This window comes from Mauremys reevesii, linkage group 6 (genome assembly GCF_016161935.1).
Source record: "Mauremys reevesii isolate NIE-2019 linkage group 6, ASM1616193v1, whole genome shotgun sequence".
Lineage (NCBI taxonomy): Eukaryota > Metazoa > Chordata > Testudines > Geoemydidae > Mauremys > Mauremys reevesii.
This window is the reverse complement of record NC_052628.1, coordinates 59,581,298-59,643,570: the sequence shown is the minus strand read 5'-3', so window position 1 is coordinate 59,643,570 and position 62,273 is coordinate 59,581,298. Positions and strand designations below refer to the sequence as shown.

General features: G+C 44.6%; 1 protein-coding gene across 6 annotated transcripts; it reads right to left on the bottom strand.

Moving 5' to 3' along the window:
* Positions 1 to 33,080: 33,080 nt before the first annotated feature.
* Positions 33,081 to 61,968, bottom strand: RGMB (repulsive guidance molecule BMP co-receptor b). 6 transcript variants are annotated; one of them, XM_039544970.1, is made up of 6 exons: positions 61,845 to 61,968; positions 60,847 to 60,941; positions 57,092 to 57,312; positions 51,615 to 52,123; positions 37,291 to 37,566; positions 33,081 to 36,064 (listed from the first exon to the last, which is right to left on the bottom strand). In XM_039544970.1, the coding sequence occupies exons 2-6, from the start codon at positions 60,849 to 60,851 to the stop codon at positions 36,032 to 36,034; spliced, it is 1,044 nt and encodes a 347-aa protein (XP_039400904.1). In that variant the 5' UTR covers positions 60,852 to 60,941; positions 61,845 to 61,968; the 3' UTR covers positions 33,081 to 36,031. The 6 variants fall into 6 exon arrangements, with proteins under 6 accessions (XP_039400904.1, XP_039400902.1, XP_039400903.1 ...); XM_039544968.1 differs by lacking the exon at positions 33,081 to 36,064 and adding an exon at positions 58,236 to 58,338 and having other exon boundaries at positions 36,071 to 37,566; XM_039544969.1 differs by lacking the exons at positions 33,081 to 36,064; positions 61,845 to 61,968 and adding exons at positions 58,236 to 58,338; positions 61,316 to 61,447 and having other exon boundaries at positions 36,071 to 37,566.
* Between the last annotated feature and the right edge of the window lie 305 nt (positions 61,969 to 62,273).

The following is a 62,273-nucleotide window of genomic DNA, read 5'->3' as shown; positions in this document are numbered from 1 at the left end:
CTATCTTTGGTAGACAATGCAATTGGCATTAATAAATGTTTCTTTAGAATTGGTTATAAACCCTAGGGATGCACTGAGGTCTTTGAACATTTGATGTTAAATACCTTATTGTTTTAGGATTCGAGCAGCAGATTCTTAGGTGGGGAAAAAACCTTCCTGAATCCACCTGTGCAGCTGATGATCACATAGTCACATGCTATGGCTTGTGAATCCTTGAACCATTAAGCACATTAATCCTAGAGCCGTATATGTATCTACCATGGCACTGAGCAAGATTGAGTGGTCCAGTCTCAAATGCCCTTCAGTTCCTCTTCTTCCACTTGGTCTTGGAACCCTTTTCAGTTTTGGTATCATTATAGTCAGGAAGTTATTTATCTGAGCGAGAAATTTTTAGTAGTTAATCTCCCCTCCCCCACCCCCTCGTAAAATTTAGATTTAGTGGCTTTGTGGCCTGTCTCTCTTCTCAGGATGGAGAAGCAGGAGAAGGGATCAGGCATTAAAATATATGCAATATAAAGGGAGTGATCCTACCCAACTGAAGTTAATCAAAATTCCTCTTGAATTTGGTGATGCAGGGTCTGACCTAAATGTCCATTTTGGAACAGCATATTTAAGATGCCTCAGAGGAGGAGAGCATTCTTCTTGGGGCTCCTGGGTCTGTGTCACTTTTATCCTTAGGGCTCAAAGTAAATAAGATGGGAGACTTACCTGTATCCTCACGAGGTATTAAGAGCTCACTCAGCCCAGGCAATTTTCAAGTTATTGAATCTGAAGAGTAAGGATCCAATGAATCATAAACTTTTATTAGAGAGGGAAATTGATTGTGCATAGATTGTTCCACTAACAATTGCAATGAAGCAAAAAAAACCCTGAAACTTTCCTCTAAAACCATATTATTTCTCTTGAGCACATTATATTGAGACAATCTCTAGTTAATATGGAAGAAAGATCTCTGATCAGGTGTACACCAGCATGTATGGGTGAAAATAATTTGAATAAATACTCTGTAGCCCCTCCTCTAGTCCATGTTCAGATCAAATTGTTAATGTGTGAAATCCCAGTCTATCCAATCAACTCCTGTCATCTTCAATTCCAAGTACCTCACCCTTTTTGTTCAAAGAGGAAACTCTTTATATGTTTCTCTCTTGGAAAGCATTTAGACATGTTCTGGATTCAGGGCCAAGAAGATGAAAGCAGATGGATAGGAAATCATCTTCATTTCTCTTTTCTCTGAAATGGACCAATTAGAAAACTATTATAGTTTGAGACTGTTTTCATCTCCATCTGCGATGGTCTAGGCATTAGTCTTAAGATCACAAAGATGTTTACCCAACTCCTACAAACAGAGGTGCTATGGGCTACACTTTATATTCCTCATTGTAATGGAAAAATCATAAGCTGAAAGCATTTTGCTACTTCACAAGTTAAGAAACAATTGAAAATGTTACCCAATCATTTCCTTTCTGTGTCCTGACTGCTAGCTCATACCACCCAGAAAAAGTGACGTAGTAATTGACTAATAGCAATTTTGTTGTGGATGATCATTAGAAGTTTATCAGTAAAAGTAAAGTTGAAGTTGAATTTTCACTGATGACCACATTTGATAAGTTTATTTATACAGCTTTACAAACATTTGAGGTGGCCATTGGAAGAAGTATAATGAAGCAAAAGGTTGTTAGACAAAGAGTTTAGCCTCCTTTGGATCCTATTCATAGGAAAACAACCTAGGTTGGTGGTCATAGATATTAAATCACCCAGTAACAAATTTTCTGATCTATCTATCCACTGATCAAAGACATCACTGCTGAAAATTCAGAAAGAGCTGTACATAAGATACCACTGGAGCTGGATGTATTTAGTAAAAGTCATGGACAGGTCAGGGACAGTAAACAAAAACTCACATCCTGTGTCCTGTCTTGTACTGTCTACCCCTGACTAAATCTTGGGGTGGGAAGTGAGGCCTGGGACATGCCATGGGTTCTGGGGAGATGGTGGTACAAGGCCTGGGACCCCCACCACTGCTGGGGGTGGGCAAGGCTGGCAGGCTTCCTACCTCATTCCGCACCTCCCTGGAAGCAGTGACATCCCCCTCACTCTGCTCCTAGGGAGAAGCGTGGCCAGGCAGCTCTGTGCACTGCCTCTACCCCAAGTGCTGGCTCCATTGGTCTGGAACTGCAGTCAATGGGAGCTGCAGGGGTGGTGCCTGCAGATGGAGGCAGCACACAGAGTCCCCTGGCCGCACCTCTGCCTAGGAGCTGAGGGATGTCACCACTTCAGATAACTTTTTCCCTCAGCAGTACCCATCAGGGTGGCTCGAGCACTCTGTCACAAGAGGGCCAAGCTGCTCCCAGGTCCCCTCATTTCCTTCTTACTGCCAATGACAGTTATTGGAGCAATTTAAGACTTGTCATAAGCTTCTCTCAGTCCTTTGTCTCTATACCTTGTTATTGTTAGGAAGTAGTTAACTTTGTTAGTTTTAGTGATAGATTTTATTTTTAGGTCTTTTTGGACTAGTTTTCATCTTTTGATACTGGGATCGGTACTGGAACCATACCACACTCACCAGGTTTTAAATCCTGCTGCACTTGCACTAAAACTATGCTAGTCAGTGACCCACATCCAGCCCATTTGAAATGTTTGGGAGAATCCCAAATAAATGACAAATTTGTGAGGGATTGAGTGGCTAGACTCAAACGTTTGCTCATGGAGACAGCACTTCACCCCCCATGGTACAGAGCACACCAGAGATGTCTGCAGTTCCTTGGTCCCATTTGCCTGTATGAAAGAAAAGGCTTAGACCCTCCTCAGACTCAGTATCATGTTCAGGGGTGTCAGTGCCAAAACTTAGTAGAAGCAGAGACTTGGGGGAAGAGTCTTTTGCAGAAGCAGTCTTCAGCTAAGAAGAAGGGATTGCTGCCATCTGAGCCTATGCCAATATAATCAAAGGCATTCCCTGAAAGAGCTCTGCAGCAGAGTCATCAGTCATTGCCATCCCCAAGCACTCCAGAGGGACCTGCTTAGCCTCTTGGTGCTGCTATCCCTGGTGGTGCAAGAAGGTTTGCAGTTGGTACTGATGCCTGCAGCACCTACCTCTGTGTGTCAGAAACTCATGGTACCATAACCTCCCATGCTTCAGTAAAGGCTGGTGTAGTCAGTCAATGGGCAAGCCTCCAATGATCTCCTGGTACCACCAGCCCTGGATTTGGGCTATCTTATCTCCAATCCCAACTAGTTCTGCCTCCCCTACCCAAATGAGAGATCCTGTTCTAAGAACATCCAGGATGTGCTTCTGAATAGTAGAAAACTCTCAACTAGGGGCACTTATCTGGCCAAATGGATGTGCTTCTCCATTTGGTCCTGCAGGTAGGTGTATCCCCAGAGCATGCCCCCCGAACCTTGTACTGGACTATCTTCTATACCAAACTCTGATGTTTTAGGAGATTAGCTTTATAAGAGTACATGTAGCAGCTATCTCAGCCTTCCATACCTTGGTGGCTAGTAGATCCCTTTTCTCCAGCCTCATTGTTACCAGATTCCTCAAGGGCTTGATCAGATTGTACCCACATATGCAAGTGCTATCCCTCCTTGAAATCTGAATTTGTCCCCAGCAAAGTTAATAGGACAACCATTTGAACCCCTTGCATCTTGTTTTGTTGCTCCATCTCTTTATGAAGGTAGCATTTTTAGTTGTCATTACCTCAGCTAGAAGCATGGGCAAGTTGAGAGCCCTAATGTCTGAGCCTCCCTATACAGTTTTCCATAAGGAAAAAGTTTATGTCCAGCTTCATGAAGGTAGTTTCTAATTTGCTTGTTAGCCAGGCTATCTCTTTTCCAACGCTTTTCTCAAAACCCTAGGTGCAAGAGACACTTAATTCATTGGATGTGAGGTGAGCTGTAGCTTTCTACCTGGAGTATACTAAGTCCTTTAGATTGTCCATGCAGTTGTTCATTGCAGTTGCAAACAGGGCTAAGAGCCAAACAGTTTCCACTCAAAGAATCTCATCCTGGATCTCTTTGTGCATTCATTTATGCTACCGGTTGGGTAATATAGCCCCACCAGATAGAGTATTGGTGCATGCTACTAAAACACAGGCAACTTCGGTGGCTTTCTTGGCACAAATGCTGATCATAGATATTTGTAGAGCAGTGACTTGGTCATCAGTCCACATTTTTGCATCTCATTATGCCATTTCCTGTCAGTCCAGGGACAATGCCAATTTTGGACGGATTGTCCTACAATCACTGTTCAGGTACCACTGAGGGGAAAAAGTTCTCTGACAACTGCGCATGAGGTGCAAACATACCTACAGTGTTGTAGGTGGCCATGTGTATCGCATCTCAAAGAGCAAGAGTTACAGAAAGGTAAGTAACTATTTTTATACTAAACCAAGTCTTTACGTCGGCTCTTCACTTGATCAGCAACATATTCTCTCCAGCAGATGTGAGCAGCAAGAATAAAAACCAATGTGAGTCAGTAGTGAAGTCTGCCAGACTTCTCCATTTCTCCACACACACACGCACTATAAAAATAAGCAAACAAGGAGGTGCCTTGAAACTTGGTAGCCCAGCTTAGACCTTACAGTTCAGAAATACAGATCTTCTTGATCTGTCAAAACAGCTTCATTGAGTATGTGTCAGTGAGGATCCCACTTCAGATACTGAGGCAAGCCTCACCTTTTCAGGGCAGCAATTAGTATTGCTAATGAATAACTAGGGTGAAAATCAAGAATTAAACCACTGTCTTCATCCCTGAGGAGGTTTCTCCAAATGTGCCTGCAAAAATTCCTTCTGAGAACATGGAGCCAGATGCACCACTCGCTACATAAACAAACAAGCATGCTCTTCCCCCTGATGCAGAGAAACAGTCAAACTGTGGAAATGGTGCCAGATGACATAATCCCAGTAGCTGCACCCCCCAGAAGACAGCAATGATCTGGTGAACTTCTTGAGCAGTCTGTCACCAATCATGAGTGGTCACTGCTGAGGTCCATCACCAAGTTCCTGGGGGATGCCACTGATAGGCCCATTTCCTATTAAGGACCAGTACAAATTTCAGTTCTGGAGGCAGCATGAGACTTGGATCATTTTCAGATGCCTACAGTGGAATTAAGGCCTCCTATATGCCTTCGGACCAGTGCTACTAATCCCCAGGGTGACTGCCAAAGTCAGGCCACACTCATCCTCACAGTTCCCTACTGGCCAGTACAGTTCTGGCTGACAGACCTTTTGCAGATGTCCACAAAGTCACTGATCAAGCTTCCAGGCCAACCAGACTTATTTTTTCTGGATCAAGGCCAGGTTTTCCACCCAGCCCTACAGTCCCTACAATTGATGGCCTGGATGTTGGCTGGTGAAGCACCGTGGAGAAGGACTGCTCTGTTCAAGAAATCCTATTACAAAGCAAGAAAACCTCCATCGAGGAAAGAAAAAAAAAAGAACCTTATTCCACCAAGTTGAAAAGGTTGTTGATAAGAGCCGCTTAACACAGCCTAGACCTGGTGCAGGTACCAAAGACCCCCAATTCTTGCTGCAGTTAAAATGCTCTGGCCTTCCCTGTAGCTCAAAGTCCACTTAGCAGCTATACTGGCACACCATCCACCAATGCAGTTGCTCTCAATCTTCTCTCATCTATGGGCCTGGAAACTAGGGGTGCAGCTAGTGCTGCAGCACCTCCAGGTTTCACTGTGAAAAGTTTGCAGGTGCTGTCAGAAGGAAGCTAGCATGAGTTCATGATTCTTCAGAATCCAGAAGCTGTGCTGCAACTGTGTGGTGTGAGCAGGAATTGCACTTTTTCACATAGCTTTTCAACACACATGGTTTATAGTTTCGTTAGCTGGCTTTCAGCACAACAACTATAAAAAGTGTTCCAGCACCACTGCCCTCATCAATCAGTTTTCAAGTTTCTTAAAGGCCTAATGCACACTTACCTACCTGTCAGAGAATCTGCTCCAGGATGGGACCTCAATATAATCCTTCTGAAACTGCGATGGAGTGTCCTTTTTGAGCCTCTCTTGGAGTGCTCCATCTCACCCTCGAAATGGTATTTTTTGTGGCCATTGCCTCAGACAGGAGAGTGAGCAAGTGGAAGGCACTCATGTTCAAGTCCATACATTTCATAAGGACAAAGTGGTACAAATGCAATGCAAAATTCATTCCCAAAGTGGTTTCATCTTCCACTTAAGTTAATCAATTAAATGTACCTATGTTCTTCTCTGAATCATATTCTTCACAAAGGGAGAAGCAGCTAAGCACTCTAGACATCTCCAGAGCTCTTTGATATTACATCTACAGGACCAAATCTTTCACACTGTTCCTATGCCTATTTGTGGTTATAGCTGGCTGTTCCAAGACCCAGGCTATTTCATCAAAATGGATAATGCATTGTATCTAACTGTGCTACCAGTTGGCAAGTGTACTACTTCTTCGAGTGCTTGTTCATGTCCATTCCACATTAGGTGTGCGTGCTCCATGTGCACGGATGTCGGAAACTTTTTCCCTTAGCAGCTTCCATTGGGTTGGCAGGGGAGCCTGCCAGAGCGGTGCCTCCATGCTGGTGCATCTATACCCCTGCTGACCCAACCTCCCTTCAGTTCCTTCTTACCATCCGTGGTGGCATTGGAACAACTCTTCTCTCACTTGCGAGTGATCCCTTAGCACAGTTGTAACAGTTATCAGTAGTTAGCAGTTATCTGTTGTTAATAGTTGTCAGTAGTTAGCACTTCTTAATAGTAGATAGTTAAGCTTCCTTTGTTTTAGGTGTCTGGAAGTTGTTTCCAGCACCAGCCCTGGGCTGCGGGCCACAGGCCCACGGGTTTAAGGCTTGTGCCACGTGCCGCAAGCCTGTGCTGATCAGTGATCCCCACGACTCATGTCTCCGTTGTTTGGGGGAAGCACACTGGACTGAGCGCTGCAAGATCTGTTAGGCCTTTAAGCCAAGAACTAAGAAAGAGAGAGACTTTCGCCTCAAGCAGTTGCTCATGGAGGCCATGCTACAACTTGCGGCCTCGGACTAGCTGGCTTCGGTGCCAGCATCCTTGGTGCGGAGTGCCCCAGCATCAATCCGTGATCCAGTACCGGTGGGGCACTGCAAGCATGTGGCACCGAAACAACAGGACAAGCCCAGGCACTGCTGGACCTCTCCAGTACGGTCGAAGGAGCAGCCAAAAGGCGATAGAGGGCGCTCCTCACATAAGAAGGTGGCGCCTCCCCAGGGACTGAGCACACAAAAGGGCAGTGCGGCCGCAGGACATGCACCAGCACCGGTGGCTCCAGTGCCGCAGGGCCCATCGAGCCCCAGGCTAATTGGGTTGAGTGCAGAAGAAGGGCTGGAGGACATCCCAGAACAGCCCTCCACGCCAGCCACCTTTTGAGCCGGCAAAAGACCTCATTGAGCTGTCGGCGGCAAGTCCCCGCCCTGGCAAGGAGCAGCCTCCGGCACCATCACCAAGGGTGCCATTCAGAGGCAAGCCGGAAATGGTGCACCCCTCAAGGTCACCTCCCCACCGCTCCCGGTCGAGCTCAGCCTCTGTGGACTCCCAGCTACCTTTGACTCAGCGGGATTCGATGGCACCAGAACCGAGCCTGTGCAGGGCACCAGCTCCCCTGGCGCACCGCTCCCCGGCACCACCACTAAGCCAACACCAAGGGGACATAAGGCAGCAATCCCCGGCCCTGGGTAGAAGGCAGCGATCCGGGTCCCAAGAGCATTGGTACCGATCCCAGTCCTGGTCGGGGAGAAGCTGCTTTCCAGCCCCCCGATGGCACCGTGCCACAGCACCACCTTGGCCTTCAAGATCGGCCTCCTCGGAATCCGAGGTCGACTCAGGCCGCTCCAGCTACGCCCACAGAGCACCAGCTAGTAGGGAGCCCCAGACCACGTGGCATCCCCAGTGGGGACCACCAGGACAATGGCCCTTTTGGACACTCTGGGCCTATCAGCAGCAGCAAGGAACCACCTCCAGAGCTTCGAGATCTGGCTATTCGGTGCACCAGTCCCGGTCTCCACGCAGACACCCCTCCACGCCCAAGGAGGCTATGGTATCCAGGCCGCCAGACGCTTCTCTGGAACACTGGCGAGCAGAAGTGGCACCGAGCCCGGGGCCGTCCCGGGGACAATCTGCCAGGCAGGGCTCGGATGTGCTCCCGACATATGATGAAGGGCAGGAAGAACAAACGGAGGAGCTCAGCAGGCCCTCACCTCCTCATCATCCCCAGACAAGGCTGTGGTGGGCACGGCAGTGTCAAGGCCTCCCCCGATCGACCACAGGGCACATCAGGAGCTGATCCGCAGGGTCACCCAAAATTTGGGCCTACAGGCAGAGGAAACAGTGGAGCAGGAGGATCCTATGGTGGACATACTAAGCCCTGCAGGTCCCTCCAGAATTGCGCTTCCGCTCATAAAGATCATCCAGTCTAATTACAAGACGGTCTGGCAAACCCCAGCCTCCAGAGCACCGATGGCAAGGGGGGTGGAAAGGAAGTACTTCATTCCTTCCAAGGGATACAACTTTATTTTTTCTCATCCGACACCCTGTTTGCTGGTCGTCTGAGCCGTGAATGAATGAGTGTGTCATGGTCAGCAAGCCTCGGCCCCCAAGGCCAAGGAGGCTAAACGTTTGGACCTCTTTGGCAGGAAGGTCTACTCCTCTGGGGACCTCCAATTATGGATTGCTAACCAGCAGGCGATCCTAAAGAGGCACAATTTTAATTCCTGGGCAGCAGTTTACAAATTTAAAGACTCATTGCCCCAGGGCTCTCAGTCCGAGTTCACAGCCCTCATAGAAGAGGGAAAAGCAGTCGCCAAGACCTCTTTACAAGCATTTCTGGACTCAGCAGACGCAGCAGCCAGAACAATCTCCTCAGGAGTGGTGATGAGGCATTCAGTGTGGCTTCAGCCTTTGGGCCTTCTGTCAGAGGTCCAGAACACCATCCAGGACCTCCCCTTTGAAGGGTCTGGCCTCTTTCCCAACCAGAGGGATGCCAAGCTGCATAGCCTTAAAGACCCTTGGGCAACCCTCAAGTCGTTAGGCATGCATACTCCAGTGACTTAGAAGAAGCCATTCAAGCCCCAACCATTGCAACAACGGCAGTACCAGCCCTGCCCTAGGCAGGACCCTTACCGTAGGAGGCAGAGACAACAGGCACAGGCAGAATAATATGCCTAGTCAAGGGCAGGGCCAGGGCAAGCCCCAGCCTGGCAACAAGCAGGGGTTTTGAAGGCGCATTCGAGGACAGCGTACCAACCCAGCTCCAGGATCCTTCCCCACGTTTCTCAGACTGCTTCTCCCACTTCTACCAGGCGTGGTCCCATATAACATTGGACTGTTGGGTCTTACACACGGTACAAACGGGTTACAAGCTATAGTTCTCCTCCTTGCCTCCTACCCACCCCCCTTCCCAGTCCCTCTTCAGGGACCCTTCTCACGAGCACCACCTGTATGCAGGAGGTACAGAGGCCGGGGCGGTGGAGGAAGTCCCTCGGGAACTAAGGGTAAAGGGGTTTTACTCCTGCTACTTTCTCATCCCAAAGGAAAAGGGGGGCCTTTGGCCCATTTTAGACCTTTGCAGGCTCAACAAGTTCTTAGTTAAGGTTCTCTTCCGTATGGTATCCCGAGGAACTATTATCCTGTCCCTGGATCCGGGGGATTGGTACGCTGCCCTCAGTATCAAAGATGCCTACTTTCACATCGCTATTCACCCTGCTCACTGGCGGTTCCTATGATTCGCCATAAACCAGCACCATTACCAGTTTACAGTCCTCCTGTTTGGCCTGGCGACAGCCCCCCGCATCTTCACAAAGTGCATGTCAGTAGTGGCAGCCTTCCTGCGAAAGAGGAGAATATGGGTATACCCATACCTAGACGATTAGCTCCTCGCGGGTCAGTCCGAAGAGGAGGTCTGCTACCATGTGACAGTGGCCCTAGATGCATTCTGCAAGCTGGACCTTCTAGTCAACTTGCCCAAGTCTTCCCTGATATCAACCCAAAGGCTGGAGTTCGGGGCAGTGCTGGACTCGGTGCATGCGTGAGCGAGCCTTCCGAAATCCAGGTTCCTGGACATCCAGCAGGTCATAGACTTGATGCTAAGGTTCCCCACTACCATGGCCAGATGCTGCTTCCAGCTCCTAGAGCACATGGCAGCGTGCACCCACGTAGTCAAATACACTCAAGTGCGGCTCAGGACTTTACAAGCGTGGCTTACCTGATCGTATTGCCCAGGCAGAGATCCCATAGACCATGTTGTGATGGTTCCAGCCCAGGTGTTGGACTCCCTGCGCTGGTGGCTCAGTCCTCCGGTAGTATGTGAGGATATCCCCTTCGCCTGCTCTGACACTGATGACAGACACGTCAGACCTTGGCTGGGAAGGTCACTTAAGGGACCTAAGGACGCAGGGCTTCTGTCTTAGGCTGAGATGTTGCTCCACATCAATGTGAAGGAGCTCAGGGTAGTTTGTCTAGCCTGCCAAACCTTTCATACTACTCTGGAAGGTCACAGCATGACAGTTCTGACAGACAATACCACACCATGTTTTATATAAACAAGCAGGGTGGAGCTCACTCCTCTCCCTTCTGCCAAGAGGCCCTTCTTCTGTGGGACTTTTGTATAGTTCACTCCATCCATCTCGTAGCATCATATCTCCCGGGAGAACAAAACAAGCTAGCGGACAGCCTCAGCAGGTTGCACCGCATGCACGAGTGCTCAATAAGATCGGACATCTTGCAGTCGGTCTTCAAGAAGTGGGGGTTTCCCCAAGTGGACCTCTTTGCCACAAAGGACAACAGCCAATGTCTGCAGTTTTGCTTGTTCCAGAACCACAGTCCAGGCTCAGTCACAGACGCTTTTGCGATCCCTTGGAGCGGGAATCTGAAGTACGCCTTACCTCCGCTCCCACTCAAAGTTCGCAGGGACCAGGCGATGATAATTTTGATCACCCCAGCCTGGCCTCGGCAGCACTGGTTTACAACCCTGCTAGAGCTGTCAGTGGCCATTCTGATTCCCTGCCCCTACACCGGGACCTCATCACACAGGACAGAGGGTGCCTGCTCCACCCGGATCTGCAGTCTCTGCACCTCATGGCATGGAAGCTCTCTGGCTAAATGCTATGGAGAGCCAGTGCTCTTCCGTGGCTTTGCCTCTGAAGAAGTGGGTATTCACCCACGAAAGCTCATGCTGCAGAATGTCTGTTAGTCTATAAGGTGCCACAGGATTCTTTGTTGCTTTTACAGATCCAGACTAACACGGCTACCCCTCTGATACAGTGCTCTTCCGGTATGACAAATTCTCCTTAGCAGTAGGAAACCTTCCATTAGGGCGGCCTACCTAGCTAAGTGGAAAAGATTTTCCTGCTGGTGTGACCCTATGCAGATACAGCCACTCCAGGCCACTATTCCAGTCATCCTAGAATACCTCCTGCACCTCAGGCATCAGGGTCTCGCTCCTTCCTCAATCAGGGTGCATCTAGCTGCCATTTCAGCATTCCAGCCAGGGGAATCTGGATGCTCTATGTTCTCTAACCCCATGGTGGTGCAGTTCCTCAAGGGACTGGAGAGAGTGTACCCTTACTTGCGCCCACCAGTCCCTCCCTGGAACCTTAATCTGGTCCTTTCCAAGCTTATGGGGCCCCCGTTCAAGCCCCTGGCCTCTTGCTCTCTCCTGCACCTCTCTTGGAAAGTGGCATTCCTGGTGGCCATTACATCGTTGAGGAGGGTGTCCAAGTTACGAGCCCTAACCGTGGATCCTCCTTATTCAATTTTCTATAGGTTGACAAAGTGCAACTCAGGCCACACCCAAAATTCCTCCCTAAAATAGTCTCTCAATTCCATATGTGCCAGGACATTTGTTTACCAGTGTTCTTTCCTAAACCAACCTGGACCTGGGTCACCGTAGCCTGCACACTCTGGATGTCCGAAGGGCTCTGGCGTTCTATTTGGAGCGAACTAAACCTTTCTGCAAGTCGACACAGTTGTTTGTCGCCATAGCTGATGGAATGAAAGGGCTTCCGATCTCGGTACAACACATTTCATCGTGGATCACGGACTGCATCCGTGCTTGCTACGAGCTTGCCAAGGTTCCAGCTCCGGTGATCACCGCTCATTCGATGAGGAAACAGGCATCCTCAACAGCTTTCCTGGCACACGTCAGGATCCAGGATACCTGTAAATCAGCCACCTGGTCATCGGTGCACACTTTCACAGCTCGCTGCGCAGTCAAGCAGCAAGCCAGAGATGATGCAGTGGTTGGCAGGGCTGTTCTTCAATCAATTGCTCCATGACTCCTACCCTCCTCCTATGGTAAGCTTGTGAGTCACCTAATGTGGAATGGACGTGAACAAGCACTCGAAGAAGAAAAAACGGTTACCTACCTTTCGTAACTGTTGTTCGAGATGTGTTGTTCACGTTCATTACTCTGTGTCGGAGTTTCCAGCAAGAAGGAACTGAAGGGGGAACAGGTCGGCAGGGTTATATATGCACTGGCATGGAGGTGCCGCTCTGGCGGGCTCCCCTGCCGACCCGAAAGGAGCCGCTAAGGGAAAAAGTTTCTGACGTCTGTGCATGCGGTGCGCGCACACTAATGTGGAATGGACGTGAACAACACATCTCGAAGAACAATAGTTATGAAAGGTAGGTAACTGTGTTTTCTCCAACTTGTCTATTAAGGCTCACTTGACCAGAGCCCAAGCAACATCCTCAGCCAGTTTCTGACATGTTCCAATATCTGAAATTTACGAGGCTTCTAGGTCAAGCAATACACTTATACAGTATTTGTAAAGCACTATGTGCTGGACCTAGCTGCTAGATCAGATGTCCAATTTGGGAGAGTTGTACTTCAATCTTTGATGCAGCTGATACTCCTCACAGCCACAGTCCTGAGAGGATATTGCTTGCCTGTCACTTCCCTGGGTTCACATCCCATCTCCCCGCTAGAGGGGTTACATACATGTTCACAACAATGCATAACCTTTGCATTTAATATGGTTGGCTCCAAAGATACTTAAACCTAATTCAACAAGGTTTTTTTCAAGGATATTGCAGGAAATTGCCATATGTCACAAGGTGCTACCAAAATTCTGACAGAGTAAATCATATTTTAAAGGAGAGCATGTCTCGTGAATCATCCCACACCAGGAGTGCTCGACCAACTTGTCTAGTGGGGGTGCCGAGAGCCATTAAACCAAACTGTGAACCTTGTGAGCCACTAGGGGGTAGTATGCCTTCAGTTACTATGCTGAACAATAGCCTAGCTTAAGCACATCTCATAGACAATCCAGATGTGTCCCTTTTTTTTTTAAAGACTATTCTTTAAAATGCCTAAATAAATTCCAAAGGCAAGGTGCTAACTTTTGCTTATATAGTAAAATACTGATTATTATTTTAAAAAAAAAATTTACTTGTAATGAGCAATAATTTCCAAAAATGTGCTACCTGGAATTTAATATGTATGATTTCTCCTGAAGAGTTGAGGATATGCATTGATTTGTCAGATAGTGAAATATTGAAGATTAACCATAAGCTTCCTTTTTTATTACAAGCCTAGTGAATGTTCCAGTTCCAACAAGGAAGATTTTTGTGCTCAATGTGGTCTGTACTAGTGTCTATTTGCTCTTGATCCTAATTTATATGTAAAGGAAATTTAATTTAGCCACACTTTGAATTCCAGAGCAGAAAGATCATCTTGGTTACATTCCAGAATTCAGAATTTTGAAGATGGTGGAGCCAATATGTTAATCTAAAATCATAAACCGAAATAGCTACATGATTTTCATATTGAAAAATAGTCTAAATGATCTCAGTAGTAGAAATAGAGGGGATCAGTTATATCTGTGGCTGAACTAATTTACAAGTTTATAATTCTAGGGAAACTATCACTGCATAGCCTTAGAAATTTCAAATATTAGATTGTAAAAATTGCAAAAATTAGAGATGGAAAAGACCTACTGGATCATTTAGTGCAGTGCTTCTTAGCTGGTGGGTGTGATCATAAGGTAGACTGCAAGCAGGTACCCACTGGTAGAGCATGACCCAGAGTGGGAAGGGATCACACCACACCAGCTGAGTGGGAAAAACTGGCAGAATCCTATTCAAATGCTAAGGCCCCATGGAAGCCAAGGAAAGGAGCAATTTGTTCCCTCCCACTTCCTGCCTCTGTTGCAGTTTCTACCCTGCTCCTATCGCCTCCAAAGCCACTCACAGTTACGGCTTGGCTACACTTACAAGTTGCAGCGCTGGGAGTTACAGCGCTGGTCATGCAGCTGTGTAGGGCCAGCGCTGGAGTGTGGCCACACTGACAGCTACCAGCGCTGCAGTGTGGCCACACTTGCAGCACTTTCCAGCGCTGTATTGAGAGGTGCATTGTGGGCAGCTATCCCACAGAGCACCTCGTCCCATTTTGGCGCTGAGTATTGTGGGAAGGGGAAGGAAGTGTGCGGGTCATTCCGCTTCCTGTTTGCCAGCGCCCCGTGGTGCATCGCTTCACATCCCAGCATTCACTCTTTCCGGCAGCGTTTGGCGCCATTGTGAGTGTCTTTCTGTTTTACTCTCTGTGTGAATCGCGATTTCTGTGGCAAATGGAGCCCGAGCTGCTGAGGACTGTGCTGATGAGTTTCGCCAGCACAACACGTTTGGCAGTCGAGCTATTCCTTCAGCTCCAAAGTGACAGTGAGGAGTCTGACGATGATATCGATATCGATTCTCCTGCCGCGTGTGACACCAAAGTGCTTGTGGCATTCACAGAAATGCTCAGCACCGTTGAACGCCGCTTTTGGGCTCGGGAAACAAGCACTGAGTGGTGGGATCACATCGTCATGGAAGTCTGGGATGACGAGCAGTGGCTGCAGAACTTTCGTATGAGAAAAGCCACTTTCATGGGACTGTGTGCTGAGCTCGCCCCCACTCTGCGGCGTAAGGACACAAGATTGAGAGCTGCCCTGACGGTGGAAAAGCGGGTGGCTATTGCAATCTGGAAGCTGGCAACTCCAGACAGCTACCGGTCGGTCGGGAACCAGTTTGGTGTGGGAAAGTCGACCGTGGGAATCGTTTTGATGCAAGTTTGCAAGGCAATTAATCGCATCCTGCTAAGAAAGACCGTGACTCTGGGGAGCGTGCAGGACATTGTGGATGGCTTTGCACAAATGGGTTTTCCTAACTGTGGAGGCGATAGTTGGGACGCATATTCCTATTCTGCCCCCCCCCCCCCACCTGGCATCAGAGTACGTTAATCGTAAGGGGTATTTCTCTATGGTTCTCCAGGCGCTTGTGGATCACCGCGGGCGTTTCATTGACATTTACACAGGCTGGCCTGGAAAGGTGCCTGCTGCGCATCTTTCGGAACAGTGGCCTGTTCAGGAAGATGCAGGCAGGACTTTTTCCCAGACAGGAAGATCACAGTAGGGGATGTCAAAATGCCCACTGTGATCCTTGGAGACCCCACACTGCATTACTGCCTTGGCTCATGAAACCCTATACAGGAAGCTTGACAGGAGCAAGGACCAGTTCAACTACAGGCTGAGCTGGTGCAGAATGACTGTGGAGTGTGCTTTTGGGCGTTTAAAAGCCCGCTGGAGATGTCTGTATGGGAAGCTAGACTTGGGGGAAAGCAGCATCCCCGCGGTTATATGCGCTTGCTGTACCCTCCATAATATTTGTGAAGGGAAGGGTGAAACATTCAGTGAGGCATGGACCACCGAGGTTCAAGTCCTGGAGGCTGAATATGCACAGCCAGAGAGCAGGGCTAATAGAGAGGCCCAGCACAGGGCTACAAGGATTAGGGATGCCTTGAGGGAAGAATTTGAGGCTGAAAGCCAACAGTAATGTTTGCTGCCTTGCATGGGAGTGAATTGCACTGCTTACACTGTTATTCTATTATCCATAATAATAATATGATTTGCAGTGCCTCTTTCTTTACTGGGCTAAGGTATCTTTCACTATCTGCTATAATAAAGACTGTTTTCAAAGCCAAGAATTGTTTTATTGAAAAGAAAAAAACTTCCTTGACAGACAGACAGACACACAACATTTCATGAACACAAGAGGGCAGGGGTGTGGGTTGGTGAACTGTACAGTCACAAGTTTGCATATGTCCTGTCTGGATTGCTGTTTAATGAATACTGCACTTCAGGGTGCATATACTGCATGGTGATGGGGGTTGAATGCAGAGGGTAAGGGTGGTAGGTATCAGGGCTGGTTGGTGAACGTACAGGTGTTGGAGGCAGCTGGTGGTGGTAAGAACCTGGATGCTGGGGAAAGGTGGTTTGAGCTGACATTGGGGCACAAGGCAAAAAGGACGGGGCGGGTGGGGGAGTAGCACGGTAGTGCTCTGCTTGCATGGCAACGAGTGACTCTATAGAGTCCGCTTGGCGCGACAGGATGCTTAGCAGCCGCTCCGTGCTTTTCCTCTTGGCCACTGCATTTCTCTGCCGGTTCCTGCTTTCCCTCTGGCGGATCTTGCTTTCTTTCTCTCTCCACTCCTTCAAGTCTTTACTCTCTCGAGCAGAGTGATGAAGAACAGTTTTCAGCATGTCCTCTTTGCTCTTTCGGGGATTTTTTCTCAAATTTTGAAGCCTCTGTGATGTTGAACATCTGGGCAGTCCAGTAGTCAAGGTCACTGTAGAAACACAGAAATGACAACATTTAACACGGGCAGCATTGTATCCACTATCTCCAGACATGAATTGTTACACTGAGGGAGTTCTCACTTTAGCATTCTTTTCCCCACACGCATAACACAACAGAAGCCATGAAATGGTGAGTGAGGGGTGCTTATATAGGGAGAAGTGGGGCTTGAGTGATAGAGGGGAGCTGGTTGCTTCGGGTAATCTGGAGTGCTAGAGGGGTTGAGTGAAGATGCAGATGCAGGGGTGATCTTATCTCCCTATCTCTTCACTAAAGAGTCTCCCAACATTTTTCACAGGACTTAATCCTGGAAGATGTTTCCCTACTGCGAGTCACTAGGGAACAGCGGGAGGCTCTTTTAGAGCAATGTGGATTCTGCCCGGGACCCTATGCGGCTTGCCTGTGTTCAGAAATGGTCCCCCCACCACTGGCAGCAGAGTGGCGCGGACGCGTCACCCTCACTGGGACAAGGGACACAGTGGCTCTGCCTATAAACCTGCGCAGGCATATTGCCCACGCTCTGGATGAAGCTTTTGCTGAGATAACTGAAGCAGATTACCGCGACGTGATAGACCACATCAACGGGCTATTCCACATCTAGAGGCTGGCATGCATGCAGCCATAACCCCCCTTCCTCTCCAGAAACATTTCCACCCAGAAAATAAAAGCCGCTTACCGGTAACCCGCTTCTCTGCTTGTCCTTCTGCAACTGCTGGCTGCTGCGATTGGGTACTTTCCTCCTGGCTTGAGAAGAGCTCCTGGCTGCATGCCTCCAGGGACTCTGCGGTGTCTTCCCCCATCCCAGGAGCTTCACTCGCGGTTTCCTCTCCCCCCCCCCCCCGCCGCCTCCTCCTCCTGTCCCCCAGCCTGCTCAGAAGTGTCCATCGTTATCCTGGGATTGGCAGTGGGGTCACCCCCAAGTATCTCGTCCATCTCCCTGTAAAAACGGCAGGTCGTGGGGGCAGCTCCGGATCGTCGATTCCCCTCTCGGGCTTTGTAATAGGCACTCCGCAGCTCTTTAACTTTCACCCTGCATTGTAGTGCGTCCTGATCATGGCCCCTATCCAGCATGGCCCTTGATATCTGCTCAAAGATATCGTAATTCCTACGGCCGGAGCGCAGCTGTGCCTGAACAGATTCCTCACCCCAAACACTGATGAGGTCCTGCAATTCACCAGTGCTCCATGCTGGGGCTCGTTTGCCGCGTGGAGGCATGGTCACCTGTAACTGATTAACTGATTGCACTCCACACCTGGCTGCAGCAAACAGGAAGGAGATTTTTAAATTTCCCGGGGCATTTAAAGGGCGGGTCACCTGAGGCAAGAGCAGTAGAGTGCAAACTGATGTGCAGAGTGGCTGAACAGGAATTCTGGGATACCTCCTTATTCCCTGGAGGACAATTAAAGCGCTGGTGAGTGTCCACAGCTGCTGAGCAGCGCTGGATCACCAGCGCTGCACTCCTTATACCCCTGCCGGGAAGGGTTTTCAGCCAGCGCTGCAACCAGGGAGTTGCAGCGCTGGTTGTGCCCTGCAAGTGTGGACGGGGTGTTGTTGCAGCGCTGGAAAGCCTCCACCAGCGCTGCAACTTGTAAGTGTAGCCAAGCCCTTAGGGTGACCAGACAGCAAGTGTGAAAAATCGGGACAAGGGATGGGGGGTAATAGGACCCTATATAAGAAAAAGGCCCAAAAATCGGGACTGTCCCTATAAAATCAGGACATCTGGTCACCCTACGAGTTCTCATCTCTCAGCTCCTGGATAGGGATTCGCAAGCTTCTTCATACTGTAGAGTCTCTTGGAATTATTGCACTGTCCTGGAGCTGAACACTGTAAGTGCAAAGGAATGAATGGGAGAGAAAAGCAGCACCTCCAGAAGTGATCTAGTGGTCTAGGATTTTCATCTATCCCATTGCAAATGCTGATTTGTTGCTAGCACTTCAGCCACTCAAATTTTCCAATACTTGCATGGCAGAGCTCCCTTCCATTCTTTTGGAAGGTTACCATTCTAACATCATTTTCATTTTTATTTACTACCTTTTTTTAATGCTTTAGCCCCTTATGGAAAATATAGATAGACTCATTCCCTGCTCTGAAGTCTAATGGAGGGCATGACACAGCAAAAGAAAGCTACACTTTTCCTAAAGTGAACTGGCCCTTCTTTAGTCCCACCTATGTCCTACCCATCTAGTCTGTTCTCCTTCAAGCCCCCTTACAACCACAAAGCCACCGGCCCACCTACTTCCCAACATGGTTTTCCTGAAGTCCATAAGATTCAAACCAGCTCTCCAAAGCACCTCCGGAGCCAGGCCCCATGCTCTGCATTAAGATGAACCTAAGTGTAGTGGGGCTGTTCCCTGTGTTTGCAGCACTCCCTCAGAAAGTCTGTGGCAGATTGAAGTCAGTTAAAAAAATTGAGGTTGCTAAATGAATTAAGAAAATAAATAATCCAAACAGTGCAGTGTTCCTTGTTTCTTTTACTATACATTTAATTCATTTTCTGCTGCCCCCAGCTTTCAGTGTGCTGCTGTTTTTTGTATCTAAACGGAGAACTGATGTTTAGAAAGTGCCAGGGGAAAAGTGGGTAGTGGGGAGCTGGGGCTTTCGGCACTCAAACTGTGGGATGTAAGTTTGCTACAGAGGCCATTGAGGCTTCTCTTATCAGATGGGATGCATCTCCTCTTTCCTGCTCCCTTTTGAGCAGGGGCTGAAGTGACTTTAAAATCACAAGTTAAGGGGAGCTTTGAATTCTTCATTCCCCTGCAACCCTTTGACAGAAGCTAGCTGCCAAACTGTGTTCTGCCCCGATATCAGCCACTACAGCTGCTAGAGAGCTACATCTCTATTTTTCTAGGGATGCTCCTGATTTCAGACTCTTCTTTTGTTCCTTTTCAGGTTTGCATTGCCCCTATCCAAGGCCATTATTTGAATACAATGGAAATAGATGCAAGGCTTTCAAGTAAGAGTATCCTTTTCCAGTGCTTAATTTGTAATGAAAGGAGGTGTTGGGGCTCAAACAAATTTTTTACTTTCATAACTGACGCAGTAAGCCTAGAGGTGCCAGGCTCAGCCCTGGCACAAATTAAGCACTGCCCTTTTCCAGCCATACTGGTGTATTATTTTCTGGTCTTTAATTGATTTTTAGCTGCTATTTTGAATGTAGTGTTTACAGTCTGTTTTCTGAATAGATCATTAAGACATTAATATTTAAACTGATGGTAAAATCATTGTAATTTGAGAAGCATGGGTTTTTTAAACTGTCTACCATAACTAGAAATGGAACAAAATAATTAGGACAATATATAAACACCTGTCCTCTTGTCATTGGCCAGTAGACAAACATCGCTGGCCTCAAGGGCATGAGACCATGAATGGGGTGATACTGGACTCCTCCCTATTGCTGGACAGATTACAACTGTGGCAAGAAATGCCTTCTTCAATCTTCCATTGACCAGAAGACTGAATCCTTTGCTCTCAGACAAGGGCCAATCCCTTGGTATCAATGCTTTCATCACTTTCAGGTTACATTATTACAGTTTCCTGTGACATAATTGCCATACGGAGGCTACATCTCAAGCAACACTGAGTAGCCTATTTCCTAAGCAACACATTTGAATATGAGCACATCGCACTATTGCTTTGTGATCTCCCCTGATCCCCATTTGTTTCAGAAGCAAATTCCAGAGGTGCCATTAGACTTGAGGATCAATCGCTGTTTACATTTCAAACCCAAATTTTTCATGGAATTACATAATATGATCTGCCATTTTGGTTTGAGTCTGATTAAAATGTGTTATGTGTTTTAATTTGGATTGCATAACTTGTATCCTTCCCAAAATAGCTTGAATCAGGTAAGTATAGGATGGTGTTTTAAAATTATTAGTTCTAAATATTTTCTGTGATCCATTCTTTATGTGAATTTTAAAAATTGCAATGTCATAGGCACCTAGCACTTCAATGGAGTTTGGTGACCCTTTTGCATTAGAAAGCAACATTAAAATGTTAACACCAAAGTATTGCCCTCAAATTCAACTTGGGTGGCCAAATGCCTAATTCCCCTGGTTCATGAGTGGCTAGCAGAGCTAAGCACCTCCCTGAAGCCCAGACTTACATCTCTGTGAGAGGGGAAGAGCTTAGAACACAGCCCTCTGGTTGGCATCTCCCATTGGCTAGTGTAGGCAGCTTCCCGGCTTTGTGTATCACAGTCTAAGGTACCTCCCCAGGCATTGTATAGGGAGCCCAGGTGCCTAACTCTGCTTTGTGGATCACAGTGTTGGTCCTGTGATGTTCTAGGTGCCTAAACATTGGGTGCTGTGATGCTCAGCACTGCAGCACCTAAGAACCTTCATGGATCTAGGTCTCAGTCCCCCTATTCAGCAGTTCCTTTTCAAACCATTTTTTAATGCTGCAAATGGGACTAGATTTTGCTGTTTGATATTCAAGTGCACATCAGCTAACTTGTAAAATCAGTTACTGCACCTTTGCACATGTGAATTTTACAAGATCTGCATATTGGTAAAAAGAATTTGAGTTTGAAATTGTTAGGTTGTTAATCTTAATTAAATCAGATTGCAACCTTTTGGGTTCACAAGCTCGTCTCTGAGCAGTGAGAAGCTGTCATTGGAACCTTTACATTATTGTCAATGGAAGGATCATAATGGCTCTTGTAATATTCTATCTGACCAAGTCCACCCTATATGAAGTCAAATGAGTATCATATAGTGGGTAAATCATAATTACTTCATCAGCTTTACTCTGGATCTGAATGAACCACAGACTAAACAGGCTGTTCATAGAAGTGTTTGTTTCTTCAAATGCCCATTCCAGTGTTAGGAGCTTATGAGCCAGATCCTTAGTCGGTTTAAACCAGTGTTGCTTTATTTCTGCATCTGTGTTTATACTTTTCTATTCAATTCACATTTTCTAATATTCAGTTTATTTGTTTTGTTACCTTATTTCCCCCAATGCCCCAGTCCCCCCTCCCCACCCCCGCACACAGAGAGAAAAGCAAAGCATTGTGGTAAGGAACACTATATGGGCACACAGAAAAGCCAAGAAATTCAGGGCTAAGGCTCTGACTCTAAGTGATGGTGGTATACTTACTAGCTATTGTATTGCAGCATGTATTGAGACACTTACAATACCAAGGCACCACAGAGTGAGTTTTAGACAAATTAGCAGCCATCTGCCTGAATTTCCTTGCCTTTGGTATCTTTATACCTGTACAATGTGTGTTTGGCAGTATTCTACAGGCAAGCCCTGGACTAATAGCAATGTCAATAAATCTGTAACTTTTAAAGGTGGCTTTTGGGACACAAAGCAAAACTGTAGATGAAAATTCAGAGAAAGAAATAGCTGAGACTGCTCCCCGCATTACTCCGCAGCATTAATGAATAAGGCTTCAATCCTGCAAACACTAACATACATGCTAAACTTTACTATTGTGAGGAGGGCCATTTCAATCAACGGTGCCACTCACGTAGCAAATTTAAGCATACGGTTTACAGGCGTGGGGCCCAGTACTGTACTTAGCAGGAACTTTTGAAAGAAAGTGGAAAGACACCTTCTGAAGAATGCTTGTGCCAAGTATAACCATTCTTATATTATCTTCTCTTTCTTTATGCTGAGCATTGTAGTCAGCAGATTAAACTAGAGTATTTCTACTCTGTGTGTGTGTGTGGGGGGGGGGGGGTTAATCCTTTGAAAATAACCAATCTGTTTTCTACTTTAGTCACTGAAGATACCTTTGTTCCTGATGAACTCCCACATGCTATTCCAGGGGATGGTGGCAAACAAGCTCTAATAAATGTATCCTTCCTGTGGCATAAATCTAACTTGATTAGGTTATTACCATGGCAGGCCTGATAATTTAATTTCTTTTAGGGTTGTGCAGAACTCACAACCATAAATACAAATGTTTAAATTGGGGTCATGAGTATCCAAAGGTTGTGACCTCATCAATGGAACCACCTGAGCCCAGCATTTCCCCCTTCCTTCAACCCCTACAGGCAATCGATTCAAAATGCTCCTCAGCAAACCACCCTACTGTAATTTTATCAGCATCACTGTCATCCAGAGAGATACTGACAATTGGCCTCAGTGGCACCAATCCATCCTCTTCCTCTAGAGATGGCAACTTGGCATGAAATCCTGGTGGCAGGTGGGCTTAGAGCCCAGGTTGCAGGGTTCCTCTGTGCCAACCAAATTAGCCTCAGCTGGGGCAGAAAAGAAGTTATGCTGCTATCATACCTCCCTAGAGAGGCTTGCTGCCTGGCTAATTTAAACTGCTTTTATTAGGACAAGCCTAAAGATAAAGCTGAGTTTCTAAACATTTGGCTCAATAATAGTGTATATTAATGAAAAGACCACTGTATGAATGGAACAAGCCATATGTTGAGAATGTCCAAGGCAAAAATTTGTCCAACTGCCAATCTTTTGCTTTATAATCCCATCACTAGCAGGCTTGGTGCTTCCATCTTCCTCCCTTTGTTTGGCAAGATGATTATTTACATAACATGAATAATGTGGTAGGCATTTTAGCTGTGTAGAAAGACATTGTCTGTGTTCTGATTTGCTTACTATCTATCTATGTAGCCAATATGCAGATACGAGGAAGTGACAAAAAGCTGCCTCAATGAACAGTGAAGTGTGGCACATTTCTTCTGGGTTTCATATTTGTTGTTGTTGGCTTAAATTACATTTTAAATTGTGGGAAGGGGCGGGGAGAAGGGGATTGTGACTGCTTTCCTGAGTTGAGGAGTAGATAGCCACATCAGCTTCCAGAAGTTCCCTGAAATGATTGCTCAGGGTAAGGAAGGAACTAAATTAGCATTTTGAATCTCTCTAAATGAAAATCCCATTCTTGATGTTTTGACAAGTACCTGTGAATGAGATGGAGGAGGACAGGGAAAATATCCTATTTAGAGTTAATAACTCAGGGCCAAGGATTGATTTTTGCGTGAACCTTCTCCTGGGGATACTTCAGCCAGTACACCTGCTTAGGTACCGCCATGCCATGGCTGCTGAAACTGTTTCTCTTTCACTCACACAACCTGTTTTTCCATGTGTTCTGGCTCTCTTTTGTGTGGGAGCTAAGCTGACGTCTTCTTCAGTGGCCTGCATCTAGCCCTCCTGAAGGGTTTGACAGGTATCAGCTCAAAGCACATACACAGTACCCGAGTACCGGGCCCTGTTAGTGAGATGCTTTTTCTCCCATCTACTTTGAGAATTCCTCCTCAGAGCCCCTGAAGCTTCAGCCTGAGCCTGAGCTCTGAGCTGCTCATTAGCTGCGGAGTAATTATCAGGACTTGGACAGCTTGTGAATGCCAACCACCAGAAATTTAGTTACCTCACTGCCTTAGGGGCAGCTGAGTGGCAGTTTTGAAAATATCAGTGGTGCCTAAATGATGGATTTAGGCACCTAAAGGGGGAGAGAGGCCTTTGAGGGTTTGGACCCCGTGTCCTTTTGAAAACTTTATCCTGAATCTAAAAATCAAGCAGCCACTCTATCCACTTTACATACTGATCCTTAACATTGAATTACTGAGAACTTGGCTGGAGGCTAAATGACTCAAAATGAAACCTAAATTATTATCCAGGTAGGTTGCAGTGGTATATGTCAGTTTTGCTAAGTAGACAAGACAGACATCAGGTTGGAGTGGAAAAAGGCAAGCAGTGGTGACGAGACTCACCCAAGGTCACAGCAGGTCAGGTCACAGCAGGTCAGGAGCATTGCTGAGAATACAGTCCAAGTCTCCTGAGTCCTCCTCTAGCTCTCTGTCCTCTGGACCATAACATGAACATTGTTATACCATGTTATGAATTCTCCTCTTGCTTGCTATAATTTTACCCACTGGTTCCCTTGCAAAACAAGTTGCTTGAGTAAGAAAACAAAGAGCTGTCACACAGCATGGGAATTTTTAAGTTACTGAATGAATCTTCTGTTCAGCACTGCCAGCCCAGCGGAGTTCTTCCAGCATTAGGAGGGTCAATAGCAGCACAGCTGAACAAAGGTCCATTCAGTTCCTGTTTTATAATTGTAAAATTAGATATTTTACCATATAACCTAAGCCCAGATGTAGAAAGTGTCTTCACTTTTTAAAGCGCTCTATTCCCTATGTGAAATAGGAACACCAATAGTGTCGAGCTTATCTAAGTGGATCGAAATTAAATGATAAAGCCACGGTGAAAACCAAATGTTGAGCCACAATCCATGATGGCTGTTTCATGCTCTTTTAACAGTTTCATCTTGTATCTCTGAATACTCAAGTTTTGTGGTAGGAATCTGTGATGTGGTTGGACTCACCACTCTGGTGCCTCCTGCTGGCTGTCATGGGAATTAGGTCTGCTCCCCAGGGCACTCTCCTCTGGTGGTGCCTTGCTGCCGTCACTCTCGTCCCGGGACCCGCACAACTCCCAGGACTGCAGCATCCTCTTTAGTGACCCTGCTCTCCAGCTGTGCCATACTCTGTGTTCTCCCCTTCTGGGGGACCTGCAATTTCTATCCAGCCACTAACTCAATGGCAATTACAGTCCTGCGGCCACTTCCCATGTGGCTCCAGCCCCCTTTCTGCCCTTACCTCAGGGCCTCAGCCTGCAGGCCATAGCAGCCAGCCAGGAGCTCTCTCTAGCTCCGTCCCTGCTTGCAGTACTGCTCTGTCCCAGGTGCTGGCACTTCTTCCTCCTTCTAGGAACCTAGTCTTCTCCAGTCAGCTAGTGACCTCTGCTCTGCCCTGCAGACCTTCTTATATGAATCTGCCAGGCCATGGTTGGCTACTCCTCTCAGACCCTTTCTAACTGGCTGCCTCCAGCGCAGCCTCCCTCCAGCTGCTTTTAACCCCTTTTCTGCCAGTGAGGGGCAGCCGCCCCATCACAGAATCTTTTGATGATTTAAAATATGATTTAAATGATTTAAAATAACTCTGTAAAGAGGGGTATCCATGATGGACACAATAAAGCTTATTGAGATTAAAATTTGGTACATGCAACCCACAATTTGATTGTCCAGTGTCTTGGTTTTTTGATATATGATTGTACTTAGTACAATATCTGAAATTGGACCAACTTCTTTTGGTGAGAAAGAGAAACTTTTGAGCTTACAGAGTGCTCTTCTTTAGGTCGGGGAAACGTATTCAGGGCAGGTCTATACTACAAACCTATACTGGTATAACTATGTCACCCAGGGGCATGAAAACTCCGCACTCCAGTCGCAGCAGGGAACAGAACAGAGAACAGTGCAGAATGAAAGCTTGTAGAGGGGTATTGTTAGTAAGTTATAGATTGTCGTAATAAGCCATGAATCCAGTCTCTTTATTCAGTCCATGATTTTTAGTATCTAGCAAAATTATGAATTTAAGCTCCCCGGCTCATCTTTTGAAGGTGTTGTGTAAATTTCCTTTGAGAACGAGGACCAAGAGGTCAGATATGGAGGGATTGCTTTTTGAAGAGTGTTTACTCACAAGTGATGTGGTGTTTTTGTCTTTTATCATTTTCCTGTATGAGTTCATTTGAAAACATAGTGATTGTCTAGTTTCACCCCCATAGTAGTTGTTGGGGCATTTAGTGCACTGAATGAGGAACACCACATGTTGTGATAGGCATGTGTAAGACCCATGGATCTTGAAAGGTATGTTGTGGGAGGTATCTATCATCATAGCAATGGAGACATGTCCACAGGTTTTGCATCTGTTGTTCTGGCAGGGTCTGGTGCTGCTTTGTGTTGGTGTGTCCTGGTCTGTAGGGAGCTTGCTTCTGATAATGAGCTTGGACAGGCTAGGGAGTTGTTTGAATTCCAAAAGGAGATTCAGGAAATATTTATTTCAGGGTGTGGTCCCCATTAAGTATGGGTTGTAATTGTTTGACGATATCCCATCGTCAAAGTGGGGACCAGTGTGACAACCAGAGATGCGTGATAGGAGAAGGTTTAATTTCCATATTGAAGCAGGTTCTCTTGGGGTATATGGGAGAACCCAGGCAGACCCATGATATCTGGCCATAGAAATATTAGTGAAGGAATATTGTGACTCATAGAAACCATTCTCAAGCCATTCACCACGCAAACGGCCAGCTTCCTCCAGAAACTGTGCAACATTAACTACTTCCCTCAGAACACCATCCTTGCCATGGCTACAACACTGCATCCAAATATCTGGAATGGAATTTTTAAAAATCTGTTTCAGCATATCAGCACCTAATTCAGTATTGATTTATTACAAGAAGCTAACTCAGCATCCTTTTGACAAGCATGCAGCACTGACTATTTTTAGCTCTTCGTATGAAGTATTGTCTATCAATTTTATCCCTCTTTTTTGGGAGGGGAGGGAAAATGGGGGTGGAGACAGATTGGAATTAGGTGAGGAAGCACCTCCCTTAGTCTTACATACATATACACCTCTACTCCGATATAACGCTGTCCTCGGCGCCAAAAAAACTTATCGCATTATAGGTGAAACCGCGTTATATCGAACTTGCTTTGCTCCACCGGAGTGCGCAGCCCTGCCCCCGCCCCTCAGCACTGCTTTACCATGTTATGTCTGAATTTGTGTTATATCAGGTCATGTTATATCGGGGTAGAGGTGTAATAGAATATTTATCCTTCAAGCTATGAAAAATGTATTGGGATTCCTCTGCAGCAACAGTTTTCAAGGAAGGTATAAAGAGGGATTCTTCCTCGCAGAGTATCTTTCTTTATTTTCTTTTATTTTTCTTCACACCACTTTTATTTCCTTCCTGTGGATGGTCCCTTTCTGAGTCTGTTTTCCCTTAGATTAACTCCATGTACTGTGAAACACATTAATAACAGTAAACATAAACACCACAAAACCCAGCAAATGTTCATCCTCCCAGAACAATTCCTCTTCTCCCCCCTCCCCTGTTTTACACATGCTTTTCTCTTCTGCTGCTCGTGCACTCTATTATTATTATTTTTTCCCATATACCTCTGCCTCATTCAGTGCACAGGCTTGATGCACAAAAGGACAGAAGTAAAATTGCACTGGCAATCCTGGCAGTTCCTAACTTGAGTGCTTGGCTTGCAATCTTCTTTTAACACAGATGTAATTCCCTAGATTCCCTAAAAAGCTAAAAATATATATGTGCAAATATTATGCCACCTCCATCATTCATCAGCAGCAGAAACCTGAACCTTCACTATTGTAGCACAGTCATCTACCCCTTGATTTACAAAACTAACTACATCAGCTGTCACCAGAACCATCCCTACGGGGGGGCATGGGGCCCAGGGTGGAAGTGACAAATCCATCACTTCTGAGACTAACCTGTCACTTCCGGAACTGACCATGCTGGGCTCTGGCCAATTACAGCAGCAGCCTGCACCGCCCCCCCCCCAAAGTAGGGGGGTCTGGAGCAGTGGCCCCAATTGGCCGTACCCAAGGGACAGCTCTGGCTGTCACCAGTAGAAGGTTGTTGAGCTATTGGGCCCAGGTGCTGAGTGTGGTGGGGAGGAGCCCAGACTGATTCTCTCCCCCCACCCCAACCAGCTCCCTGGTAATTTAGGAGAGCTTCTGCTGGTGTGGGAGCGCCCAGTGCTTGGGAACAGCCATATTCTGTACCATAGGTGCTGACTCATGGGTGCTCTGGGGCTCAAGCCACTGTGTGGCAGCTGGGAGAGGGTGGAAGCAGTGGGTGGGGGAGGGGTTGGATCCAGGGTGGGGCGGGAAGAGGCAGAGCAAGGGTGGGGCCTCAAGGGAAAAGGGTTGAGAGGGGGGTGGAGCAACTCTGGGGAAAAATAAAACTCAACACCTATGCTCTCTACCAGCACCTCTCTGAATATGCTCTTTTGTTCTATAGACGCTCACCTTTCCTTTTTTTTTTAATTAAGGGTCTAGCTGTTATGGTTATGAAGAAAACTTCAAACATGATCTAATCTAGCAGTGTCAATGTGAGCCTGGAACAATAGCACTGCAAGGTATGAACTGTCCAGTTCACCTCAGTGAGACATCAACATTGAGGACCAATGATGATGATTTAGATGGCAGCATTGTTAACTAGAGCGTTCCTCATGTAAGAAGGGCACGAGGGGGTGGGCTGGTCACAGATCAATGTACTGTAGTGATAGCTCATCTGGTGCCACCACAGGGTGGTGGTTGGGAGGTACTGCCACATTTCCACCCCTCCCCCCATGAAGCCAAGCCCAGCAGAGCCTATGGGTATTTGCAAAATACACTGATGAGGAGCCCAGCAGAGCTCATCAAGCTGTACAATCTAAGGTGAGTGGGCTCAGTTGTGGTTTTGGCACACAAGTGCAGATCCTATTTTGAGGACAGAACTTGGAAGAGTACCAGCCCCTTCCCTGCCTCATCTGACTCCTGGTGTTCCCAAACAGGGGGGCTGGGCTGCTGGGTCCATGAGCTGGTCCTGGGGAATGTAGCCTGGTTTTCCCCCTCCTTCCATTGCTGCAGGTGCCTGGCATTCCCAGCATGGTGTGTGCTGGAGTCTGGGCCTGGCTCTTGGAGAAGACTCATGCTCAGTTGTGATTTTGGCATGCTGCCAAGCTTTCCTGAGGAATACAAGCAACAGAAGGGAAAGGGCAGTTTTCAAAAGTTTGTTCCCCAGCAATCGAATGGCACTTAATGAGACAAAGACAAGGCACTGTGCTAGCCCAAAGGCTTTCTCCCTGTTGAATTTTCAAAGGCCTGTTGCAAAAAGTGGAGATAAGCACTTTTTTAAAAGGGTTACACATTTTATAATGGAAGATGTGAGACAGCCTAAGTATGGGGGAAATTGATAGGAAACCCTTGCTGTATACAAAAGCATGGGGCCCTCTTCTCCACAAAGGGAGTTAGGTCCCTAAAACTGGGTTTTAGGTGTCCAAGCCCCAGGTTTTTGGTACCGCTGTGATCCACACAACCCGTGTGACTGTCACTTAAATTTAGGCAACTATAGGGTTACTTGGCACCTAAAGTTTTACTGTAAAAGTCTTCTAGATGCTTATGTCTGTCTGTGAGCATGTGTACTGCTTCCTCACCTTGGGCATCTGTGTGAGTAGCTCATGCCTAAAATGTAGGACAATCCACAAACAGGGAAGCTAGGAGTTCCTCTGCCTATCTTGCCTGCAGCACTAGATCTGGTAGGTGGGGGTCAGAGCACACCTCCTGGCTCAGGCCCCATTAAAAAAAACAGGCTCCGGAAGTGTTGCCACCCCTTTTATAACTTTTAGCCTAGAAACATAGGAGACCTATCTTCAATTCCATCCTCTGTCTGAGGGGGGCAAAAGGAGTAGAAGGGGGGCACTTGGCTGCCTAACCCCAGGACTATGGGATAGTGTGCTCTGGGGCTCCCTCACTCTCTCCTGTTTCTCATTGGATAAATACTTAAATAATCATTTAAAAATCAGTGTGAGACTCTACAGGATGGGAGGTAAGGCCCAGTTCCCTTGCAGATGGGGGACTTGAACCTGGGTCTCCCACATCCTGGGTGAGTGTTCTTACCCATGGATTAAAAGCTATAAGGGAGGTAGTACCACCTCTTCTGGCATTTCTTGCAGAAATGGCTTAGATGCCTAAACCACTTGACTCCAGCAGACAGTTCCTGGATGTGGCTTGCAGGGATTCCATTCCTAGGCCTCCTGTCTCTCCCCATGCATTGTAGAGGGAGCCTAGGCACCTTTGTGGAGCCCAGTGTTATTCCACTGATTTTTGTCAGTGTCTAATAGTTAGGCCTTTCAATGCCTATGTCTTTTTGTGCTTCCAAGCCACAAATTAACATGGTGCTTTACAAACCTAGGCCTAATCTCCACTAGAGAAGCAACATAAGTGCACTGATGCAGCTATGTCGCTGTAGCATGGCTGGTGAAGACACTCCATGCGGACAGGTGAGAGCTCTCGTTCAGCATAATTACTTCACCTCTGTGGGAGAGTGTCTTCTGAGGACATAGCACAGTTCACAGCTTGGTGCAACTTGGTGCAGGGGGCAGGAGAGGGGTTGGCTTTGTCACACCCTGAGCACTGTAACTTATATCAACATAAGTGCTAATGGAGACCTGCCCCTAGGCACTAAGCCTATGCTTGAGAACTGGCTAAGCCAGTCCCTGAACTCAGGCAGCTCTCAGTGCAAACCTAGAAACTCTGGATATTGGCTTCTCCTAACAGTTTATAATCTAAATCTGATGCAAGAGGTTGTAGGAATTACATTGGAAAGAAGGGAGCAGGGATGGATACATCATCTTGGTTTGGAGGGATGGGTATTTGCTTCAAGGGCAGCATGAGGGGTGACAACAGTGAGGCACATTAGACAAAGCTAATTGTAAAGTGCTGCAATATTTAGGTTTAATACTATGTTGCGACTTATGCCTATCTCCTCCATCCCTCTCATTCTCACTTCCCATACAACCAACATTATTGTCCTATCTCACTCATTTTCCACCCAGTGGTTTGAGCATGGGCCTGCTAAATCCAGCATTGTAAGTTGAATCCTTAAGGGGGCCATTTAGGGAACTGGGGTAAAAAAAAAAGTGGCTAGGGCTTGGTCCTGCTTTGAGCAGGGGGTTGGACTAGATGACCTCCTGAGGTCCCTTCCAACCCTGATATTCTATGATTCTTGCCCCACTATCAAGTTGGCCTAAGCCGAGGCCTGTGGGAGCAAGGCAAAGGGCTTTATCCTGTATGTACATGGAAGCATACAGTATCCTCCCATTTTTTCTGGTTTCTTCAAATCTACCTGGGAAAGGAGGCCCTAATGCACAAACATTCCCAAGCCACTGCCTCTTCTCCTCCATTGAGAAACCTCCAAGGTGTTAAGGTACAGACCACCCTGCCCCCATACAATGTAAAATGAACCCCCATTATCACCTACAATCCACGACTTATGCAAAGCTAGTACTGTTCAGAGGCAGTTCTTGATCCATACTGAAAAATCCCATACAAAACCCAGAAATGGGGCAATATGAGAGCAGGTATCATTTTTCCTTTTGAGTAAGTTCTTTATGTAGTTTGTACACACAAATTGTCATAACAGTAGCAGCAGTAATTAAAAACAATCCCTGAGTATCACTTAAAATTGCATACACTGAAGGGTTTTTTTGTACCTGGTTAATAGGTCTGCGTATTCAAAGGCTGTAATCCATCTTACCTGTTCCCTAGTGATTCTCTAATTAACAGCATTTAGTCTCAAAGTAATTTACAAATGAGTTGAATTGGATCAGATGTGATTAGTTTCTGCCAGTATTACAATGAATGTCTGCATAATTTTAGCTGATTGTGTGTCTGGTACTAACACAAATTATCCTTATCTTTGAGGTGGAGGGAACCTAGCAGCACATTAAGAAAACAGATCAAAACACTGAATAGCTAAAATCAAACATGCATCTCTGAGCATTACATAGATTTGTTGCAGTAGCCATCTTAGTCCCAAGATATTAGAGAGACAAAGTCAGTGAGGTAATATCTTCAACTTCAGTTGGTGAAAGAGAAGATTTCAGGCTACTCAGAGCTCTTCAAGAGCTTGTCTCTCTCACAAACAGAAATTGGTCTAATGTAACAGTGGTTCTCAACCTTTCCAGACTACTGTACCCCTTTTCAGGAATCAGATTTGTCTTGCATATCCCAACTTTGATCTCACTTAAACTACATGCTTACAAAATCAGACATAATACAAAAGTGTCATGGCACATTGTTACTGAAGAATTGCTTACTGTCTCATTTTGTCTGTATGAAATTTCAGTTTGTACTGACTCTACCAGGGCTTTTTATGGAGCCTGTTGTAAAACTAGGCAAATATCTAAGTGAGTTGATGTACACCCCAGTTGAGAACTACTGCAATAGAAGATATTACCTCACCCATTACATAGATCACATTTTTTAATAGCCAGAAGTCTGGCGAGAGGGAAGGAAGTGCTATTTCTGAGTTGAGACATGAATACCTACCAAAACCATCCCAATGCAGGAAAACAGTTACAAAATGCATTTATGAAGACAGATGAGTATCTCTGGCTCACAAGATTGGAAACTGGTGAATATCCAGGAGTTGTGGCAAAAGATTTCTATAAGCCTGTCTGCTGCTGGAACACCCACTGTTGCAAATCTCAATGATTAGTCTGGAAGTGGCTTTTTTTCTTTTTTTTTTAAACTCATCAGGAAGGTTACACCACTTCCAGAAGCCATGGAAAAATAAACAAACAACAACATACATCAGTTTAAATAACTTGGGCTCTATTTACCAACAAGATCATTGCTCTCTTGTACAATGAGAAACTTTTTAGCTTGAGCACCTTAGTTCAACCACAGGGGCCACAGCCAGTGTGTTTTCAGGGATATGGCCTTGTTCTTGGAACTTACTTTCTCTCTTGCTCCACAAGAACCACAATCTGTTGAGAGTCTACACAGTGCAAAGTTGAATTTACCTTACCAAGCTTTTTGGGAAGTGTGACAGGGAAGACATTCATATTACAGAAGCACCCAAAGGCCTCCACTCAAACTATTGCATCAGGTGCTGAATGTATGGTTAAGGCACTGCAAATACTAAATCTTGGGTTCTCCGCCTGTGTGGCCTATGGAAAGTCACTCTGTGCTTCAGTTTTTCTATTTGTAAAATGGAAATAATGTTTCTCTCACAATGTTACAAAGATAAATCAGCATAGGTTTGGGAAAGCTCATGGTGACCAGTGCTACAAAAAAGCTCATGCTTAACATTTAATCCTATGAATAAACAATAGCATCCAAGATACCAAACATTTTGAAAAATCCAAGTAAGTGCAAAGGAAAAACAGTGGCTATTTTCAGTTTAATTAAGCTTTGGTACAAGTTAAACTGCTGACGTCTTATGTATGACCTTCTACAAATCTAGTAGTGGTAAGTCATGCACATTTGCAACTATACTCAGGTGCTGCCCCTGTCATCCTGCTGTACACTGTAGTGGCACATGTACATTTAAAGTCTCCATCTATAGCTCTTCTAAATGGGGCATTTTCCACTTATTAGATGTTACTTTTCAGCCCTAGTGAGTAGTACCAGAAGACATTCACTTTTTTTAATGCTTCAAATATAACCAAGCTTGGCAACATAGTATTAGTTCTGTAGCTAATATATTATGTTTCCATGACTGTTTAGTAAATCATTTTCACAGAATACCGTGAACTTATGTAAAATCCAGAGTTGGACATTTTGTAAATGTAAACATCCATATACAGTTAGTGGTGGATTTTCTACATCTTTCAAAGGTTCTCCTGATTTGGTAGAGACTGCATAGCTGCAGGATAGGAAACACTGATGGACTTGATAAATCTTACTCAAACAGAAGCAGCAAAAGGAGACCACTGGATTTACAATTTGCCAAATGTCTCCCCACACAGTGCAGGGAAAGAGTATACATAAGTGAGATGCTAAGTGGATGTTTCCAGAGATCAGCTGCCACACACACTATTCACTCATTTAAATTGGCCTGTTTTGCTATTACTGATTATAAATTTCACTACACTTGCTAATTTATTTGCCTCTTATAAATTGTGTAAGGGAGCATGGAGGTTGTGTACAGCACAGTCTTGTACTAGCAGAAAATAAATACAGGGCTTTGGTTTAAGGGTTAACAACTACATGTACCCAAGTTTCTCTGTCAAACCACCAGGGGTCACTAATACCACATTACAAACATTCCACAGCATGGTATGTAACTTTATTCTTCTATCATAATAATTTAAAGTATTTACACACTGCACAGTCACTCTTTTACACAAACATATACTTACTGGTATATCCATGAACCACATCTAGAAGGTTTTGCAAAGACTGACACATTGTGGGGTTTCCAAGCATAAAAATAAAATTTGAAGCCTTCTAAAAAAGACAGCCATTTGGAGTGTCTGTGAAAACCAGTGTTCCCTCTAAGTGTAAGCTCTCCCCCGAGACCATTCACTAAGCTTCAAAATATCCAGATGTTTGGCATTAAAGAAAGATCTTTTGGCTAGTGTGGACTTCAAAAACCAACATGTGCAAATAACATTTTCCTCAAGAAATCCCACAGCAGGAACAAGAAAACGCATTGAAGGAAGCACAACATTTCTGAAATTTTACTTGTCTATGGGGCTCACAATTCACTACTAGTGTATATATATACACACACACACACATGTACATGTATTTGTGGGACTGGGGGCACAGGGAACTAGCTAGTAGACTGCATCATTTACTATGTACTTGTACTGGGGCAGCAACTCTAGCCACCACAATTTTTTTTTAAACTCAGTGCACTAATGGGGAAATTCAGCCACCCAAAATACAAGGGCTTCCCCCAGACACATTAGAGCAGCAAAACAGGAAAGCTCCCTTCCTCTACCCAATTCTACAGTAGGCCAGAAACCACACTACCTAGAGCAGTTGGAAAACCATTTTCAGCTAACTCAGTTTAAACAGTGTGGCCAAGCAGAAAGGATGGGGCAAACTACGTGAACAGATTAGAGTGTTCTTGTCTAGTACAGCATTCTGCCTTCCACACTGGCTAGCCAAACCAAGCTAGTTTAATTGGTTTTCAAAACAGCATTCCCAGCCCAATGTAAGTGGCACGTAAAATCTTCCACCCATTCCAGTGTCAAGTTAAGTCTCTCTGCCAACAGAGAGTCCCAGCAATTGCTAAAAGGAGACCATCCTTAACCTGTCTAGCCCTTCATCATTCCATGCAAAAAGAGAGATTTAACTCTCAAGTACCACCTCTCACATTACCCAACACACACTGTAAAGTTTACTTACTGAACTTTAGAGTAATGAAAGCAAGGACTAGTCCAGTCTGTTACTCATGTATACACAACACTCCCACCCCACAAAAACCCACAATCACCCCACATCAACCTGCCACAGTGCCTAGGTCTATAGACTGGGGCTCACATTACAGAACTAAAAAGAGTCACAAACATTCAGGCTTAGGTCTGGAGCTCAGGCTCTGAAGCCTGGAGGTGAGTGGATTTCAGAACACTACGGTTTTAAGCGCCACAGAGTGAGCCCCCAAGCCCGAGTCTGTAGACCTGGGCTCCGAGCCTCCTTGCCATAGGCTTTAAAATGCAGTGCAGACATACCCTTGGAATGCTAGAGACTCACTAATCTAGGCTACACTGTTTCCAAGAGAAAAACAAACACTTAGACCAATTAGCAATCATGACAGTGGGGGGGGGGGGGAACTCACATGTGGGTATTTTTACTGTTGAAAATCTTTACTGTGTAAGATGTTACCTCTTTCTTGCAATAATTTAAGGCACTAGATTGATTCAGTGACCTAATGGTTGAACTTTATCCCTACCATGCATGAGGACTCTGTTGAAATCTCCCTCTCCCTATATTCTAACACATTTGGTAGATGCACTGCTTATGAAAGGGAATTTCTTAGGTCACTTAGCTGCAGTGTGAATCTAATCAGCTGGAGGGGTGCTATCAGTCAGCCCCAAGAGAAGGTGGACAGCTGTGACAGGGACTGTTAAGGAAAAGTGTGTTTAGGGGCAGCCATTCACACACAGCTGGAGGTCCTGGCTGGCGTTAGGTAACGTCCAACTTGGCGCACAAACACAGTGGCCCCGATGTACCTGGCGTGCATCTCCACGTATGCCCCCATAGGGAAAATCTCCTAACATGCTCCTTGATATCCTACAGTGATACAACCTAGGCAATTAAAAAAATCTCAGGTGCTCTCCTTGAGCCTAGGCAACCAAATGATCCCTCAATTTCAACTCATTCACAGAATAAAACTAACGGTCTTGAGGGAAGGGCAATATTGAACATCCTGCTATACAATTAAAACCTGTCAAGTGAGCTAGAGAAACATCCAAGACTGTTCTTTATACAGCACATTGCTGTATAAATCATAAGCAGATTCAGTTCTGAATGATCCACTTAGAGAGAACAGCAAGTTAGTGCTGTATTCACAGTAGAATGACTGGTGGTCTTGGGAGAAAATTAAGGATTGGAAGAAGAGGAACATAGAAAAAGTACTTACATATAAAAGTTTGTTAAACTATGTAATACTTAGAGGGAGCACTGGGTGTGGTGTATGTACATGTATATTATACATATTACCCAGATACACACATAAATATTTCATATATAAAAAATAAAGTGCTTTCTATGAGGTCCCAATGCAGGGACATTATAAAACATTTCACCAACTGCAAAACAAATTGATACAATCAAAGAATACTACATCCAACACATGTAAAACAGAAACACGATATGTACAATCTGGCGGGTGTCCCAAGACAAACATCCCTTCATATACATGGTATATACATATATACTCTTAGCTTTACTCAATATATTATGACAATATATATATATTTTAAAACTTTGTTATAGACAAAAAACCCTACAAAAACGCAAGAAGGATTAAGCACACAAGTCCAAGACTAACGGACAATTTGCTATTTTTGCCCATGTCACTATTTCCACTGTTGGGGAAGATGTGCCAGCGCTCTTTCCTGGGGTGCAGTGCCTCTACGTCTTGCAAGGCACTATGCGCTGCTGCCGTGAAGTTAGCATCACCAGTGGTGAGCAGATCAAACACACAAGAATAAAAATAGATGTCCTTCACCAGCATCTTCTCATGGCATTTGGTAGTGGCACTCTCCAGTGTGTACACAGACCGGGGCTGAGTAGAGGCAGCATGTGGAAGAAGCTGCCCCATAACGGGCAAAGGTAAGTGACCACTGTCATCAATGCGTTCACTTGAGGGGCAGCCATTCACACACAGCTGGAGGTCCTGGCTTTCTTCATAAGCCATGGCCAGCTCTTCTGGCATGCGAATGGCCAGCGTTAGGTAACGTCCAACTTGGCGCACAAACACAGTGGCCCCGATGTACCTGGCGTGCATCTCCACGTATCTGCCACTGACTCTCTCCACTATGCGCAAGCTCTTGGTGTCACTATCACCTCCACTTGTTGTGCCATCTACAAAAGCCGCCGGTAGGTCATCAGTCACTGCCTGGTACACCTTCTGCTCTGTGCAGTCTTGGTATGATTTAAAGATAATAGTTATCTGGAAGAAAACAAGGAAATTAGAGGGGAAATTCATCTCAAAACCATCATCACCATATAGACTGAGAATGATCAAGGGCTGAATAGCTGCCCACCAAGCCCATGCTGGCCATCATTCATTCCTACAGAAAAGTATATCTAAGGGCAGGTCCATACTCACTGCGCAGGTCGACGCGGTGAGTTCGACTTCACAGAGTTCGAACTATCGCGTCTGATCTAGACGCGATAGTTCGAACTCCGGAAGCGCTGCGGTCGACTCCAGTACTCCACCACTGCAAACGGCCGTGGTGGAGTCGACGGGGGAGCCGCAGAGTTTGACCCCGCCGCGTCTGGACAGGTGAGTAGTTTAAATTAGGGTACTTCGAATTCAGCTACGCTATTCCCGTAGCTGAATTTGCGTACCCTAATTCAAACCCCCTTTTTAGTGTGGACCAGGCCTAACTGTGCACCCATACCCAAAACTAATACATAGTCTAGCAGAGGGCAACTTAAATGGAGTTCTTAAATTAGGAGGAAACCCACAATAGTGGAGGAGAGCAACTGGAAAGAGAGGCCAAAAAGGGAACAGGTTGTATATATCACTGAGAGCCACAACTCCCTCTCCTAATGCTCCCTTAACACTTTGGAATTCAATCTCATGGAGCTGTATGTGCCAAATAATTCCCATGCCACTATCTTCTGTGGCACAACCAGTTTCTCTCCATGGAGAGAGCAGTGTGCTCTAATGCAATTAGTAATCAGAGTGCAAGGGGTGCCACTGACTACATGAACATGGAGAGAATATTCACTGTACCCCCTCTAATATATAGCTAATCCTTGCACAACCTGAAAATGCTGTAGAAAGAGCACAGTATTATTTCATCCATCAATTCAATACGCAAGCAGTGACTAGCTGCTCTCTTCTGTAATTATTTGACAATCTGCATTTTGTTATTCAGTGTTTGGACTTAGCCTTTATAAACTGAGAGCTTTGACACCTCCAGTCCACTAGCAGCTACAGAACATATGTATTACAGGCAGAAGGGGAATAAAACAGGTGGCTTATAAGAAAATGCACCACTCTGAACAAGATAATAAAAGTGCAGAGCAAATTTTGCTTTAAGACAGAGATCGGCAACCTTTGGCACATGGCCCGCCAGGGTAAGCCCCTTGGTGGGCCAGGCCAGTTTGTTTACCTGCCGCATCTGCAGGTTCGGCTGATCACGGCTCCCACTGGCAGCGGTTTGCCGCCCCAGGCCAATAGGGGGCAGCAGGAAGCAGTGGCTAGTCTGTCCCTCGGCCTGCGCTTCTTCCAGAAGCTCCCATTGGCCTGGGACGGCAAAAAGCAATCGGCCAAACCTGCAAACGCGGCAAGTAACAACCCGGCCTGGCCCAGCAGGGGGCTTACCCTGGCGATCCGCGGGCCAAAGGTTGCCGATGCCTGCTTTAAGAGGTGCCTTGCAAAGCATACCCGGAAGTTTGTACCTTTTTATGATGCTAACTAATGGCATCTTGAATCTTAAATGTTTGTTATTTAAAGTCCAGACACAATAGAAATCAGCTCCTCCAGTCTTCACAGGGGAAGCAAGCGGGTTATGTTGTTACGTTATTTGTTAGGGTCCCTAGAGCTCTGTAGAGGTATCTTATTTTTATTTAAATAAATGGCATGTCTGCAGCTTCCTTCCAACAGTGAAGAGGAGAGGAAATACTGACCTGAACAATCTAGGGTTTTTTTTAAATACAGAAATAAGCAGTATTTTAATGTCTGTATGTTCACACACCTATATACACATCATAACGCAAGAGAAAAATGACAAACTGCAAAGCAATTTTAAGTACATTGCCAAGAGATTCAAAGTACTCCAAAATGTGTTCATGAACATTCCCAGCCCTATCGATGTCTTGAGTTTCTAGCGGCCCTTGAATGTTTTAGTTTCAGTTAGCCACCACACTAGTGCACAGCAGCTTTTGATTCTTACCTCTCAGCTTTGAAATACAAGAGTTAAGGCTCATAAACAGCTGGATTACAGGCAGTCGGAACAACACCTCTCCCTTCCGGGAGGAAGATTAAACATTAACTTTGCGCCCATATTCTTGCTATTAGTAAATGAAAGTGAGGATTTCCCTTACTATCACCTTTTCTCCTCAGTCCAAACCCTCTTCAAACACACAATACTTAGTTTTAATGTTTCATCTGCCCCAGTTAGTGAGCATTACATTCTCACAAATACAGACAGAGCACTCACTATTTTAGTTCCACATGTTCCCACTGGTACGGTCTGACTGGAATTTTCCAACGATTTTTCTTTGCTTTAATCAAGTTATACAGCAAGCTTGGGACCAGCTGTAGTCTGCAATCTGTGAAATTCATATGCCTGAGCCACAGCTGAGATTGAAGGATTTTGTTCAAAATCCAGACAATATACCAATTACTTACTCCCCCTTGGACAGTCACCGCTTTTGTCTAGTGTAGTGAGCCCACCATTCCACTTTACTTCTAATCTTTTATGTTTAGTTTAGTCCAGTAGCCCAGAAGGAAGATATCTTGGACATTGTCTCAAGTAATTTGTTGTGCATCTGATCCCTGTGCCTCAATACATGAAGCTTCCACAAAGCTGCTTTAACACAGGACTGCAAAACAGATTAATGAATGGCCCTGGACACAAACAGCACAGCAGTGGTAATGTTCTTTAGGCCCATTCGTGACACTCTGCAAGAAAAGAATGATTTATACCCCAGCTGAAGGAAAATTCTGTGCAAGACTGCTCAGCACCTGAGTGACTCTGAGGTTAATAGCTCAGATTGCTTTAATGACACCACACAGAACTTGCTTTTCCATATAACCACCCACACTAATTCCCTAACAATCAATAGGCTCCATGACTGACAATGCTTCTCTAAGCACTAAGGAATTTGTCTCTAGTTTCTCAAACCTAAATTTCAATCAGTTGGTCCTGCTTGTGCAGAGGGACACTCTCTCTGCTTGAAGACCATGAGGAAATCTGGATATGACAGAAGGAAACAAACATTTTTGCTCTGCTTCTGGAAAGCTACAACAGAAATAAGGAACAGTCACCAACTGCTCTCACTAGGGCTCTGCTTTCTTCATCAAGGGTAAAAACTCATACATAGGGAGAAAAAGGCCTCCACACCACTCCAGCCCTGCAATGGTGTTGCACAAGGAGCACAAGCTCAATAGCTATGAAAGGGCAGGGTATATACTCTATGAGGTCTCCACAACGTCCCCAAACTGGCTAGCAATGAGAAGGCCCCTGGTATGTGCTAGGCTCCACACTTAAGAGATACAGTGGGCTAGAAGCAGAGTGCCAAGGCTTGCCACAGCTGAGTTCTGGCATCTCTAGGCTTGGCAGTTCATAGCCCCAGCACCCCTGGGCTTCCTGCATCAGTTATGAATGAAAAAAAAAAATCGCTTGAGCCCGAGCAATTACAGGTTAAGCACTGGCTAGAATACCCACTTGCGGTGGCAAGGAGAGGCTGTAACATCCAGTCCAGTCCACAAAGTTGAATAGTGAAAAGGGAGGTCTGTAGGGTTGTGGTGGATTTAATACTCTCTACCCAACTTCCTCCCTCTTGATTCTCTCTGTAACCCACACCCATAGAGTACTCTATTTCTGGCCATTTGGGGGCAGGGTGGGGGGAGAGGTGAATTTCATCCTAAATCCCTCCCTTCCCCACCTCTGCTGCATCAAACTGTATTTAAAAAAACAGTTGGATATTTAATCATTTCAAAATCTTTGCATCTAAGTTTGCCATTTGTTCCTGTGTGCACTGACAACACTTGATTCAACCCAAGCACACTCCCACACACAGCTGTTGATCTATTACAGCGTTCAAAGACCAGGAAGAAAAAAAAAGCCAAAAAGGAATTCCAACTGCCGGAAGTACCTTAATGTATTTGCATCTGTATGAAGGAACCACTTTCATAAAGCAAAGTCAGTCTGCCAAACAAGTGCTCTGGGCATGTGTGGCGCTCTCAAAAGTTACTGCAATTATTAGGATGAACCACCTCAAAAATAACACTTCCCATTCCCACTCTAAACCAAAAGCTCTAAGCCAGCCTCAGTTACGTAACGGTTGCGTACAAAAATTGTAAATTTCTACTCAATGTTTTGGGCTGAAACTTTCCACTGCTTGACCTCATATGAAAGACAAATGCGTTTCTGGAATGAGCAAAATCCTCTCCACTTTCAGTTTGCTGAACACAAGTTTTTTTTTTTTAAAAAACATTCTTTTTCATAAAACCCTCACGAAGAGCTGAGTTTTTGAAGGTGGAACTTTCCCAAGCTGCTTGTAAATACAGAAAGATTCTATGGGTTCTCAAATACAGAGCAGCTACTGCTTCTCCGTGGGCTTATTTATAAAAGTATATACCTTTTTATCCATGTTAGCTAAAACATTTTAGCCAACACATTTTAAAAATACTTTCAATCCTAGTCCAGATGAGCCCCATAATGTAACTACGGTACTAGAATCAGAGTTTAGTTGGAGTGGTTTGGTGCTGCTATTTCATTGCAGAGTTCCACAGCTGTGTACACTTGAATTTTCCACAACTGGAACAAGGAGCTAACATTTTAATCTTCCTCCTTCAAGAGGGAGACATTTTAATAAGATTACCAGTACTGCAGCTCCTTATTAGGCTTTACTTTAACTCTCTTGCATTCAGCCTTCAAATGTTCTTAAGTACTAGTAACTGTGCAAAACCACAGGGAAGCAAAGAGACTGCTTCATGCACATGACAAATATCAGGGAAATTCAATGCAGTAAATAATTGTGTAGTTACATTTTCAACCCAAAAGATAACTGAAGAGCTCCACTTCCTTAAGGACCCAGACTCAGTCATGTTAAACATACTAAATTCTCTTCTCAGATTCATAAATTAAAGTCACATTAATTTGAAAAGGGAATTATGCACATTGGGGGAGCAGAATTTGGCCAATTGGGGGGGGGGGGGGAGAGAATGTTAATGGCAGATTGTAAAACAGTACGTGCAACATGAGTGAGCCAGCACTGCTGCTGGAACCTGGGCTTTTTTAATATCTTACCGTTAGTGCAGTTAGCTCCTCAGCTTGCATCACCAAATGCAAAAAAAAGTTACTTTATACATGAGGTTTTGCAGCTTGTATTGTATCACCTCCTCCCTTGTGCATAAGAGACATGCAAGCTATTAGCCCAAACAAGTGTTAAGACTTTTTTTTTTAAACCAATATGTAGTATTCACACGCTTATATTAATTCCTCTTTTTCCTCTATCAAGACCTCAAGTACCAACATTTAAACACCCACCTCCTTCCCTTACTATGACTGTTTGCCACCTCCATGGAATTCCTAGTCATTTCCTCTCTCCCCCAATATCTGGTTTTCTAGTCTATATAGATTCTTATACCTCTCTCATTACCAAAGTATCAGAACACCTTCCAGGAGTGCATTAAGCAATGTGACTAATATATTGTTACATATTTGCTATCTCATCACTGAGAACACCAGATTTCCCCTTCACCTCTCCTCTTTAGGAGTTATAGAAACAGCACATTTCGTATACGCAAAACCACACACACTCTTCTCCTGGTGTCCTTTGAAACTTTTTAGTCTCTGAAAGAGTGAACCTCAACACATCTGTATTGCTTACTTATTTCTATGAACTAATCCATATACTGCAATAACTCAATTTGGCACATTTGCACTATACCACACCATTTATTATTGATGGATTGCATTGCTGTGCATTTAAAACATCAATGCCTTTGTTAAACATTTCTCCCTCCCTCCCTCCAAACTACTCTGGCTCTGCTCATTCACTTTCAATATTTCATTCCTTGTGATCGTCCCCACCCACAAGAACAAGGAAGAGATATTAAGTACAACCCAGCTCCCATATCAGAATGTAACATTAAGGGCCCAATCTTCTATGGCTACTGCAGGCAAAACCACTACAGAAGTCAAAGATTTTGCCTGCACAAGCTGTATGAGATCAGGCCAAACCCTCTTCATTTTGAATTTAGATATTGCTATAGAATAGTCCAAACTATTTACAGAATTAAAAATCACAGTGGGAGCCATGAGACCAAGTTCTATTGCCAGTTTTGCCACTGACCTGCTGTGATTTGGACAAGTCACTTAATCTTTCTGTGCCTGTTCCTGTCCCACCACCCTTTGCCTATTTAAACCATAAGCTCTTTGAGGCAGGGATTGTATCTCACTACACCTTTGCATGCAACCTCCTACTACTGGCTCGAAACTCAACTGAGGCCTCCAGATGCTACTGTAATACAAGAATTAATAAATGCCTGCCATCACAAATAAAGTCACAGGATCCCCTGCCTTGAAGAGCTTACAAGTGGATTTCAGATATGTAACGAGACAGTTACACATGTGGAAGAACAAAGGCTACGGCAATAAGAAACATATGCAATTATTCTAAGGTGCAGGCATTTTAAATTTATATTTAAAAACATGAAAGTAGCATCACCCTTGTGCCATAAGAAATACTGTATACTTTACTAGAGAGGAGTTCCCTTTGGCAAGTGATGGCATGCAAATAAATGTGATCCAGAAACAGTTCTATCTACCTGAGGTATCTCTGTATCTTAGCAAAGGCTCCGTAGTCAGGCAGACTGCCGAGTATGCAGTTTGAATCAGCAGAAAACACTATCTGTGCTTCTTGCATCTTAGAATTAGGATTTATCATTAGTGTTTAAATCTGCAGTTTGAAGTGCATGATCTATTGGCAAAATTGGAAGGAAATGCAATATCTTGATTTAATATGGTGCTTTTCCAGTCCATGAAAAGAGACTGGGGTAGGAGCAATGTGTGAAGAGAAATGTAGTCCTACTAATGCACTGGGGCAGTGGTTCCCAAACTTTAACATGTGAACTCCTTTCACTAAAATGTCAAGTCTCGCGAACCCCCTCCTAAAAATGAATATTTCCAGGGATTTTCTCCTTTACCTGAGTATAAGTTATAAAAGCAGTGATCTTGGAAATATTAAATTTATTTTATGACATGCTTATTACACACAATTATTATTATTATTCATTACAGTATTTTCATTACATTATGAAAATGGCACCACTCTTCCAAGATCTCACTTTCGTAGCTTGTATCACTTTGAATAAGCCTGTTATAAGACAAGGTTCCTATGTTTCATCAAGGAGTATCAGGGCAGGTCTACACTAAGGGCGGGGGTCGAACTAGGGTACGCAAGTTCAGCTACATGAATAGCGTAGCTGAACTCGAAGTACCCTAGTTCGAACTACTTACCTGTCCAGACACCGCGGGATCGAAGTCCGCGGCTCCAAGGTCGACTCCGCCACCGCCGTTTGCAGTGGTGGAGTACCGGAGTCGACCGGAGCGCACGGGGAGTTCGAACTATCACGTCCAGATTAGACGCGATAGTTCGAACTCCGAGAAGTCGAACTCACCGCGTCGGCCCGGTAGGTAAGTGTAGACTAGCCCTCAGATGTGAAACAGCATGAAGGTATTTAAGAAGCCAACTCAAAGAGTTCCTCCTACACAAGCATTCATGTTTTGAGCAGTCCAGGCAAACAATGCACGTTACAACAAAGCTTAAACTTGTTCTTCATAATAATTTAAAAAACAATACTGACTGCCCATTTAATTTTAAAAACAGCAAAAAAGATCCACCTCCCTTTCCATTACTTATAAGGAGTCTTGAAGTTTAAATCTCCTCAGTGTGATAGACATGCTTGCTTTGATCTGCTTAGCTCTTGGAAGTCCAGGCGCTCCGGGCTGCTGGCCCCATGCTGCCCGGGGTCCCTGGTGGACAGAGTTGTCCCTATCAGGGAATTTTTCCCTGAGAACCCCCTGTAACATTTCATGAACGCCCAGGGGTTTACAAACCCCAGTTTGGGAACCACTGCACTGGGGTAATTCATCAAACACTGGTTTAAGAAGTTACAGAACTAGCATTTCAGCAAAGGACCTCACGAAACTAGATACTTGGGTTAACTGATTCAAAGGTTTTCATAGCTTCCATGTCTAGGGAGTTCTGACTACCAGAAGACAGGAGGCCAAGAAAGCTGACCTGCTCAGTACACTCCCTCTGAAGCTCTGGTAATGGCCAATGTCGAGACAGGACACTGAGCTAAATGAACCACTGATCTAACCCAGTACAGCAATTTTATATTCTAAAGCAGTATTAAGCAAAATCAAGTAACATGGTCAAGATTAGCAGGCTCCAAGTTAGACTGACCTACCTTTTCTACCCCCCACCCATATCATTTTGAAAAAAATAAATAAATGCTGTTCTTTGTGCACTTTCCACACATCCTCAACACCAAATGCTTCAGTTTTATCCCCTCAGAAATAGAAATGATGCAAGGAGCACAATATTCATGAACAATAATAAAGCACAGCTCAGTGAGGGAAAAGACAAGAAAAGCCACTTAGTAAGGGAAACCCTGAAGGCTGATAATGTTGACAGAAGTACTCAGTAAGTTTGGTGATGAGATCTCTTGACCTCACTGCTAACTCAGTATGAGATGTTCCTTCCTTGTGAAATTCCATTTTTCTATGTTATATATAATAACTGGCTAGGAAACATGCAACTGCTCTTAGCACAATGAAAGATTCTCTTTTGCTTCTGCTCCTGCTCACAAAGCCAGCCTCAGTACCACATCTGCCTTCTTCTCCCATAACTAACTTCCAACTTTTGCCACACACCCTTCTCAAACTGATCCTTAATATGTACTTCTATGGGACCTTCAAGAAGTTAGACATTCATTTTTAATGGCTTTCTTGCTCACACTCCATGCTGTGAGCTGGCAGTCGCTTAGTTATCATAGCTGAAAGCCAGGGGTCCCTCAAACAGGGCTCCAGGACAATGTCAATTCCTTAGGAGTGGAAGGGTAGTGTGGGAGCTGGGAACTCACCAGTACATTTTCTCCCTAGATATCCCTCCCTCCCCGCGTGCAAAGACAAATAACCGAAAAGGGAAAAAAAAAAAAAAAAGACTGAATGAGCAGAGATTATTCAACACTAGAGATGGCTCTTCTAGGTTCACGTTGAAGCACATTTGAGAGGGTACTAGGAAGAAATAACCTTTCACTGCCAAAGCCTGTGCTTTACCTGTTTGAAGGTAAACAGATGACTTCAGTCTCAAGCAGAGCTGCCAATCTGACCCTTCACAAGCAAGGATTCAGCTAGATTTTAAAGAGCCAGCATACTCATTTTAGCATAGACATACACAGGAACTTCTTTTCACTCAGGATGGAGCTCTTGATCTTAAGTAAATTAACAAAAACCTTTCCAAAAGTCAGAGGCCCAGGGTTGCATGAAAGTTGCTCTGGTGACTGCATGTGAGACTTGGCTAAGTGCACACACAAATGGATGTTTGGTGCCTAACAAGCCATTTGCCCAGGTTACTACCCAGTTTGCATGCCTGACTGCTCTAATTACTTGCACAGGCAGGATGCCTCAGACCCTTCATTTTTAACCCTTAGTTTGCACACTATTTCCCCTCTTAAAGAGATTTGCTTTGTTGGCAATTATACAAGATCAAGTTGGAGTTATCAGCTCCAACAAGTTGTTGTTGGTTGTTTTTTTTTTGTTTTTTTTTTTTTAAAACACACACTACTCCTAGATATTTCACTCTACAGAGGCAAGTTTTACCCTTTCTGAAAATTAAAACTGAGTTCATCCTGACTTCCGACACTAGCACCACTGCAAGAAGCATACAAAGGTCAATATCATTTTACATGGCTGACAATCTCATGGTCCTTAGAATGACAATAGAATGATGATGATAAGAAGATGTTCTCATTCTAGTTAATTATTCAAAGGGGAGTAGCAGAGCAAGTTCAGTACAATGAAAGCTCTTCCTGCAAAACAGAAGCCAGACTGCAAAATATATGAAAGGATTTTAGCAAGAAGACAGACCACTTAACTTATCAATGTTTCACTATACTTCTAATGCAACTGATCGAGATCCTTTGTATTTGCAATCACCTAAGGCTTTTAACTGTGCCTACTGTAGTAAAAGCTCTGTGTTCCCCCACTGCCCACTCTCCTCCCCTTCTCTACCACTAGCCTTCCCCTCCCCACCCACCCAAACTAGAGAGAACAGTCCTTGTCAGTTCCTAATCACTGCTACATCAGAAGAAAGTTTCCCATGTAGGAACACAGATGGGACTGTGCTTCTACACCATTCTCTTCTGCTAATCAGCAGGGCTTGGAGACAAAGTATTGGTGAGAAGAGAGTAAATGCATTACTGGCATCTAGACCACTCGCTGAAAGGATGTGGTAAGTAAACATTTCCTCCCCTAGAATTAAAAAAAAAAAAATCACTATAAAAGAGTAGAGTCTTCCTTCAAGGTACTTATAAGGCTCCCACAATCTTTAATATATTTATGCGCCCTGCCCTTTGTGAGGGAGGGAAGTACTATTTATACACATTTTACAGATGGGGAACAGATACAGAGAGGCTAAGTGACATGCCCAAGGTCACACAGGAAGTCCATAGTGAAGCAGGGTCTTGAGCCCAAGTCTGAGTCCTAGGCTAGTACCCTAGCCCACTGGACTAGCCTTCCTCCTCCAGCTGAAAGGCACTGGGTTCCCACACTGATGGTCACAGTATAAATAAAAACTAGGTATGAAAAAAAGCAAAGTTACAAGTCCCAACTATTCCCATCTTGGCTACAGACTATGCAATGCCTCTAATTTAGTTAATTCTGAAGAAAAAGGTTTCCTTGCGGTCTGCATCATGAAAAGCAAGAATATGTAAACACCTACAAAACTGAAACTGCCAACAGCACCAAGTGTCTAAGCACCCTCCTTCCACCCTTGGGAAACAGCCTTCATGTAGGGAATGACAGGAACAGTGAGCCCCATGCTCTCGTTTATTCATGCCACAGAGGAGAAGTGGGGGGCAAGAAAAGCAGGGGGAGTCCCCCCAAATTAAAAAATGGCAAAAATGCCACCCCAGCAGGTTCTTTCTCCCTGTGTTACAGTTAGGGTTTGGGGGTGGGGAAAGAGGAAGCAAAGCATTATACATGCCATAGGCACCTAAACTGCAGGAGATTTCCCAGAATAAATCTGTAAGCTAGCTATGGCTCATCAAGCCACACATCCCCCTACCTGCCTGTCAAGGTGGAGGGAAAGCGAGGTTAAGTGGACGCAACCAGTAACTGTATGGCTCTTGAGGGAGCCATGCTACCAAGGGGGAGTACAGGTAGAATCTATCAAATAGACCAATCATCGCCCTTGATCCATCCTAATCCTATGTAATGCCCCAAACCCCTCCCCTCTCGAGAAAAGCATGCAGAGGAAACTGCAAGGTGAGCATCCATTCCATTGGTTTCCCCGTGGAATGGGTCAAGCGGTTCATTATCAGCTGGCACTTGATCCAAAATTCAGAATGTTGTTGCAAATAAGCTTTTGCAAAACTGAAAGCAGAGAGAGAAAAAGAATCTCTCTCTATTAAAAACCCACAACATTCCTCTGGACTGTTTGCAATCCAAAACACTGCATGACTGCTAGCATATGCAGTCCTGAAAGTAAGGCTGATGAGAAACTGACTAGCTTATTTTCATTTCATGCTCTAAGCTGAGAGAAATGCAGCAAACAGTCTAAGTAGTGAAAGGTTAGATTTAAAAGTGAATTTTTGAAATCTAAGTAATCAGCAACACCAGTAATTAGTTTTAAAATTAAACTAAGTAATATCCACTATGATGAGAGTAAATTCTGCCACAAAATGGTAGAAGCTCCTTCACTGGAAACTAGATGGAACAAGCCAATAGAAAATATATTGTAGGGATCGATCAATCCTGCACTGACAAGATAACTTAAGAGGCCTTTTCTCTCACTTATAGGAGTCTGTGCTTTGTAAAAAAATCTAGGGCTCAGAAAGATGCATTAGTTCATAAATATCTTGCAATGCTTCCAGTGCAGTAGGTACACAGCCTTCAACTCCCACAAAGAGGTGTTCTGATCAAAATTTGATTGCCTGGCAAAGAAAGAAAAACCTCACGTATTGCACAGCATCTATCACTTGCAGCCCCCTTACTAACTGCCTCTGCATATTTAACATCCCTGTGGGTGCTGAGGTGAATTCTTAGGTCAGGTTTTAACATTAACATGCTCATTATAAAAAGAAAGCGTCAAACAGCACTCCTCCAGAGGACTTAGGGGTCAGGGGGAGAATACTGCTTATATGGCTTTACACTGGAAGTAATACAAAAACCATATGCTTAGAAATGAACAAGTTCCTCTACCCCAGCATGTTACTGAGATTTACCCTCTTACATTACTTCCACATTTGTTATCTTAACACAAAACTTCACCTGGGCTATCCGCACAGCTGTATACACACCTATGTGTTCTCGCTTTCTTCTATCCCTACCGAGAGAATCTCCCTGTTGCAAGGATGTTTTCTACAGCTGCCTAGCAAAACTTAATATGAAAAAATATTTTGTATTCTTTGAAATATTTTCCCTTCTTGTATTCCTATGTTTAAGTGCCTTTAAGGAATCAGCTTCAGTAAGCATTTTCTTGAAGAAAAAGTTGCAAGTCTATGTTGAGAAGCAGATTATGGAAAGTATGCATCTTTTAAGGTTTCTTTGAGCATGCAGCTTGTGCTTAGACATGAGGGTTCATTACTAAAAATTCAGAACTGGGGATGCTTTGTCAGTCCAGCACTGGTTCCTCTTACATAACTCCACTACTGTTCAACCCAGAGATTTCATCTTACCTGTATTAGTGTCAACACTGGATGCCATCACAGAACTGAACAGCAAGGCTGCTCTTCATTTATTATAATTACAGCATAGTTGCCTTGGGGTTAAATTTGCAGATCCTGATCTAGTTCTATACCCAGTGACTGCAAAGAGAACACCCCAGGACTAGACTGTGGGTGGTGGTATCTGGGCAGGGTAAGCAGAGCTTAAACATTACGGTACTTTCCCCCAGTTTGTGCCTTAAATGGTTATTGTACCACCATTGTATGTCATTTCCATTAGGAACCACTGTGCTAATAAAGGCACACAGTCAGCTTGCTTTTTTTTTTGGTATTAATTTCTAAAGATATCAGAAAAAAAAGCTACCACCCCATTTAAACAGTTTATTCTGTAGTTAAAAAAACAAAACAAACAAAGGATATTTTTGCTCCTATGCTACCTTGAATGATCTAAGACCAACATCGAACATGCCCATGCCAATCCCTCCCTGGGCACACACCTGCTTGCTGCCTGTTCACTTGGTTTCCCTTTCAGTTTTCTGTTCTGGTTACTGGTAAGAAGCACCCTCTTTGGGTTGGGAGTCAGGCCATGCACCATCAACAAAAACAGTGAAACTGGCAATACAACACACCACCAAATGCAGAGATATTTCCCCATGCCACTCCACCACCTTTAGCAACAGCAGTCTTAAGGGTCTCTTGTAATAAAGTTCAGATAAGTAAGATTTTCAAAGTGCTGCTCCTTGAATTTTCATGGAATTCATTGGGCCATTTCAGTTACCATTTGGTCTCTCTTAAGACCGCTGCATTTTACACATCTTCCTCCTTTCAAATGTACTCTATAGCCCCTTTTCCTCCTCCCGTCTCAGCTCAGAGCTCTCTATTCCTATGTACCTTTCCATTTGCACCAGTCAGGAGTGGGTGGGGGTGTGTGTGACAGTACTGTTCCACAACACTTTCATATCTTGCAGTTTTGTAGATTAAAGCAAAGCAGCTAGAACAGTCACCCCCTGCCTATGCCTCAAAGAATTGCAATTTACATCCAGTTTCACCCATAGCTAATTTAAGTATTAATCTCTAATCTCAAACATTTTTTATGAGGTGAGAGTGGTTCCTCCACTTAAAAAAAAATAAAAATAAAAAAAATGGCCCTTTTGCTTAGAGAGGCTTTCTGGAGCAAAGCCCAGTCATCCATGCATCAAAAAGCTACTGCACAAAACACCATGACTCCATCAGTCTAAAAGTAGGAGTAATAAATAGTTTAGTCTGTGTTGTATTTTTTATCTTTGCTTCAAGCTTCAAGTTCCACTTAACACTGAGGGGAGTGGTGGGCAAGAGAGAAAAGAGAGAACAATCCATACCTTATTTGTAGCAGTAGCACTGGATCCTGGCACTAGAGGCACATTCGTCACTTGCACTGATAAGTAGTTATTGTCTATGAGAGGCCAGGCACCTTCCACTTTGCATGTCTGAAAGTGATCCTTAAAAGTCCTAAGGTGAGGATCACCAAACAAACCACAAAAGAGGTAAGTAGGAGGGGTTTGCTCCCCTCCCCGAAGTTCTCTGGCTCCTATGCGGCCACTGTAATTACAGGGGTCGTGGGTAACTTCAGGGTTAGTAGAAGATGTTGGCCCATCCTTGGAGCAGTTTCTCTGGCTCATGAGGTCGCTGATCCCTAGCACAGCAGAATGATAAACTAGGTTTCCACGACAGACTTTGGAATTGCGATAGGTGCAGGCAGAATATGCCCGCAGGGCTTTGCAGAACTCCAAATCAAAGCCATCAAGAGCAGAGTTTAGATGCGAAGTTAATGACACAAAGTCTGTGGTGCACTTTTGGATTCGACATGGTGTTTGCAGCTGGCAGTCACCTAAGCACAGGAATAAAAGGGGGGGGGGGGAGAGAGAGAGAAACATTTTAGAGCACAGTTCATTTCCCCCTCCTGAACACTACAGACAGTAGCCTGAAGGTTACTCAGCAGATAATTTCTCTCATTGGGAAATTTCCTGCCATATTGCTTAAAAGAAAAAAGTTTAAAAAACTAAGTAGCAATATAGATTGCCTCTCCCAAAAGGCTCAAGTGACCCACAGGAGACTTAGTTTCCATGAAAACAATGGCAGGTGGTTGATTTAAAAAATTATATCCTGCCAAATACAAACCCAGTGTTTCTTCTCCATATTATACCAAGATGATATTGCAAACCCATGCTTAAATTAATCAGTTAGTCAATAAACTATATCTCCATTAATCTTCTAATGTTTTTCATGACAAGTTAGTTAAAGGTTTTAGTTTTTTGGTAAATCATATTCCTGAGAAGAGAGGAGATTTTGCCATAAATTTAAATGTACAGATTAAGCCTTCTACTGCAGGAAATGACCCACGTGGTGCAGAGATCACAGTTACACACTCTTCAAGAAGGGGAAAAAATGCAGGCCATAAAACTCAATGTACTTTCATTCTTGGGCACTGCCATAGCTAGTGTTTCATCAGTCATTTTCTTTATACAAATGAAAAAACCCTTTACACTATACTTTAAAACTACAGGTAAGGGTTTGTCAACTGTGGAAAACAAGCATTGCAATAGCACTTTATTACCTGGGATACGGAGGGCGTGTGTGGGGAAAGAAACAGAGGCAGATCATGAAATGCAGGTGGCAGACTTACACTTTAGTTCTTATAAAGAACAGACTACTTTCACACAATGCCATGGTCACCTGGCTTCTGGAGAGGAAGTATAACTACAATCCAGGCAAGTAACTGCTTCCCCTAACCCTCCCTTTCCCTGCCCATTCAGCCCTTAATGTCTTGCTTTCGAATCCTCTAACTTTACTCGGCACACAACACTTATCACAGAACAACTCACGGGGGAGGGGAAAACAAGACAAAGAACTGCATGTAGTACCGAAGGAGGTATGAATGCAGACAGCTTTCATTGCAATTAGAAGCAGAAGACCTGGTTCTGTATATAATATATACCATATTGTACTGCAGAAAACATCCAACCACATTTACTGGAAGCAATGAACTGGAACATTCTTATAATACCTATTTTTAGAATTGCACTGAGTGGGGGACTTAATCAGCTATTCAATGCCAGGTGAAGAGGACTTGGGCAAGAAAAGCAAATAGATATTCCACTTGAATACCTTGTGTCCACTAACTGGAAACCCACTTTCAAGAGAGACATCTTTGGTGCAACACTTACCTGGCTACACATAGATCTATCTTAAAAATGTTACGTCGGGAGCTTTACTTTAGTAATCTACATACTATTTTATTTTTCTATTCTGGTGTCATCTATAGCATACTAAGCACTGTGACCATAATCTCTGCCCTAAAGAATTCACAATCTAGGAAGAATCAACACACTATAATTTAGAGAAAAAAAAACCAAGCGAAAAATGTCTGTTTATTCACCTAACATCCTGGAGGAGGGAAGGGTGTAAGGAACGGGAAAAGTTAGATTAATACTTATTGATATTCTATAGGTTACCCAGTTTTTGGTAATCTTTTACTGAATACTGTGTTATGCATCTTGTTAAAAAACAAAGAGCTATAGGCTTATATCCACTATTTAGATACTCCTACCTGCCACCAAATTTTAGCAAGAAGGTATAAGTGCTTTCAAGATGAAAATGCTTTTAATGAACACTGAAGCTTTTCATAAGCTAACATTCCTGTCTTGGGAAACTTAAGAAGAAACATCTGAAATATTATTCCACCTTCCTTACACCAAAAAATAAATTTCCTTCCAATTCTGGAGTGTGGATCTGGATACATTTCCTATTAAAAAAACTGGCAATGTTAGTTTAAATACCCTACACTCCAGTATATTAAAAACTTACCTCTACTCTACAGTATTAAGAGTTTTAAAAATTTAAAATAAAATAAAAGGTATGTTTCTTCTAATTCGAACTAGAAAAATCCCTGAGTTGTCCCACTACTACCCATGCACTACTTTAAACTCTACTCCAGAGAAAGAAGAGTTTCAAAAATCATATTTACACTGGAAAGGAGGCAAAGAACTGAAGACAACCATTATGGCTAAAGGAACTTAGTAATGTATAGTTTAGGACTTCACACAATAGCTAGCTGTCCAAGCACCAACAGCTTCCATTAAAAATATGTTCTGGCTATTTGTTCTTTTTATGAGCTATAAAATTCTGCTGTGTATAAATTTGTTTGAAATTACAAAATCATAAAATATGAGGATTAAGTGGAGTGTGGAAGTATTTATGAAAATAATATGTGCATGCTCAGGGGAGCGGGGGAGAAAAGGCAAAAATACAATACCATTTTAAATAGCCTTTCCCTACCCATCGAACCTTCTTTATACCTATTCTCACTTTTTGCTTGTTTCCCTTGGCTTCAGCATGAGCGGGGGTTAGTGGTCTTCAAAATTCTGATTAAAAAGTGTTCTTAAACTACATACAACACACAAGGTGGTGGGGAAGAAAGCAAGCCCACTAGTAATTTTAACTCTATTTGTTACCTGATATTCAAAAGGGAGAGGGGAAAGAAAATGGGATTATTAGTTTCATCTCCTAACCTATGATGACCCTCCTTTATAACTCTCGTACACCCAGAAATATCTAGTATTCATGAATTTATGACGACAGTGCACACTTCGCCTGTTATTGGTGAACCTCATCATAATGCCAAGACAATGCAGATTTTAAAAAGTATCAATATACACATTTTATACATTCTTATTGCTATAAGAACATGCATCACAGAAGTGTTATTAATGTAAGGTAAACTATAATGGTGATGAGGCAAGTGACATGGGAGCAGTAATAAAAGCATATGTCGCCCATCTGCAAAACTACACTTGGCTAAGCACCGTGAAATATGCAGAAACCATTTCATTTCAAAAGCTTTGCTTGGAGAGGATCATCACTGCCAGGAGGTACAGTAAGCAAGTGATTTTATTAAAACTGAAGGATGTTGTCCTGCAAACACTTGTGCATGTGAATAATTCAACTAAAATTATAGATATTTTGGAAGAATTACTAGCTAAAGAGAACATTCTTTCACAAAAATGAATGATCACTAGCAAATTTCTGGTTGAAAACGATATGGACTTTAATGAGGATGCTTTTTGGAATGTTACATTTTCCAACTTTTCTTAAGATAAGCAAGTAGTTCTTGTAACAAAATAGAACTAACTTCTCAGCTAAATTTCACCAGTTAACCACTGGTGGACTAGTAAATAGATGAATTTTATCACTGTCTTCTACATAGCATCCAGTTATTTACTGGGACTTTTGCTAAAATATTAGTAGAATATGGCTGGCTTTTCACTCTGCATTATCTAATGGACAGTTCAAATGAACAGGACATATAACTTTGCCCATCACTCTAGCACAGAAATATTTAGGTATCTAAAAATAGGTAATATAATTTTATCACAAATAGTGAGATACACCAGGAATGTCTCCAAGAAATATCTTAAGAGATCTGATAAAGAGTTTGCCATGTTCTCTAAAATGATTTAAAAAACAATACTGGAACAATTTAAAAGCCACCATACATGGCTTTCTAATTTTTTTTCTGATCATCATTAAAGCAGCTTCTCCACCTACACAGTGGGAAAAAAGATTAAGTTCTCCTCTACATATGAATTCTAAAAACTTCTTAATCCAAAGAAGATTTCAAATACAGATGTCTGCTTCTTAAGGATTGTCACTCTAGGGCCCTCTTTACAGGGCTGATCTTTAATTTCTTTGTTTTGCTAACCCTAATACAGTAATAAAAATTCTATAATTTCAATTCATTAATATGAGTGTGTATTTTAGGGAACAAAGACAGATTCAGTGACATTTATTTTTCTGAATCTCTTACACAATGTGCATGTTTCCACAACACCTTCTTGCAACAGGCTGCAGGTATAGTCTCTTATCTATAGTCAATGTACAGCTTTAAACCATGTTTCTTCCCATTAACAACTGAAAATCTTGTTTTTTATATCTTAATAAGCCATTTCACATTTAGGAGACAATCCTGTTAAAAACTCATTTTAAACTTTACTTTCCCTCCTCCTTTACTCCAAACATGAGAACATTTCTCAGCAGAGGAATGCAACTCCCCAAAGAAATATTTTAGAAGAAACATAAACCCTGAAGAAAGCTGTACATCACAAATGTGATGGATGGCGCACAGCTGATGGGCATTAACCCTACAGACCCAAACAGACTAACCAGGCTGATCAAGTTTTACTAGAGAAGGGCAACACACCATGAAACTACTAATCAGTATTAAGGGGCGATTTTAGAAATTTTAAAAATGAATTTGACCATCCCCCAACTCCGGCTGCAGGGAAAAGAAGAAAAGCACAAGGTTCCCCCTCTCTCCCCCCACGGAGGAGGCGGTGGTGGTGGAAAGAGAAACCTGATCTCAGCCCTGACTTTCAGTAAACATCACCGCAGTGAGCAATAAAGCCCCATGGGCCTAAAGCTCACACAACACCCCCCTTCCCCAAACGGAGACCGCTCCCCTCCCTCTAACGATCACTAGACAGGTTGGGGAGCTGGGGTTTCCCGAAGGTTTATGTCCTGGGGGGAAGCAGTCAGACTCCCCCACAAGCCGATCAAGCAGTGGCTTCGCTCCCCTTTTAAGGCGACTCCCGCCCCACAAACGAGCGACTCCCCATCCTAGCCCAGTAACGGCTGGTCCCGAGAGAAAGCGGCAGGCCGGGGGTACAGGTAACGGGCCCCCCGATCCGAACGCCGCCCCGGCCAGGGGCTCTGGCGAGGCACGGGGCGTGCCCGGCTGCCAGCCCGGCCAGGCGGCGAGGGAGCGAGCGCTGCTGCGCGGGGAAAGCCGCGGCGGCGGTACCTGTGCGCAGCAGCAGCCCGACGTTGAAGAGGAGAAACAGGGCGGCCAGCGGCGGCGGGTGCAGCCGGCGGCGGCGTTGCTCAGCCCCGGCGGCGGCGCAGGAAGGTGCTGCTCTCCCCATGCCCGTCCATGCAGGTCTGCGGGACTCCGGCGGCGGCGGCGGCGGGACGGGGCTGCTGCATGGGCAGGCGAGCCGGCCTCCTCGCTTCCTCCTCTTCCTCCTTCAGCCCCACGGCGGGGAGAGGCCGGCGGCAGGCCAGGCGGGAGCGGGCGCAGCCGGGCAGCGCGGCATTGCGGGGAGAGACACAAACACAAAGAGTGAGGCTCGCCCCCCGCCCTCGGGACGCGCGGAGCTCTCGGGCTCGGCCTGCGCCTCTCCCGCACGGCGCCCCGGCCAGCCAATCAATCTCAGCTCCGCACTCGCCCACCCCGCCCGCCAGGCTCCCATTGGCTGGCCGAGCCCGTCCAACAAGCCCGACGGGAGCCTCGTAGGAGCCCCGCCTCCGCCAAGCCCCCTCCTGCCCGATGGGAGCTGGGCGGACTGCGGAGGAGGCCGAGGTGATTTGCTGGCGGGTCCCCGCCCTGCTTTCTCCGCCTCCTGGGCTTATTGTTTTCCTGCCGTGGATTCAAGAAGCACACAGCAGCCCCCGTGGGAGCGAAAAGAGCTTTTTTCCTGCTGGTTTCCCGCTCGGGTGCTGGGATCTCTCGCCTTGCCTGGGTCGTTTTCTTGTGCTGAGGCACCTCCCTTCCCTTCTCAACTGTCTTTCTTCCCGCTGAGAGACCTGGTCCCTTAGACACTCTGCTCTGCCTTCCTTCCCCCCCCCCCTTTTTGCTGGGAGCCCTGCCTCGCAAAATGCTGCTTTCCGACGGATACAGATTCAGTGCAGTCTCTAAATGAGGAATTTCGCCGGCTCTGCTTTGTATCATCTAAGAAGTGCCTTCCAAAATCATGTGATTCAGCTGTATTCATCTTCGCAGCAGCTAATTACATCCCTGGGACCCCTGCGCCGAGCATTCCCATTTGGAACGTTGGGTTTGCCAGGGTTCCTCATCTGAATGCAGGCGCAGCGGTGCCGGGGTTGTGATTGGCTGCGGAGGGTATCAATGGAGCCTCCGAGGACTCCTCCCGAGGGAATGACTTCACCTTCTTGTCCGTGGCTGTAGCTAGTTTCCGGTGACTTTCTATCCTTAAGTTAATATCGAAACACTTTATCGGCCTGGGGGGACAGACGCCTTGCATCCGCACGCTGTGGTTAAACAGACAGGTCGGATTCGTGAACTTCGAGTTTACTCTAGACTGGGCGAATTTTAACATCTTGGTTATTTAAGGAGAATTTAAGATTTAGCGACATCGCTAAGAACTAAGGCATCTCACCGTTGTAACGCTGCTAATTTGCGTGCAGTTGCTGTAGCCTCTAGGCGAACTGCTGACTGGCTCGTATGCGCTCTAGTAGGCCTCTGATTACTTAGAGGAAACTCAGACAAGGAGACGGAAGAAGGGGAAATACACACAGACTACAGGGGGGAATTGTGACCGATTTTGTTATCGGTAGGTGTGAAGTGGAAATCTAATCTTCATGAATTGCTTTACCATTTGAATCCACTTTCTCTTCTCTTTCTCCCAGAACTGCTCTGTGTTGAGGAGTTAGCATACCGAGCAAAATGGGAGTTTTGTAATGACTGTTCGAGCTTTTAATGGTAATTATGATTAAAAAAAATAGCGGGCCTATTCAATAGGCCTCATTTAATGAAGGATGTTTGCATAGGTGCTCTAACTAGGGGTGCTGCTGCATCCCCTGGCTTGAAGTGGTTTCTACAATATACAGGGTTTATAGTTTTTTTTTCCAGTGGCTTTCAGCCCCCCGCCCCCACTATAAAAATTGTTCCAGCACCCCTGGGTGTTTGGTCTGAACTTTGCAGTGATCGGCTCCACACCAATTCCCTCACCTCCTTTTCTTTGTTAAGTTGTACTGAAATTTGGCCATGGCCCCCTCCCCATATCTCCACCCCAACCACAGGCATTAGGAAACACGAAAAAAGAAAATAATAAAAAAGTTGAGAAACAGTCATTTCTTGGACTAATCTGTCTGTTTTCACATATATAAATAAAAGCTATGTCTGTACAAACTACCGTGTAAGTATAGTAATTTTCCATGTCTATTTGCAATGAATTACGAAGACTGCCATAGTTAACTTTTATCAAGGGATCCTAATTATATATTAAACTAAATATATTTACAGTGTCCTTTATCGGCTATATCCTGAGTGGCCATGACAAAGATCTGATTACCCCAAGGCACAATTCAAATCTTGCATTTTGCATTTACAATATCATCAGAGTGGCACCAGTATTGTACATAGGAATGATTTGTTCTAGACACAAGTCGGACATTAACCATTGCCTTTGGAGCAATTGTCATATCAGATGATATACAAAATTATGCTTTGCGATTTTCTTTTTAGTTAAAAAAATTAACAAAACATGCGACTTAAGTGGACTAAAATCACGAATTTCAAAGATAGATCTTTCACTCCATCCTTAACTTTTCCCATTTGGTGACCCATTAAAGAAAAATTGAAGGCTAGTTCTGTAGAGTTCTGCGCCAAGAAAACTCAGTGACTTGGTTTTCTTGCTTGCATTGACTTTTGTGAGTTGCCGTTTTAATGTAGGTTTTTTCTTAAGTTATTTATCGGGCTACAATCAGATTCTGAAATCCCCACTGAAACATTCTCATTGAAGTCAGTGGGAGGCTTTGCCTATGAGGACTTCTGGTTTTGTTCCAATTCTTTCGCTGAGCTCGTATGTTCTGTTCTATGAGCGGCTCTTTGACAATAGAGGGCGCTCTTGAGTTATTCCAAATATTTGGGTCATGAAATATAACTGTTCACTGAAAGGAGAAACTACATTTTTGATCTGAGGTGCTTTATTGTTCAATTGTAAATGTTGTCAAGCCTGATATTCAGATGCCTAGTATTTGCGTGTTTAGTATTATAAAAATCTATAGCCTTCCAGCAGACGGTGTTACTTTTTACAGTTACACTGCGAGATAATATCCTGACACTTCAGACTGGGAACTAAATTAGCTGTGATATTGGCATGGAAAGGTCATCGTTAGTGTGCGCTGTGCTTCAGAATGAAAGTCAATTACTAATTAATTGAAATCCATACAAACTTTTTATTTTTATAAATAGTCCCAGATTTGTCTGCATGGATTTGAGGTTTACATTTAATATTACAACCCATGAAAGTACAGCTCACCAAAACGAGGGTCCCAGCTCTGAGTTGAAAATGTAAAACAAGAAAATAAGTCAAGATTTTTAAAAGGCTCGGACGTTTCTTTCTCGCTTTCTTTTACCCCGAGGAAAAAAAGGAAACAAATAGCAAAACAAGCAGTGACCCAGCAAAAAAAGATAAATTAAATGAACATGTAACTGGTTAAAAGTCAACCCCATGCAAGAAGCATTACTGCATTTTAAACAAGCTGTGGTTTATTTTCCAAAAGGGCATCTGTGATGCCTTAACCGTTCCCCTGTTGCTATAATCTCCGTTTCCAGAAATACAACAGGAATATCCTCATGGTCTGCTTATTACATTGGTGTGTGTGGAGGAAGACTAGCTGGGAATCAAACCTGGGGTTTCAATTTGCAAAACACTTCATTATATTCCCCGCTATTTTTATTTGCCTGTGTAACGAAGGTAGAAGCATCAGCAATAAGTACTTAATAAATCGACTTCTAAATATTTTTGTACTTACATCATATTTAACCCTTAGGAGGGTGTTGCGCGGATCGGTGGAGTCAACGCTGCATCCTGTTCTCCTAGAGGACGGGATACTTTGCAAATTAAGACCTGTATATTAGATAATTAAAAACGTTATGTCCGTCTTCGGAAGGCCTAGGAAGCGTTCATTGCTTGGACCTAGACACTATATTGACGTGGTCCTGGACTTTGCAAATACTGACTAAAGCCTGAACATAGCAGGTGCAGAAAGCATTTGGAAACCGCCTGCCAGAACCGGGGAGGTAATGCTCTTCCTGCCCATTTCTCGCAGAAAACCAGCACAAGCTTCCCTCCGAAACAAAATTAACCTCTCATTAGCCAGAAACTCCCAAGAAAGCTTTAAAACCTTTGCAATCTCTATCTAAAATGTTTAGAGCTCCCCCGTCCCCCTTCCAGGCAATGCAATTACTGCCATCGGTTACACTTTGGTTTTCCTAACGCACCTGAGTTTGCATTTAGCTGCCATGAAACTGTCAATGCAAAAAAGGAAGCACACCAGCCACTTCTTCCTTCTTTAGGGCTCCTATAGGGCTTCCTGAAATGAAGCCCAGCACTGCCTGGAGCACAGAAACACACTCTCTCTCACACACACACCTACTGGCTTTTGGATCCTTCGGAGCAAGTTCCCTGGATCTTGTGCCCTTTCTTCCTCTAAATGCTAATAACTGACCCTTCGTTGTTCTTGTCGTCAGCTAAAAAGTGAAACCTACGTAGACCCCTGCTGCAGACCTATATAGTATTCTTGAAACACTCCAGGGTTACATCAGTTGGAAACAATGTAGAGCAAGAGGTGTTTATTTTATCAGATGCAATTTGTAATTTGCAAACATGTAAGTGATTTCAGATGTCCGGCTGGATTGTTTAGCATGTTTTCCTTCCTCACATATGGCTCCTTCGAAAACTAAAGACAGGTGGATTGACAACACACACAAAACGCCGAGCTCTGACTCCAAAACAAAACAAACAACTCACCACAAACATCCCCGTGTCTTCATCCCTGACTCTTGCCAGCTGGAACAATAATAGCAAGAGCACAGCGCGTCATTCAGCTCTTTCGCAGAGCGAGAGGGCAGGGACAACGGAGCAGCCCCTTTCCCCTTGGAAGGTAGGACTCATAATGACACCTCCGCGAGCGATCGGCTTCATCTGGGGCGCCAATGAACTCCCCCACCACCGCGGAGTGACTGTTTATCTGTCTCTCCCTTCCTGGCACCGGCACAAAGGGAGGGGATGTGCCTTTAATGACAGCGTGATCTTTCCGCCACCTATAGAAAACAAATTGGGGGGGAGGGGGAAGCGAGCAGAATAATTCCCTTCTCCCGCTTGGGAAACTGCTCCCCCTCCAAGGGACACTGGAGCAGTAGCACAGTTTCTCCACCTCCTCAAATCCGCAGACTCCTG

Excerpts from the sequence above, each read along its gene's own strand:
- RGMB (XM_039544965.1), bottom strand. Across the intron at positions 52,124-57,091 it reads CGGGCTGCTGCTGCGCACAG|GTGACTGCCAGCTGCAAACA; the intron begins GTACCGCCGCCG and ends TCCTGTGCTTAG. Across the intron at positions 37,567-51,614 it reads GTGCTACTGCTACAAATAAG|ATAACTATTATCTTTAAATC; the intron begins GTATGGATTGTT and ends GTTTTCTTCCAG.